Genomic DNA, 56,229 nt, shown 5'->3' on the forward strand with positions numbered 1-56,229 from the left:
GGAATGGTGTGGAAAATTTGATGTGGAGTGTATCTTTTTATCTGATTGGTTCACATAGTCACCGTTTTTCAAGACGCATTTAATATATGCAGTTTTATTTTTTCATTTGAAATTTTGAATGACGAAACTAATGATGCTCTTAGACATTTTATATCATATTATGGCATTCTACGTACAGAAAGTTATAATTTGACGCAGAATATCATAACATATCACAGGATGTTATAATTTTTTTCAAAGAGCAAGGATATTTTCGTCATTCAAAATTTTCAAACAAAAAAAAAAGAAGTAGAACTACAGGTATTAAATGTGCATTGAAAAGTGGTTGGACAAAAATATCCCTCCCATATTGTGACATCTTGGGTCATATTATGACATTCTGCATACAGAAAATCATAATTTGATGTACGATATCATAATTTTTTTTCAAAAAGGAGAGATATTTTCGTCATTTAAAATTTCAAATAAAAAAAACTGCAGATATTAAATACGCGTTGGAAAGTGGTGGCTACGTGGATCAATTGGGCAAGACGGTGCACTGCATCTCAGATTTTCTACACCGCCCGTGGTGCACGGAATTTTTCTTCTTTTATGCTTATGGATTATGCTTACCTTATTGTGGACCTGATCAAACTACGTAAGCCTAGTGGATCGATAAAATAATATTATACCAGAAGGAATAAAAGACCAGATCAAGCTTGAATCAATCCTTTTTAGCTGCTTCAAATATGGATCAGGAGGAACAGCGAACTCTTGTTTTCTAACCTGATTCAAACTTCGATCAGGCTGGAATCATGTCAAAACCCAAACCGGACTGGCCCCTGACTCGTTCATTCTGAATGCTGAAGTTCCCACGGCTAGATTTTTTGAGCGGTTGGCGAGAGATTGTGGTACAGATTAATCTGCTTTGCAGTGAGAACTCTTCATCATTTCCAGCCCCCCGGTTTCCGTCTCCGTGGAACCCCCCTACGGATTGTGGTACAGATTAATCTGCTAGACTTTCAGTTGAGATAACCGCGAGAAATGTTTCCTACCCCTATTTTAATTTCCATGAGATGATCAGGAGCCCCAATTTTAAAAAGAATAATACAAAGATTTTCCTACACGGGTTTCAAACCAAGTAAAAATAACTAAGATGAGTGAATATCATAATGAGTTGTCAAAATTATGACTACTATGATAAGTATGATCTCAAGGATTTCAAGATCAGATATTATGGCTATTATGGTTAGAATATCATAACTATTATGGTCATAAATATCATAGCTATTATGATAGTGATTATTATAAATTCTAGATCAAATTTATTCTATTGTTAAACACAATTGTTTAGCTTCCATATGTATATGAATATAATTGTAAAGCTACCGTAGTAGCTATTCTATTTTGGACTATTTAAAGAGTTATATTCATGAAGTTGATTATAAAAAAATAAAAATATTATCTTTTACGGTTCTTTTTTCACATGGTATCAGAGCCGGCCAACCCTAGCCGTGCTCCACCATCTCCATCGGCCACTATTAAAAAAAAATGTCCAGTCACTGTCGGCTAGCCCTGAAAGAGGCTCCTTTGCCATTGGCCAGCCACTGTCCAGCCTCTATGGATTCCTGTTCTGCTATTGATCATCTCCAATCTGTTTTCTCTGTTGCAATTAGATCTTGATTCGACAATATTTCTTGATCTAAGATGATGAAGATAGCGATGACGGGATCCATCGGAGACAAAGGAGACTCCTCATCCGGAGCCATAATAGAGAGGAGTAATATTGTCACTAGCACACCTTCCGGGGTAGATTATTCCACTAGATCTGCTCTTCCACTTACCATTCGCACAAAACTGAATGGTACCAATTACTTAGAATGGTCATAATCGGTTAAGTTAGCCATGAAAGGTCGAGCCAAGTTTGGATATCTGACGGATAGTGTCAAAGGGCCCACTGAAACTGATCTTAATTTTTAAACTTGAACGATGGAGAACACAGTGGTTATGCCATGGCTTCTCAATCCCATGGAGCTGACCATTGCAAAGACCTATCTATTTCTCTCAATAGCGAAAAAAATCTGGGATGCTATTAAGGAGATATATTCTGATCGAAAAAATTATTCTCAAATCTTTGAGTTGAAGTCCAAACTATGACGATTGACATAGGAAGATCGAAATGTTACCACCTACTATAATGAGATGGTAACACTGTGGCAGGAGTTGGACCTATATCGCACAATTGTGTTAAAGAATCCCAAGGAATGTGCAAGGCACAAAAAGGATGAAGATGCTGATAGGGTGTATATGTTCTTGGTTGATATAAATCAGAAATTTGATGAGACAAAAAGGAGAATCTTGAGTCGGAAGCCACTGCCCTCTATTAGGGAAGTGTTCTCTGAGATCCGACTAGAAGAGTGCCGAAGGAAGGTTATGCTTCATTCATCTTCGTCTCATGTTACTCCTGAAGCTGAAAGTTTAGCCCTTGCAATTCGAAAATTGGAGGCAGAAGGAGAAAAGAAAAAGTGACCATGGTGTGACTATTGCAGGAAGCTGGGGCATACTCGGAAGACCTACTGGCACCTTCACGGTAAGCCTCCTAACCAGAAGAAGAAGCTCAATGGGAAAGCTTTTCAAACCACTACCGATAATACTCAGGAGCAATCGATCGAATCTGACTTGGCCAACTTCACGAAGGAACAACTGGAGCAACTGTATCGGTTGTTTAAATCTTCATAATTCTCCATGATTCCTTATTCTCTAGCTCATCAAGGTAACTCAATTGTGTCATTCAATACCTTGATTTTTAGAATCCTTGGATTATTGACTCTGGAACAATAGACCGTATGACTAGTTGCTCTTAGTTGTTTTCATCTTATAGTCCCTGTGTAGGCAATAAAAAAATCAAGATTGCTGATGGATCTTTTTCGATAATTGTCAGAAAGGGTTCGGTCATGGTCTCACCTACACTGACCCTCTATAATGTCCTTCATATTCTCAAATTATCTTGTAATTTATTATCCATCAATAAATTTACCTATGATCTGAATTGTCGTCCTAATTTTTACCATTCTCATTGTGAATTTCAGGATCTGGCAATGGGGAGGATGATTGGTATTGCTAGAGAAAGAGGAGAACTTTATTTTCTTGAAGATAGATCATGATCTGGTAGACTTATTCAGGGTATCTGTTTAGAGTCTGTTTCTTTTTCTATTGATCATGAAATAATATTGTGGCACTATAGATTAGGCCACCCGAGTTTTCACTATTTAAAATATTTATACCCAATTTTTTTTTGAATAAAGATCCATCTTCATTTAAATGTGAAATTTGCACTTTGATAAAATTACATAGGATTGTTTTTCCCTCACAACCATATAGGCCAATACAACTTTTTTTATTAGTTTACAGTGACGTATGGGAACCCTTAAGGGTTCCTATAGTTTCAGAAAAAAATGGTTTGTATCTTTCATTGATGACCATACTAGAATTAGTTGGATGTACCTATTAAAAAAAAAAATCTAAAGTTACTAAAATTTTTAAAAATTTTTACTCTATGGTTCATACCCAATTTAACAAAAAAATTCAGATTTTTCGGAGTGACAATGGCAGAAAATTTTTTAATTTAACTTTAGGGCAATTTTTCTTGGAAAAAGATATTATTCATCAAAGTTTTTGTATTAATATTCTACAACAAAATGAGATTGTGGAAAGAAAAAATAAATACATTTTGAAAATTGCTAGAGCCCTTCTTTTTGCAACTAATATTCCTAACTATCTTTGGGGTGAAGCAATTCTTACAACTACGCATCTCATTAATCGCATACCTTTAAAAATTTTAAATTTTAAAACTTCCTTGCATATTTTCATAAATTTTTTTTCTAACTCTCGAATACCCTTTGGTCTACTTATTCGACTGTTTGGTTGCACGGTTTATATCCATAATTATGATCAAAATCATGAAAAACTTGAATCGAAGGCCATTAAGTGTGTATTGTAGGATATGCACCTATCCAAAAAGGGTATAAGTGCTATGACCCTATTTCAATTTTTTTTTTGTAGCAATGGATGGCTCCTTTTATGAACAAACTTCATATTTTAACTCTCATCTTCAGAAGGAGAGAGAGAGAAAGAAGATATGAGAAATTCTAGTATATTTGAAAATGAATTCATTTTTTTCTTTTCTCCCCATCGTGTGGATATTCCTATACTTGCATCTGAGAATGAAATTGTTGCTGAAAATAAAAATCCAAACCAACAAAATGATGTTGAAAATGAAAATTCTACAACAAACATTGATAAAAATCCTTCAAATATTTTAAATAATAAAAAATTTGAAGATTCACCTATGGTCCCACCACATATTTATGATCAGAATGAAAGAGAAATAAACATAGATAGGCGCTTTGGAAAAGTCTACTCTAGAAAGGATGTTCTTCAAGGAAAGAAGTCCGAGGCTTCTCTTTATAGTCATGAGTCTGAATCGAAACTGAATCGAGATTCTTTAGGTAATTCTAATTCTAATTTAATTCTCCAATTGTACCCATTGAATTAAATCTTTCCATTGCTGTTCGTAAAGATATTAGAACATGTACTAAGTACCTAACGTCCAAATATATATCCTATACTAATCTATCACCATCTTTTTCAGTTTTTTTCTCTCACCTCTCTTGTAGAGATTTCAACAACTGTGCAGGATGCTCTACGAATTTCAGAATGGAGGAAAGCCGTGTTAGAAGAGATGCGGGTACTTGAGAAGAATAGGACTTGAGAAGTAGTGGATCTTCCTAGAGGGAAGAAGATAGTGGGATGTAAGTGGGTGTTCACTGTTAAATACAAATTTGATGGCTCTCTTGAAAGATACAAGGTGAGATTAGTGGCAAAGGGGTTTACACAAATCTATGGTATGGACTACATGGAGACTTTTGCACCTAGGGCCAAACTAAACACTGTTAGGGTGTTGTTCTCATTAGCTATTAACCTCGATTGGCCATTACAGCAGTTGGATATTAAAAATGCATTCTTAAATGGGGATTTGGAAGAGGAAGTTTACATGACTGCACCTTCTGACTTTGCTATAGAGTTTGGATCTCGAGTTTGTAGACTCAAGAAGTCTTTATATGACCTTAAACAATCTTCAAGGGTCTGGTTCGACAAATTCACTAGATCGATGAAGAATTAGGAATATTGCCAAGCATAGTCAGACCATACTATGTTCTATAAGCATGGAGAGAGCAAGAAGATTATTGTTCTTATTGTGTATATGGATGATATCATCCTAACCGGTGATGATGTTGCTGAGATAGAATGATCGAAGAGTAGCTTGGCTAAGGAGTTTGAAATCAAAGACTTGGAGTCGATCAAATATTTTTTTAGAATGGAAGTTGCTCGCTCTCAGAAGGGGTTAGTTATAAATCAGAGGAAGTATATTTTTGATCTTCTCAAAGAAACTGGATTAAGTGGGTGTAAACATACAGATACTCCCATTGACTCTAATATCGAACTGAGAAACAATGAAAAAGATAAGGCGGTTGACACTTCGAGATATCAGAGACTAGTGGAGAAGCTGATTTACTTATCTCACACAAGATCTAATATTGCATTTGATGTGAGTAGAGTAAGTCAGTTTATGTATTCTCCTCAAAAAGCACATCTTGATGCGGTTTATAGGATCTTGCGGTACTTGAAGAGTTTCCTTGGAAATGATTTATTTTTCCAGAAACATTCTCAAAGAAATATAGAGGCTTTTACGGATGTTGATTGGGTAGATTCTTCAACCGATTGAAAATCCACCACTGACTACTGTACTTATGTTGGGGAGAATCTAGTTACTTAGAGGAGCAAGAAGTAGATTGTTGTATCTAGAAACAGTGTTGAAGCCGAATATAGAACCATGGCAAATGATGTTTGTGAGTTAGTTTAGCTGCAACGAATTCTAAGTGAATTACATCTTTTCATAAATTTTTCTATTAAATTGTACAACGATAATAAGACAGCAATCAGTATTGTCCATAATCCAGTTCAGCATGACCACACTAAATATGTGAAGATTGACTGACACTTTATCCAAAAAAAAGCTTAAAACTGAAGTTATTTGCATGCCGTTTGTTCCCACTTTGCAACAAGCAGCCAACTTACTTACCAAAGAGCTATCTTCTCATCTTTTCTCATTGACAAGTTGGGCTTCCTTGACATCCACACGTTAACTTGAGAGGGAGTATTGAAAGATGAGTGAATATCATAACTAGTTGTCAAGACTATGACTACTATGATAAGTTATAACCTCTAAGATTCCAAAATCAGATATCATAACTATTATGATCAGAATATCATAACTATTATAGCCATAAATATCATAGCTATTATGATAATGATTATTATAGATTTCAAGATCAAATTTATCCTATTGTTAGATACAATTGTTTAACTTTTATATGTATGTGGATACAATTATAAAACTACTATAATAGCTATTCCATTTTAATCTATTTAAAGAGCCACATTCATGAAGTTGATTATAAAAAATTAAAAATATTATCTTTTATGCCTCTTTTTACACACAAGTCATTGCAGAGAATGCGACACAGTTAAAATCAGGTGAAAAACAAACAATATTTAAAAACTGCTGCAACTTCATAGTAAAACATATAGAAAAAAAAGATGAAAAACCCCAGTCAATCCAGAAAAATACAAGGTTGGTTGGTGATACCTGAGTTAATCCTTTAACTTAATGACCTATGCCTTTCAAAAACAAACATAAATTACAACAAGAGAAATTTATCTCACTAATCAAAATTTTGTCTCATTAGGTTAAATATAGTTTCGCTTCCACATTAGATCTTGAGAATCATGCAAGACCACAACCATTTGAAACTTCAGCAATTCTGGGCACAAGGAAATCAATTCATCCGAACACTACTTATGTACATGAAGACTTGCATCAAAACAGCAACATTTTAACTGTGGTGATTCGCAGCAGAGGACTAATCAAATTTAGTTTGAAATAAGGCTACAACACTTCAAAATTAGTGCCTATATCTACACTCTAATTGTTAAACTTCATTGAATGCTACCTGCTTCAGCCCAAATTGCATCTAGACTATCCATAGTTTCCTAATCCAAAGCCTAAGGAGAGATACACATCAACACACTAGTATACATCCACTCATACAAGTGCTGCTTTGGTGCTTCACCGAATTCTGTTTGCTCTGACTGCAGAAATATCTACCTGCAGAAAAGAATTCCCTTTTGACATAAGTGGCATCTGCGAAATCTAAATTGACCAATGCTATAGACATACACATATGCAACTTTTTGCTAATAAGTAATGTAGTAAAAGAAATAAATGCTAAGTAAAATATAGCTGGTTACAAAGAGTAATACCAATTTCCATGTGGCATTAACCCAAAGGTGGTGACCCTGGTTCTGAACCACTGATTGATGCAAATGAAGATATGGCATCTTCTTTGGATATAGCAACAAAGTTCAAAGGTGCAATTGACAACCGTCTCATCTCTTTGAAGTACCCATTGTGCCGGCCAGAACATGATCGTGGTGTAAGGAGCTCAGGAGTTGCACTGCCAACAGAAACTCGCCGTGGTTTGGGAGTCATAAAGCCATTTCCATTTCCATTTGCATGAGACCCATTTATTTTCCTGTTAAAACTGTTGCACCTTGGGCTAGGTTTGGATGCATACACTGCTTCCTTTTCTGTGAGTAAAATTTGTAACTTCTTCTGATCCTGCAACAAGCAGGGCAAATGTGTAACCATTTAATAGCTTTGCAAAAGATATGAGGGGGAAAGAGGATAATGAAACTTAGATTAACAGCTACCCGATATCGTCTTTTTTCCTCTTCCCTTTGTTGTCTGGTAAGCTTGTACTCTTCCAGAATAGAAATAAGACGAACCTTGACCAGTTAACAGCACAATGATTATCATAGTAGTAAGAAATTAAGTACATTGATATATTATTATACATTGAAAGTAAAAATAGAAAAAGAAATTCATCTCACCCCATCATATAGAAAAGGCATATTTTGTTCATCCTCCCAGGCAAATGTTCTGCTTATTAGATTGTCGACAATAGCTAAAACAAAGTCCCTAGTCAGACACTACATGTATACTCGAGTAAATCGGTTGGACTACACAGGAATTTGAAGCAATAAATACCTGGGATTTTGCTAATCATCGCCCTGGCCTTCTCCGCTCGTTTTAGATTCAAGTGGGTGCCTCTTAGAGAACTGTACCTGTTCTCATCCTGAATCCCAATAGGTGCCAAAATTTAGACTTGAAGCATGCATGAGTTCAGCAAAGAACTTGACAAATGATTTTTAAATGATGTTACATAGGAATATGCAAAATTACCTATGCTTATCAGTTTTAATGTGAAGAAAAAATATTGCCAATATGCAGTATACTACATTACATCGAGACATGAATATAAAGTATTCAGGAAAACCATCCCACCTGATTATACTCTTCTAGCCAACTTTCTTCTTCACAAGCTGCTAGCCACTTGTTTACTCTGTCCATGATTTCTTTTCTTACCATAGATTCTTCTTTTGCTTTCACGATTTGTGCCCCAATATTTGCCAGAAGTTCAGAAGGATCCACAAGACCTGGATGTTAAAGATAAGTCAGAAATTGGCTAAATACATGTCACAATATTCTCTGTACTGCAGATGCATGTAGAGTAATAGATGTACCAGAGTCTATCAATGCAATGGACTTCTCTGGTGCGGTGTTCATATTGAGTTCAACGTGTGCATTTCTACATATATCTTCTAGTTCATATCTCCTCTTAAGAACAAGTTCTTTCATTCTGCTGGCTTTCAGTTTTGTCAACCTCTCAACCTCAGCTTCCGTCTACCAAAGTAATAATGATGATCTGAGTAGCTGCATTTAGGTTAAAAATAAAGGATAAAGGGACTTCATTAACCAACCTGCTTGATTGTCTCAAGTGACAGCATTCCAGAATATGTAACATTGCTTTCTGGAGATCCAAGAATGCTTGTTACTTTTCCAAAGCGTCTCCTCTCTTCTTCAGATGAATCCATCAGATTCCACAGTTCAAAGAGTGATTCCACCGTTTCTTGCAACTACAGTACCAAAGCAAATGAGTTACAAATATATGACAAGGATTATCTAAGGACAGGACCAAAAGAGTGATTCTTTTATTTTTTTTTCTCTTTTGTCCGTAGTGCAAGAAATTGATTACCTTTTGTATCCGTATCTTCTTTTCTGTTTTTAGCTTCAGGAGGGCTTGAGATAGACCCTCCAGAGTATTATCACTGATGTTTGTGGATTGCTCTGAACCAGTCTCATGCAAACTGGGGTGCACTTCATCCACTGTCTTCCTAAAATCCACTCCAAGCATACCACATAAAGAGTGCACTTCATTTACATACTCGAGAACCTTATGAAGGCGATCAGACTGGAAGCAGAAGACCACATTGTCAGAAATCCTTCTACATAAGCAATCATGAGATTTGCAGCAAAAAATGCACTTAACCTATAGAAAAAGATTAGGTACTTGAATACAAGCATTTAAAATCTTGGCATGCTTTAGGAAGAAAGAGCTTGTTCTCTAGGTAGACTAAGAAAATAATAGTAACATAATAATTGTATAGGGGCATTTATGATTTAACATTACCCACCTTAGACTGTTTCTTGTTGCCCTTCTTGTTACATGCAAAAACAAGCTTACAGCAGAAATACAGGGAGGAACGCTAAATTGTACTGATGCGACACAAACTTTAAAGGGTGGCATGCACAAGGCAGGATGATGAAGCCAACCCTTAAGAAGAAAACAGCATGAGGAATCATTTGGCCATAATAATAAAATCAGTGTCAAGACTAATACTGTAATAACCAGGGCCATAAAACCTACCTAGAAGACTTATAATAATTAGTACCTTAATGACAACTTTGTCCGGGACAAATTTGCCTGGGTACTTGGGATAGATTTGCCCAAAAAATTGCTTGCAACATTTGACGGATTTTTTACCCGCTAAAATGTCCCAAACTGGCCAAGAATTAGAAGTTGTAGACTCAGATGTCTTTCAGTAGGTACAGTGACATTTGGGTGAAAACATATGGCCACCTTTTATTTTTTTTGGGTCCACCATGGAACATAGATGACTGTATTCAGGAAACTTATAGGTTTCCAGGATTCTTTCTACAGCATTGACATGAAAACACACACGCAAGCACAGTAAACTAATTATGTTTGTGGGGATGATACCCCAAGCAATAAGGCCTGATGGTTGTGATTAAGGTTATGTCTGTGGGAAAGATACAGCTATAAAAGTAAACTAGCAGTAATTTGTCCATTAATGCAACTTAAGCCCGTAACATTGCTGTAATTCAAACAAATACAAGATAGTGAGGTAGAATTAAATGGCATACAGAACAGCTGGACAGTCTAATCACACAATTTCTCACAATTTGTAGATTGTGTACAAAATGTTTAACCCACATGAACCTTTTTGTGATTTTAACCTTTTTACTGCTGCTGCCATCTATTTGTAAGTTACAGCATCTGTATATATTTTTGTTTTCTCCTCCAAAAAAGGAGGTTTGTAGATATTAGTTATTTACCATTCAACTATTTGTTATACTGGCCCTATCGCAAGCATCTTTCTGCTCTTGTTCAGACTAAAGTTAGTTTTCAATGACAGATTAGTGACACTAGGATGCCGCATTCCAATGGTCTAAAGCAAAGGGGGTTTCCTTGGCAAGCCAACGGGGGTAACATAAAGGAGGATAAATTATAAAGTTGGCAGGTTAAAACCTTATTTTGATGTGAAGCTAGGCAATTACCTTTTCTTCTTGGAGGCTGCGTAGCTGTGTCTGATATTCAGTAAGCTTTCTGATTGACAAATCATATTCTTCCACATTAAAGGGACCATCTACAGCATCAGACCGATGACCATAGCCTGTAATCTCTGCACTGATCCTATCAATCTGTGATTGCAACTCAGCAAATTCTTTGATCCGTTCCCCTTTCTTTACTCGTAATTCTTCCAAAAGAGGTGTAACTGAAGCAAGCTGCTCCCTTAAGGATGTTTGTTTCTCCATCTACATAGACAAGTTTATAAAACAGTCAACTGCTGCAAGACTTGTGAGCCATGACATGGAAGTCCCAAAGAAATTAGCATGAGTTAAACATCATTTTCAGTATATCATGGAAGGTAAGGAACTCTCTCGTTTCATTGGCATAATATATGCTATTAAATCCATTGAAACCGTTGAGATATGATATTGGACAGAAAAACATATAAATGATGGGAATTAACTAACTTTTAGTACCTCCAGTGCCAGCCTGGTGCAGAAGAAAGTTGAAAAGGTACAACTTAAAAGATAGCATATCAAATTGTATGTTTTAACAACTAAAGAACATCATTTTACTGCTTGCACTTTGCAACTTATTTCAGAATGTCAAGTACAAAATTATGATCACTACCAAGTAAAACCAATAAAAATGTTTATATCTACTTCATAAGTCAAAGCCAAAAAAAATTACAAAAACAAACATGTAAGTAATGCTCCCTTTCGTACATGGATAATCAGGTATAATTTTTTGCCGCTAGTGAAAAGAACAGACATTAAAATATTATTGACATGCAAAATTAGATGACTAAGTTTTATATAGAAGCTATGGGTAAATCACAAACAATTCAAAAGAACTATGTGGCTTATGTAAAATGCTAATCTATCATCCTGTATAATTTCAAGGAAATCAGATCATCTCAGCAAGATCCTGTTTCCATACAACATTGCCCACTGTTTGCAAAATTTTCCAATCACCCAGATGGTTGATTGGAGAAACAGTTCCCATGCTGTACAATACAGTTTTGAAAATTGGCAAGCTAGCATTTGTGGTCATGTAAGAATGCCAAAATCCGTTAGAGTTGTTTTCCATAAACTAAGTCTTATAATCGCTTTAGGACCCTGTATCATCAACCAAACTTCCAAAATCAGGCAACTTTGGAAAGTCCAACATAGCTGTCAAACTGTGGACGGTGATTTTTGATGATGCATTCCTCTTCAACCTTCTCTGAAAGGAACTCTGATCATCAAGATTCCATTTCCTTGGGAGTGTGATACTGAGATCTCCATGGACAATAGGAGATTCTCATAAAGAAGTTATCTATATCAATGTTTTTAAACCCGGCAGGACCTAGAGGCATCCATGCTATCCTATCCCGTTGCCAGGATGAGTGTGGGACTTTGAAACCCGTCTATACAGGGAAAGAAGAAGAAAGAGGAAACAAAGAAAGTATTGAAAGAAGAAGAAAATTAAAAACAAGAAATGAAGATGAAAAAGGAAGAAAGAAAGGAAAGAAGGAAGAAGTAAAAGAAAGGTTGGAAGGAAAAAAGGAAGAAGGGAAAAAAAGAAGAAAAAGAAAAGAAAGGAAGAAAGAAAGAAGAAAAAGAAAGAAATGAATGAAAGAAGGAAGAAAGGAAAAAACGAAGAAAAAAAACAGAAAAAAGAGAAAGAAATAAAGAAAAGAAGAAGGGGAGAGAGACAGAGAGTATCTACCTCGATGCTTGACCAAGATGGCCATCGGGACTGGTGGACAATTGAACATCCCGTTCCATGGAGAAACTAAGAAACCCGAGCTCCATAGGATTTAAATCCTTGATCTATATGTCCATATGAGAGTCATGGCCTATTTGTTAGTTGAGATTTTAGTTGTAAATGAGATACTCCTATAATCAGTTCAGATGGAATTAGAATCCATATTTTCTTTTCGTAAATCCCTACCCTAGTGCCACCTTAGTTCTGTTAATTTCATTTTTGAGAACACTTTGTTTATTTTTCTTTCCAGTATAAGTATGATGGATCGAGGTCCAGTACCTCCAACATGAAGTTGTAAGCAATTGCTGAATTAGTATTTTAGAATAACATAAGAATCGATTCTCAAGTTGGCAATAACACAAATGGAACTATAGGGGTGGCATTGGGTCAGGTCGGGTCAATACGGATTGGGTTAGAAAATCATCAATGCAAACCCAACCTGCTTATTAAACGGGTCAAAAATTCAAACCTGAACCCAACTTGTTTATTAAACAGATAACTTGATCCGACCTATTTAACCCGTTTATTAAATAAATCAAATTAGGTTAAACGGATTAAATGGATTAAATGGATTAAACAGATCGGATTTAAATGGTGTTGGATGTATGCTCTAGAAGCCAATTGTTGGCAGACGTATATTGTAATTTCAGAGCATAAATTTGTACTTATAAACTTTATTAATTAATAAAAAGGCAAATTTTATTCCAATCATATTTTTATGTATCCATGATTCGTCCAAGAGATTAACAGATGATAATGTATATTCTCAAGGTGTTGAGAATTTGAGACATATATTATTGATGGTTAATTCCTAAAAGCTTCCGATCGAAGGATCATTACGGAGGACAGCGATCAATCCAGTTAGATCGGTGCATAGATCACCTCCCTTCCGGATAGATGTGTCTCAAGTCTGTAGTATGGGGACACTGGGATGAGAGTGCAGGTGGTTGTTAGAGAATAATTTGTCCTGAGTGTGATCAATACAAGAAACTACTTGAATATCTACTCACTCGTTAGTGGTTTGCTCGATGCTGCAATGATCGCGGTCCCTCGACTATTCCCAGTGAGGTTATTGTAGTTTGACTGCACATAAACTTAGACTTTTAGCCACTTGGGTCTTTGCGATGTATGTGGATACAGTGGGTTCAGGTTCACTGTTAGAAGTATGATATACCTAGATGGAATTTATCGATTTTGGTAGAAAAAAAGAAGTCCTATGTAATTCACAAGATTAAGTTCAAAAAATTTTCGACCGAAGCAAGTGTGAATACTGAAAAGAAGTTTCTACGGAATTCACAAATGAACTCGAGTCAAGTCAATCTGACATATGACTGACATTGAGGTTTGACGAATATTTCACGACCTCCGTCTAGTTGGGACTAAATCACACAGTAACTGCACCTAGAAGTTCAATACTTCCATTCTGTTGGGTTGTCACTACTACTGCTAAGTGTCACTGGAGGATTATGAGATTCATCGAACGTCATTTTGATAATCGATAATCCTTGACGGGCAGAATTGAAATCGTTTCAACCCATCAAAAGAAGTTTCGCTGATATTGTGATAGAGATCATAGTATATCCCACCACCAGACAGAATATAACCTATGGGGTTACACAATAGAGGTTTTTGTCTGATCAGATGGTTGATTAGTGATTATAAATCGCTATTAAATCTAATCGTCAATATGATTGATAATTAATTCAATGTAAAAATTGCAATAAAGTAATTCATTAAGAGTTGTGAATTGTAGGAGGACTAATTAGCAATTGGATTGCTAACTGGCTCCCTCTAATTGAGCAATGGATTTTAGATCAAGTCTAACTGAATTGGATTTGATTTTATTTGGTTTGGATTTGATTAGAGCAAGCCTAATTAAGTTATGAGATAACCTAAATGCAAGAGAGACTAATTTCTGATTTGATTAGGAATTGGATTCAACTAATTTTCTAATTAGATTAGGATCTTATTGAAGAGATTGAATTCCTAATTAGATTAGGATTAGACATCTCCTTGGGTGCAACCAAATCTGATTTGGTTAAGTTTAATTGAAGCACCTTGAAAGCCCCAATCCAAATGGGACTCTCTTTCTTTGTGCATGCCCGATGAGAAAAGAATCCATGCTATTTTTTCTTTCTCACGGTGATTTGCATGAAGAAAGTTCACATCCAAGGCATTCTCCATGCCCTCCCTTCTCTCCTTTTGGATAGGGATGAATTCCATTCGAATTCAAACTCTTATTTGATAAGAGTTGATCCTATCTATCCATCTATGGACGCCAATTAAAAGAAAAGATATAAGGGAGCGCATGAGAAGGTTGAAAAATCTATTTTTCACAGTAGAAAACAAGAGAAATAAGAGTGGAGGCATGGGATTTTATTTGGGTGTCTCCTATCTTTTGGTGGCGTGGGGCTTTGGGAAGAGAGAAAAGAAAACAAAAGAGAAGGGTTCTCTTCTTCATCCTCTTTTTCTTCCTCCAAAAATCTTCTTCTCTGAGAGGGTCTGAGAGAAGCGAAGATCTTCAATTAACCATCAGGAAGCAGTCTCTGCAAGAGAGCTAGCATCTCGAAGAGATCAAGGAGCCTATGATTAGATCAAGGGTCTCATGTGGACACCTGTAGAAGCTGAACATGCATGCGGCTCAAGGAACCAAGACATCCACAATCATCGGTTGTGATATAGATCGACCCGCGCAAAAGTATGGAGATCAGATCTCCTCTTGGTAGATTAGATCTTAGATCAGATTTCAGATACATGATCATGCTTCTATCATAGATCCGTTATAGGTAATTTATAGATTAGGTCTGATGCATGCTAGATTAAAAATTATTTTTGATCTAGATTTAATTTTTTGCTGTTCAAATAAAAATTTTAAAATACATGCATGAAACCATCCAAACCAACAAATGGGTCAGAAACAGGTTAAGTAGATTTTAAACAGGTTAAACATATTTTAAACGGATTAAACAGGTTAAACAGATTGGATTAAATGGATCAGAAACAGGTTAAACAAATTTTAAACAAATTAAATAGGTTTAATGGATTATCTGACTCAATCCGATCTAAGTATTAAACAGGTTAAACGGATCTGATACTTAAAATCTAAATCCAACCCAAATATTAAACGGGTTAAATGGGTCGACCTATTTATGACCCAACCTGTTTAGCCTAAACCCAAACCTATTTACAGCGGGTTGAACACGGATTAAGTTAGTGGGTCGGGTCATATTTTGCCGGCCCTAAATGGAAGGAACATTCTAAATACATGTGTAAATGAGCAATACCAAAATAGTTGCCAATGACATTATTGAAGGAAACATGATTATAGTACATGTCTTAGTGACTACAACCTAATGAGCATGCATGAATGACATATACTTGATTTTATGTGCAACCAGCACAAAGTGCTCAGAGGTGACACAATATACATAATGATGGTTGCACAAACAGTAGTGGTCATGATGTTGCTTGTACAGATCTTTAAGTGTTCTCAGCTAATGTCCTCCTGAAGTCACTGGGCCCGGAATATTCATAGCCAGTGAAGATATGCTTCATTATCAAGCATTAAATATCTAATAATGCCTTCCATTTCTAGATCAAGAATATACAGCCTGCAAGCTTTATTGGTATTGATGCATTCATAGAGTGGATGATTATATGTTCTCCACTGACTACTTGCTGGTTTACAGCGATGGACAATTAGGGAATTGCACATAAAGTTCAAGATGATTATGCAAATAAATGGTGCAGTCGATGTTTCGATAAACCAAACGGGCTCCGTAAGGAGGTCTTCGGTTGTTTCAGAGCCTATTGAAAGATATATGCAATTCAAGATTTATTTTGATCAGACACGTATGAACATTGATCAGACACGTATGAACATTGCTAATAAGACAATGCTCTGCACTATGATCTGCAACTGCTAAGCTGACTTGTCCAAGATGGCATATGGGACTCCCAAAATAAGTAGGCATATAATGTGGGATCCACTCACCATGTCATGTTGGGACATATAACCTTCCACTCATTTAGTTTGGCCTATCTAACATGACCTGTGTGCCCACCTGTTTATCCAATCAAGGATCAACAGGCCAGCTCATACAGCTATACAATAGTATCCGAGCTATTATTGACTATTCCCTGCAGAAAGATTCCCGTAAGAGTATAACAAAGATTCATGTAGCCGATCAATTTGGTCAAGACCCAAGATATGTTATTGTAGTCCAAATTGAGACCTTGAAATACATAAATACCTCTTTAATCACCTCCAAATCTAAACTTAGAGTTGCAATTATTTATTGACATGTTGACTGAAATTAAGTGTTTGACTACATGCACAAAATTTAGCAAAAGCACTTGATACCGATCCCATTTACAGGGAGAAGGAATGGATGAGAGAGGCTACCTTCAATTGGTGGCTGTGTTCACCAAGGGAGGCAACAAGAGCTGCAAGTTCTGCTTCCTTTGCAACCAATGACTGATGGAGCCGAGCCCTTGCACTGCTGGCTTCATCAACCTTCCTCCTGTACACTTGCATGCACTCCCTCTCCAACTCCAACAGCATGCGGTCTTTCTCATCTTCGCTCTCCCCAATCTCTGCCCATATTTGCTGCTCTCCGGCAACCATAAACCCACAATTACATCAGTAGTATCAGAAAAACCAAAATTTGCAAACAAGATCTGACACAAGCATCATCACAAACTTTGATCTGATATTCTTATTTCTTAATCCTTGAAATTTCTCAAACCATCAAAAAGAAGGATTTCAAAATAAGTCAGAAGAAAACCCTATCCTAAAGAAGACAGCTCCTGGAAAAAATATTGATGTGTTCAAAATTTTCCATTTTTGAATAAGAACAATTAAGAGAGGCATATCCAGTTAACCAATACACAAGATTTAGAAATAGCATCATGAATTTCTTTACTTCCTAAGCATTTTTCTCGATTTTTCTAAAAGATTTTTTCTTCTTCTTTCTGCAACTGAGAGATTGCTAAAAATTCAGAAAACTACGCAGTCAAAAGCCAAAAGATAGAAAGAAAAGAAAGGAATCACGAAAGTGTCCAACTTTGATTTCTAATTAAGAACACCAAGAGAAAAGAAGAGAAAAGAGAACCAAAGGAATCAAGAGAACGGGCAAAACTAACACAAGAAAAGATCCCAAAAGCTCAAAAAATGCCTGTAGAAGGAACTTTAAGACCACAAAAGAAATCCCATTTCCCATTCCCTTTTGGCTACGAAATAATAATAATAATAATAATAAAAAAGATGAAATAAAGAAGATGTGTGTGTGTATGTGTGTGTGTGTGAGAGAGAGAGAGAGAGAGAGCGAGAGAGAGCGGACCTCGAGCTCTCTAAGCAAAGCACCACAGGTGGTCTCCATGCTGATACTGGTTCTCTCCCATCCCCCCATTCCCCTTTCTTCTCCTTTCCCTTTCTACTGGAAAAAGAGAAGAGGAGAGAAGAGAAATAAAAGGAGAACAAAAAGAACAAAGGAGCCGCCTTTCCTCCTCCTCTCGGGCCTCACAAAAGGAAGGCAATAGAAAAAACATAAAAACAATTAAACAAACGGGCAAAGCTGGTTCTTTACTTAAAAAAAAGGATGCATTTCCTCTTCTTTCTCCTCTGGGCCCTCTTCCCCGCTCCCTTCTAGAGAGAAGAGGGAGGAATGTGGAAGACCGATGTCAGTTCCCAAAAAAATGTCTCAATAGAAGGATGGAATGGTGAAGACCGAGACGGAAGTGTGGAATTGATGTTGATAGAGTAGGACTAGAGAGGAGGCCTTGAGAGGTTTGAGCTTAGACCTGCCTCTACTTCTAGGGTTCCTTCAGGAGGGGATTTCCCAAAGATCAAGAAATGGGAGGCTTTTTGTAGAAGGGTTTGGTAGAGGTAGGAGGTAGAGTGAGTAGACCGAGAGGATTTAAAAGAAAATATATCCTTTTTTTTCTCGTTACCAGGAATAAAAAAATCAAATTGCATTCAAAATAATAATAATAAAAAGAACAGCAGTAGTTGAATAACACTAGTTATATACCACAACAAAATCAATTAAATGTTATTTTTATATATTTTATTTATATTATTTTATATGTTCTTATATTTATATTTATATCTTCTACTTTTTAGTACTATTTGATGATTAATATTTCTATTCTTTCTCTAACATAGGAACATTAATAGTTTCCTAAGTTTTTGTATTCTTTATCAATAGGAATGTATAACGGCTAAGAAATGATTAGTGAGTGGATGGGATTTCTTATTTTATCCACATAGAACTACAAGGGAAGTGAGAGTAGAAATATGCAGTACATGTCTGCATTCTACAAACTAATGAGCACCATGAAAGCCAGAAAAGTAGCAAGCCCAGGGTATATTATATAGCATTTGGATCAGATATTACTTTGTATATTTTATCAGTTTGTTAGTAGAATGGTGGAATGAGATCCTGACAAGAGCTGATGCTTGTTGGTCGGGTTCAGAAGAGAGAATCTCTCTCTTAGATTATTTACTGTGGCGGTGCTTCATTAAATAAATAGGTGAATTAACAATTATGTCTAGATTGTTAATTCTATATTTTGATGATCTATAGCTGTCGTTTGGGTCCGTTGGGATGCGTTAGCCTGAAGTCAACTGTGAGAAATGGAAGGGGCCCGTATAATGGGATGGTGGGGGTGTGTATTCTATCTACTCTACGTTTGGTGTTGTAAGGTGTCTACCAGATTTTTATTAATGTAGGTAAGGTGATGTTGTCAATCTTTGTTTCTTTTCGCTTTGTTATACTTCAAATGAGGTGTATTAAACGGAATAAAATTATTTGTCTTGTGGCTTTTCTTGAGAGGAGTTGAAAACAAGTATTTCTCATCCCTTAGAGAAGAAAAATACGTATTTTTCTGGTGATTTGGAGAAAAGAAAAAAGGATTTTATCACAAGAATCAGGTATCCTAATTGCAAGATAATTTGGTGCACCGCAAGCTCTTGACTCTCTCTTTTATCTTGAACAAGGATATGCTTTTTTTGGATATAAACATAGAATTCCTCCCCTTATGCATACCAAAATTTAGAATCTGTCTTTCTTGCTTGTGAAATGCATTTTCTTACTTATAATTGTAATGAAAAATTTAATGCCAATCTTGAATATATTTTTCTTACTTCTAATTGCAATGACAAATTTAATGTCAACTTCAATTCCAAAAGGATGGTGAGCCATCTTTGAATGTCATGTAGGAGTTTCAACACAAGTAGATAGTGAGTCCTTCTCTCGTACAATTCGAACTTCCATACTCATCAGTTGGCATAGAAAAATGCTGAGAAGTGAGGAGATGCAAAAGGGGCGAGAGATTGTGACCTCCGACCAATGTTCTTAAACCATTTTATGATTTGTTGTTGCTTTGACTACAGGATAAATAAAGCCAAAAGGAATATAAAGAATTTGTTAGTGGTACCATCCAACTACCTTACAATTAGTATCCATTTGCTCTCCAAATTTGACCTTAGCCCTCGTAGATATTTCCTGCTGGTGAGCTAGCCCTGTTATGTTAGGCGTAGATTGAAGGCTTCAAGGATGTTATATGCTTTCAGGTAATTGTGTTGTTTTCCTTGGTTTGATTCCAGGTCTCACACTCAGACCCAAAACAAACAAATTGTATGTTTGAAATAAACTGGGTACAACTTTTGTCAAGTCATTATTTATCGGTGAAGCTATGAATTATTTCTCGATTAGGGTTTCTTAAAGTCAAAACAATTTCCTAAACCTGCTCCACTAGTTCGTAAGCCCTGTCTAAATTTATGATCCAAATATGAAGTTATGTATCCAGATCTTTAGGTTTTTCTTTTGGATCCGTAAGTTTCAAATTTTAGGTATTTTAATCTCTATGGGACCTGATAAATCATGAGTGATTTATTATAAACTTGTAATTCTTGGGTTACAATATGGAAAATATTAACAAAAATATGTGTAGGAGAAGCTCTAACTGCATGCAGGTTCTTCTGAAGGATCTGCATACAGTATATGCACAATCAACTAGGCTTATTTCTGATATTTATTCACTCTCTTGTATGAGTTGAGCATGTTCAAGTTAGGCAAAAGACAAAACAATGCACATAAAATTAAATGTGAGAACAAACATAAAGGTTTCTAATTCCAGAATGACTGTAAGCCTGTTCTGTAGTTAAAGATAAGGTGATCACACCATTTTTCTGGAATGCAACAGTATGGCAACAAGTGCTGTTATTATCTGTAATGAAGTGCTGAAGCTTTGGCAAAGAGGGGTTGTCCCCATTAGGTGAGCACATAAAGCTAAAGGAATACAAATACCAACTAAAGCAAAACAGTTTGGTGGTGGGGTATGAATGGCACAAGAACACTCAAGTACAAAGATAGAGACAAGACAACCATATGACAGCTGGCATGGAAAATGATTGGCTTATCCAACATCAATTACATTCACCTTCATTTTTGCCATCACAATCATAAAAAAAAAAAAAAGGTTATTGACCATGATTCAGTAATTTAACTGCTCTTTTGGCATTTAAGTTTAGACCATGTCCTTGGAGTACTCTTGCTTTTCTTACCAGCCATGAAGCATTCTCTCTTGCACTCAAAAAGTATGCACATGACATGGTGGTGAGTTTTGGTGCTCTGCACCATTAGCCTCTCAAGCAAAACATGGTTGTGAATTCAAGGAATAAATGAAACAATTATTTGGTAACATTTAGATGCTAAAATATCCATCGCATGAAGATAATTATAAGAACTCGTAACCACCTTGCTTACTGGCATATTTTTGTTTTGAATATGTTCAATCCACCAACATCTGTGATTAAGCAAGCTTAAACATAAAACAAAGAAGCTGGTGGTTAGGGAACAAATATTCTGAAAATCTTTTTTTTTTTTTAGGCCTAAATTAGTTCTCTTGGCCTTGGCTAATAAAAATAACTCCAAGTATCAGTTAATTTTGAGAAACAAAAGAGCTTATTTTGATCCTATAACGTAACTATAGTTATCTGGTCCTATTTGTATCCTTTTCTAGCATATCATCCAAAAACACACAGATATGGTTCCAATGTTGGTTAAAGAAGCATAAATTGGTACGAGCTTGCATGTATCCTTGATTCTAATCATGCATAGGTTACTTTGCACTCATCTCAGTTAGATGCAGTTGAACTACTCAAAAATGTTTTTTTTTTTAAAAAAAAAAAAACTCGTAAATGGGTTTTTTTTTTTGGATGAAACTCATAAATGGGTTATAGCTTGTCAGCAAACAAATTTTTGAAAGAAATCACCAAACAAATAGGTTGATCCAAATACGACAGTTCATGGATTCATTTCTATGAACAGTGTGTAAAAGAAAAACCATGGATATGAGAGAGAAGCATGACATAAAAAAATTTAAGAATCTCACTAACTATTAGGATGAACTGAACTTATATGAGAGGTCTAACGAGGCTTTGACACACTGATTCTTACAGCTGAGCTACTTGCTGGACTTGAACTTTCTCTTGGTCAACACATTAGTTTAGTCATGTAAACAACATCCATGGCCAACATGGAATTCATTTGTAGAGAAACTGTAGAAACTTTCAGCAAACCTTTACAAGATTACCACTTTATTTTTAGGTCTCCTATGAAAGTGTATTTTTTGAGAAAAGATCTTGATAAAATTTGATAGTGACTGCGTATACAAATTAAACGTTCCATACTCCAGACGAGTTGTTTACATGAACTCTACGTCACTCACTTCTAAGAGAGCTATAGGTGAAAGTAATGTACAAAGGGATGGAGAATTTCCATTGTTGATGATTAAGATAAGAATAACAAACAAAGGGCAATTTTATCAATTTAATTAGCCATGATTGGTGATTTTAGCTGGTAGCAATGCAACTAAGACACAAAAATGAACCTCTATCGGTTAATAAGACCAAAAAAAAAAAGGGACTGTGAATAGGTGCTCTAACCATGTCTAGAAAGATTTATTAGTGATGCAAAGCAGTGTGGAATGTCACATTCTTGGAGGCATTGCACAATGAGACATTCGGAGTGGAGCAAAGGAACTTCTTTGAAAGCTGTGTCTCGCTACCCATGGCGTGTATAGATTTCTTGTAATCTCTATCTAGAATTTTTCTTGTTCTCATTTAATCCAATGTTGACATCTGGATTATGAATCCTTACTTATCATGCATGGACATGATACAAACTTAATCAAAGCCAACATTCTCTAGTTTTTCCTTCCCCACATTCCTCCATGCTATTTTGAGTCTCTGCCTTCCTCATCTCAATCCTACTTTGGTATACCACAATTCTGGTGCACACACGCACACAAGAGGTCCCTATGCTGAGTGATGAGGAAGGGGCTCCCATGCATCGCAATAAAGCATAATTTAAAGATATATCTATCTGTTTAAACCTTGCAAACACTGATCAAGGCTTAATTATTTTACCTTTTCAGTAAACCAAGGCTTCATTATAAGGTAAAAGCTTCACATCTACAAATCACAGAGAATGCTGATTATAGAAAAGCTGGTGTGTTTCTCAACGATAACTGACAATTGTTGCAAAGTGATTTAGACCTTACAGAATTTCTGAATTAAAAAAAAAGAAAAGAAAAAAAAAACAGAATTTAAAGGTTGTAACATTGGAACAACTAATTTTGATAAATACTGTAAATAATGGCTACACGTATTAATGCTGTAGTCAAGTTATGATAAGATCTAGACATTTCTAAATAGAAATTGATGCCTCTTGATGTATCTTGAACACATTTTGGGACCACCATAATGCAACTAAAGTCTTAACAGAAAATATGGCTGGGTTACGTAGTTTTACTCAGCCTGCCATGTGTCAGACCTACACATTCACTCTTATGGTTGCCATAGATTTTTTTTAAAAAAATATTCATTGCAATGGTGATATCATGTCAAATTTATAATAAATCAATAAAAATCTTTATATTTCATTAATTATCGTGTATTACATCAATTCTCATGAATAATACTCCACATTATCCCTGTGTATTTCATCCATTTTTAATTTTTTATTGATTTGTTACAACGGTGACATATCACTGTTGCAATGAATATTTTTTCGATTTCTTAGGACTTGGAACATTGCTGCCTCATGCGTGTACTGCCGCTAAGTTTGATATTTTCTGATAAAAAATATACTAATGATTGCCTCTATGCTGCTACCCTGGTCCTTAATACTGTTCCGAAGTCAATCTTTTTACACTAGGAAAAGACCATCCCTGAACTACCGGTTGGACCATCCTTTAGCTGATATATATCCATCCTTCAGTTGGTTAACATCTATGATTGCAATGCACTGAAGTCTGGGCCAGGGCACTAGGAGAGATTCCTAGAACTGCTCTATCTATCTCTCCCTCCCTCCCCCCATTTGGAAAAAATTAACATGAATGAGTCCTTTCATAATAATTGGGCCAATCATATGGCACTACGTTACCTTTCAGTTTTTTGGTGAAGTTTCCTGGGGGGTTTGGATCCAAGAGCACACTCATCATTGTTCTTTCTAAGGTCACCGGGACCACCCCATCCTATAGATACAAATTGGCGTTTACTTTCTGACCCCCGTTAAAATTTAACTTTACCAGTGAAAACAGCTGCACCCGTTTGCTTGCACAACTTCCATGCATGTATGCATGCATGCATTTATATATTATAACAGGCAGTCAGGATAAGGCTTGCTGGTTATATTTGCCATTCCACAAAGACATTGCATAACTGTATCATATGATTTCCCATTAGATTTTCTTCTTCCTCTTCTTCTTCTTCTTTTTAATTTTTACAGCTAACACAAGAACAGAGTGAAAATATAGAGACAGACATACATATTTGGTCTGTAACAAGGCAAATGAACAGGCAAATCATAACCTGAAACTTTCACGGCAAATGACGATCCCTTATTACAGTCATTCATTGCATGAATTAGTTACGAAAGTCGCTAGGTGCCAGTCTTAGCACTCCATTCCATGACAGGCTTCACAATGAGAACTTCATCAAACTTCTGCTCTGTTGTCTCAGGCTTCAGCACATGTATTATGAGATTACCTGTCACAGTCCGAGGTCATCTTCATCATAACAAGTTACAAATTTCACTGCAAAAATAAAAAAACGGGTCCTGAAGCTCAAAAAGTAAACACTTATGTCTAAAGATGCACGATGAGAATAGCCACAAATAAGCCACATCTATCCTTCCTCTTGGGTTATATCAGTGGTATTCGGCTTTGCTTTTTTTTTGTTTGTTTGTTTGTTTGGTTTTGTTTTGTTTTGTTTTTTTTTTTTTTTTTCTGTTTTCCTATATGAAAATTTAAAGGAAAATGAAGAATGGAAGAAGAAGACGACGGAAGGGCTTGCACCAATTTGGTGTAGGTTGCTCCACAGCTCTCCGCCGGCCAGTACTCCAACCACGCAGTATCATGGTCAGTGGGGTTCATACCACCATGTTATATCACAATCAAGTGGTGCACATCCATTGTTGGAAGCTGTACTGTCCATTTGCCTATGATTTCACAACAATTATATGGGGTCCACCTTAAGGATGGTGATTTCCTTTTTTTTTTTTTTTTTGGTAACAAAGGATGGTGATTTCAGGACCACTGCTGACTGCTGTACTGCACTAGGACCAGGTGAAATTTATTCACGACTTTCCAAGTACTATCTTGGTTTCCGACACTTTTGGCTCATATATCTTAGAGGCCATTTATTAATGCCGTTCTAACATAAGCTTTGATGTGGGAATGTAACTTTACAGATGGATAGCATAAGACTTGCTGGTTAAGGTCAGCCTCCGATAATGAATGTTATAGCATTATAATAACCGTCATAATGATTACTGCAAACTTATGAAATACGCACTAAATAATGGCCATAGTATTTTTCATTAAGTATCAGCACACAATCATTCCAATCCAACATTCTATTTTGGCTTGCAGTCTTATTTGGCTCTTTCTTATGTTTAGCAAGTCAACACATATTCATATTTGGCTGGCACTCCTATTTGGTCTTTCTCTCTTATTTGGTCTTTCTCCTTGTTTAGCTATTCTACATTTGGTTTCTCTTTACTTAGTATGTAATCGAGATATTCCTTCTTCTTGTAATTGCTACAATAGCTAGACCTTGTAATCTATATATACTCTTATTGGAGAACAATGAAATGTAAGAATTAGAAATTATCCTCAATAAAGATATTACCTTCTTTATTAAGTAACGCACCATTTAAATATAATGTTATGTACATAAACAACTATTTTATACTTACATATATGATATTTTTATTTGTATATGATGTAATTAATGGTAGATATGTCCAAACAAAATTATAATAATTGTTTTTTTTTGTCATAAGTTGTCATATGGCTAATACCATGAAATCAAAGTAGCACTAGTTTTTAAATTCTCTTAGCTGAATAACAGCCATAATAAAATCATAAAAACCCAAATCATTTTAGGAATATGGTCATTCAGTGATCATAATAGCATTATTAGAACCATTGCTAAGATACATTACGTAAACTTTTGTTCAAATTTAGATGCCAAGAAGGTGTATGAAACTAAATGAAATAAAAAATCTTAGGTTAATTATGTAGATTGGCAGATAGTTTTTATTTTTTTTTCCTAACTCACTGTAACAGATTGACAAGGTGAGGAATAGGTCTTAAATATTGAAACAGGTTGAAAAATCAGAAAACAAGAAAGAAAGCAAAAAAAGAACCATATGGAGGTTTAAAAAGATCCTCTCCTTTCAAGTAGGGAAAAGAGATTAATCCCTGGAGCTGCATTAACAGGACATAGCCTTTCTTTTAACAGACAGTTTTTAAGAAAAATTATGTAATTGTTTCCCTCATACACCAGTCACATGTAAAATGGATCTTTTTTTTTTTTTTTTTTTTAAGAGACAGAGACAGAGACAATAATGTAATATGGATGTGAATACTGCAATTCTGAAATATCCACCAAATTAGATACTCCAGTAAATGATAGAACTTATACACACTCAGTGCAAGTTGGTTTATGGTATAATATCCATGTGTCCTATCTTAGATAATGCTGGACCAGATGACAGCAAAAAGCAAATTTTTTGAGGATAAAATAATCCAAATTTGGTGTCTAATGTCCTTGATTTCTTGCTGCAGCCTTCCATACTCTAGGTTCCATAAAATTTAATAGTAAGCACCAATATTATGTTAATGTTTCTCTTCAAATATTCAAGTCATCAATTCTAAAAGACTCTTCATATTGTCCACCAAAAGATGGGCATTCATTCCTTACTAATGAATGCTTATCTACCAGCAAATAATTCGCGAACCAGGTCGGCTCTCACCTGCTCCTTGACATTCAACCATCTCATCATTAAGGATCTCAGATGATCAATGTATCGCAAAACCAAGACAGCATATTCCATCGGATAACGTATTTTGGTGGCCCAAATGCCTCAAATTATTCGGTCATTATTCATAAGGTGGGAGGATTCCCGTCAGGACCACATGAAGTGTGGATACTACATATGTAGATACATATATACGTATGTCCATATATACAAATTTTATGTGCATACAAATTTATGTTTCAGCTATAAAAGAACAGCATGCTTCTTGCGAGCACAAAACTGATGTGCCACCCTTTGAAGGAGCAAAAAGAAAAGGTGACCTAAAGATTATACACCCCACCACTGTAGTGGTAGTCCGGTAGAATGAGCCTTTGCCTTCTAATCAAGTGATCCAGATTCGAGTCACGATGGATGCTATGGCTTCGATGGTGGTGCTGGGGTGACGTACTTATCCGTTGGGTTCGCCCATATAGTAGGGAGGAGGACGTCTGTTGCCCAAAAATTTGATATTCTCTAGCGGGATCTGGGGTCTTATGGTCACGCCCAGAGAAGTAGCTACATCGCCCCCACACCCCCATCCAAAATCCCTTTTTGGTTTGCCCAAAAAAAAAAAAAAAGATTATGCACCCCTCTATTTGAATGACGTCTGATTCATATATATATTAGATATCTAACTAATAAATTATCCAAGAATGGTATCTGCATGCTGAAATTTAAGAAGAAAATTATGGTCATAATATGTCCAGCAATCAATGTGATACCTACTTGTAAGCAGAGGATTACTAGTCAATAAGATGCATTAAGACTAGAGAAGAAAATGGTGCGCAAGAAATTTACAGTCCTTTGTCCAGACCATCACCCTAAGTGCAAAGGATTTCTTATGCCAGTCTTTTATCTGTAATTTATGAATCATCAAGGGAAGAGATAATTTTCTTATTGTGAAGCAAGCGCATTCAAGAGACAAATCAATAATGATCAAACTTCATTCTACCATCTAGGGATGCAAACGAGTCGCTTGCGAGCGCTACTTGAGATCGACTCAACTCAATTATTATCGAGTTCGAGTAGCTCGATACTCGGCTTGAAAGCTCGCAATCTATTAGAGTTTATATATATATATATATATATATATATATATATATATATATCTTATTAGTAGATTAAGGTTTGATTTCGAGTTCGAACTCAAGATCAAATATGGCTCAATTGATATTTGAGTTGAGTTAAGTTGATTTCAAGTTTTGTCTATTTTTCATCGAACCGACCTCGAGTTTGAGATATTAAGGCTTGGTCGATCTCAAGCCGAGTTTTGAGTCCAAATATTTTGAGTCGAGTTAAGCTCAAACTTTGAACTACTAGATTCGGCTCGGCTTGATTGCACCTCTACTATCATTTATGTCCAACATTTTATAGAGTAGAAAATTTCTTGCTTCAAAGCATATACTTACCATCTTTTGGAACTCTATGCAAATTCCTCTTAAGATTTTCCATAAAAAAGATAATGTTCAAATTCTTTAGATACAGAACATCAGAAGGTCACACCAATATTAGATGTATGCTCAATAAACTAAGACAAAGATAATGATTCAAAAACTATTATTATAAAATATTCTAAACTTATAAATTATATATATTAAATAGTATAATATTGTAATGTAATAGCATAATATAATAGGAATATAATAATATTATATCACTAAAATATGATTATGATGATATAACAATGAGAGTAACATCGTATTGTCTTAATATTAGTATAATATATATAATGAAATATAATAATATATTATTATGCTAATAATATTATTATAATATACTAATATGATAGTATTATTATAATATGATATTATAATAATATTTTATATTAATATAATATAGTGTAAAATATTATTGATCTATAATTTATATATTTTATTTTAATTTAAATATTATAATAAGTAATATAATAACTACAAAGTTTAGTGGTATTTTGGTCACACAATGGCTTTCTGATAGTTTTTAGTAAGTATTTTCAGGAAAAGCTCCAAATTGAAACTTTTATCAAATAGATATTTTTAGTTTTTAGGAAGATTAGAAAGTTGTTTCAAAATTTTTCACCAAATGCTGATATATAATTGAGAATAAATTTTAAAGTCTAGAAAGGAATAAACTTTATTAGAAATCCACTAGGGGCCAAAGAGCTTTAAATTGCTCTTTCTTGGTGGCTTCAAGTGCCAGCTCAATCCATCCCTCTCGCAAAGCAACCTTGCCTTCCTTTCTCCGCCTAATAAATTATATATGCAAATCAAGAAAGAAAGAATCAATTAAGATCAAAAGCGATTTTTAGGTCAAGATTTGGAGATGAGAGATTACTTATAGAAAGCAAGGAGGAATCTATCGGTGAAGGGGAGAAAGAACGGAGACATTGGAGTTGCTTTTTTGGGAATTAGAACAGAAGATTTTTTAGTTTTTCCCACATCCTAGGGTTTTAGTGTTCAAGATGATGGGAGGTGTTGAGATGAATATCCAAAAGACCGACTAGGATAGTCGACGAGGATATCAACCGACAATCCTCTGAAAGATCGATTAGGATAGCTGACAAAGATATCGATCGACGATTCTACTTGAAGTATAATTGACTAAGTCAGGAGACGATTCATATAGCCTGACTATTCTATAGTGTGGTATTCTACTAACTATCTTATTCGATATTCAGTTGGGATATCTCATTAGCAAATGATCGAATATTCGTAACCATAATTCTTGGCCCTGGGAAAGTAGGAAGTGAAAGATGGTTGCTCAACATGGGCATTAACTGCCCATAAGTGTCAGGTCATGGGCAAAGGTAACCTTCCACTAATAATCCATTACTCATCCATAACTCTCATGTTCGGGAGTAATGATCAACGACTACCAGATAACCGCACCTCCATCTTATAAAAGGGAGGTAAGAGGGGGACCAAGGTAAGCAATTTTTTAAATAATTTTGTTCTTCATTTCTATGCCATCATCACTATAATTTCTTGATTGTTTCTTTTCTCTAATTGACTTAGACATCGCAGAATCTTCCATCGGATAAACTACAGCAAGTGGACTTTCTGTACAGGTTAATTCTCTGTTCGCCAATCAGGTGCCTTCTCCTTTGCGGTAGTTCGAGTACCTCACCAAAGTTTAGCGGTAACAATTTGATGCATCAGATAGAAAAAAGTCATACAGTTATCCCCAATAAGAATCATTGCAAAAATCAGGGCACAAAATACATCAACTAGTTCCACCAAACGGTCATCATGGCATGAAGCACCTCCAGTGCCCAACATAGAGCCCAGTGCTTTGTGATCGGTTGTCAAGTTTGCAGTACTTATGCAGCAGGTTAAAATCTTGACAGAGGCCGTTCACAGTCTTCAATAGACTGTAGAACGACAACAGCAGCACCAACAACCGATGGAGCTGGCATCGTAAGTTATGTCATCAAGGCACAGTTGATGTGCCCCTTCTCCGCATCGCCAACATACTCGGCACTCATATCATGTCGATCCACAACCTCCTCGACACTCATATCGTGCTGATTTGTGACATATTCGACATCTGTGTCATGCTAATTCAAAAGAATGACGGTCTCCTTCTCCTCGATGGGCATCCAAAAAGGAGAAGTGACCACATTCTCCTTCTAGTTCTTTCGGAGAAGATTCTACATCTGGATATTTCTGTCATCCTGATGAATCACAATGATGGTTCGATGACTACGACCACAAGATACGAGAAATCAACCACCGACTTGCACAGTTATAGGTGGATAATTGAGGTTCTCCGACAACGGTACCAAAATTTGATGCGTTGTCGTAGCACATCAAAAATAATTCAACTCACTACTATATAGATAGGATGAGTCAGGATCATATCTACAGAGACCGTGTTTAGTTGTATTCGAGTAATTTAGATTTAAGTTGAAGAAGAGTAAAAATTAATTAATTAAGAGACTATTAAATGAAAGAGCAAGTAAATAAAGAACTAAATAAAGTTTGATTTCAAATATGAAGATAGATTCTCAGGATCTCAACTGTCTTCTTGCTAGATAGCTGGTACTCTTCTTAATATGCCTTATATTGGTATCCAGTTAATAAAGATATAACCTATCTTTGAGAGCACGGCGCGTATCCTTGGATCACAGTCCGTCTCTTAAAGTTATAAGCTAGTTAAAATTATTTAGATATATAAACCAATAAATCTATGATCGATTTTCAAGTATAGTCTATCTCGCTGAGCACGGATCATATCTTTAGATCACGATCTGTCTCTACATAGTCATAGGCTATTCAAAGAGTCGTATCATAGTAGAAATTAAGAACACAATAAATAAAAAACATGCATAAAGATGAAGAAATAAGGCCAATCTTTTATTGCATAATAAAAAAAATATAAAAGATGAAGAAATAAAAATACTATTATTATAAATAGTCCAGCGATTTTCTGAGAAGATGGAGAACTAGCCAATCATAGAGATGTTGAAGACTAAAATTTGCTGCATCCTTAGACTCTTGAAGGTGCTTTTCTTGCCCGTTGATCCTCTAGACTTCAGATTTGAACCTCTCTCTGATATTTGGATGGGTGAAGGGAGAAGGGACGATGGTGGACGTGTAGGGTTTTGATGGAGGAAAGAAAGAGGGAGAGAGAGAAAGATGAAAAGGAGAGAGGAGATCCCCACAAGGGGAAGTATGTCCCTTTGAAAGAGAAGGGAGCATGTATTTATAAAGAGGAGAGGGTGAGATGAGAGAGAGCTAAGGCGTATGTGAGGACCTTTAGATGAAGGGGCGTGGGAAAGCATATAAGAAAGAAAGGATGAGGCATTAGGGTTTGGAGAGTTTTAGTTATGGGAAAGAGAGTTTGGCATGTAAGAAATAAAAGAGAGGACATGTGGGATGTATTAACGTGGAGAAAAGATTTACGACACAAATCCTTCCTTTCTTCATGTGAAAACAAGCCAAGTATAAAGGTTTGGGATGGCACATAAAGATGGCTTCTTATGTGTGGTGCCATGCTTCTAGGGTTTTGTATGTAGCTCCTTGAACATTGGCCCTTAGATCTTGTTAGCTTGCATCTGATCCTTTCATGAGTAAGTTGCGTTCACATTTGGATCCTTATCTTTTAATCTGAGCTCTTGATTAGAGTGGTTGCTTCTTAGCCATTGATCTTTAAGTCGTGTTCACACTCAGTTCCATATGAAAGGTTATTTTCTAATTTGAACCTTTGATTAGAGAGATTGCATCTGATTCCTTCATGAATAAGTCGCATTCATACTGAAATACGAGCTGGTTGTCTAGTTCACTCAAATCTGATCCGATTTGAGTCCAATTTGAATCGTATAAACTCAAACTTTTAATCACCTATAAAATAAACTAGAGTATCAAATTTTTTATAAATAAAAAGTAATTAAATAGAATTGTGTGCCTCTAGTGACTTAATTCAAGTGTTCATCATATTCCTTAACTTAGCTTTTGCTCATCCTCGAGTAAAATATTAGCAGTGTGTACCAAATTATCTTTGAATTAAAAGTTATCCTAGGTATTCCTAACGGTAGTGGATACCCGATCAGACTATTAAAGAGGTACTTCATTGGATTACTAATTCGACTCAATTAGTGGTTGAGTGTTAGCTATAAAAATTATTGAAGATCTTCTTTCACCAACTCTCCACTCTACTTTTTAAGTCCTCTAATTTGATGTGAGCCAGATTTATTATCTTCTTACAATTTAGTCCCCTTATTATCTACTATTTTTTTTTCAAGAAGAGTCTAGTGCAATGTCTTAACCTCTTAAGTCTTCTAGCTGACTCTTATAGTAAGTTTTCAGTCAATGACTTTCAAACTAGTTGGCTGTAGGATATTAGGTATAGAACATCTCTCGGACTTATTGACTCAAGTCCAAAAAAAGCTACGAGGTGAGACTGACTCAATAACAGGTCTCTTGGCATTAACATCTTTTGACGTAAACCCCAATGCTTATTTTGACGAAGAGGCCCGATTACTCAGTGAGATAATGCTAAACTCTTTTTAAAAAAAAAATAAAAAAAACTTTTGCATACTTCAACTTTTCCATCCATACCCCCATAAAATAGATTCTTTATTGAGATAGGTAGGAAGAAGATTTTAGAATCACTCCAAAATTTGATCTGATCTAAACCCTATCATTTTTTAAATTTTTTTAATAATTTATCCTTCAGTATCTCTAAAATTATCTAGACCATTAATCATTCATTGATTAGGATACCTAATTAACTCCAAATCGAGATAAAATTCAGATACATAAAATTAATTATTTTTGACCATACTTAAGGACTTAATTAAATTAGTTATGCTCTCCTTCCAACTTAATTTTCATTATCTCTAATAGAAGAAGAGAATCATAATAAAATATAACAAGAAAGGGTACCATCTGAGTTTGATGTGTGCATTCATTGTTGGGCGAGAGGTCCTTCATTGTTAGGTGTGGTGTGTTCTTGACTCCAGCTGATGTGAACGTGGCTCTCCTCCTAACTTGGCTAGTAGCATCACTCATCCATTCTATTGTAAAAATCCAACATGGCTAATTATCTTTCTCAGAGATTTCTATAAAATGAAAATAAATTAAAAAAAATATTGTATAAGCTGGGTTGCCTCCCAACAAGCGCTAAGTTTAACATTTTAAGTCAGACTTTTATTAAGACTACTCCTAAAAAATTGGATTATCTCCCAATAAGTGCTAAATTTAACATCTTTAACCAGACGCTATGAAGGAGTCTCACTTATAACCAACTTGGATATGTTCCTCAAGGTTTCAAAAGAACAAGATCAATCAAAAAGCCTTGTCATCATGGTAGTGAAATGTCCATAAAATGCTCTACGACGATTAGTTCGGACCAATAGAGTATTTTTGACAAGCATGTTACACCAGGGTCTAAAAATGTTATCATGATTTTTATGATGTCCAGGAAGAGATTGTATTTGTTGGGTAGAGATTAGAGATGATAGTTTAAGAATTTCTTCAACTATAACCTGCTTTATAGCAATCTCTTTCTCAAGTATGATGTATCTCAGCATTGTCTCTTTTCGATCTATAGCATAACATTTTTTTTAAATTAATATTAAATCTGTCTCTATACATCGTTTTAGCATCTAGAAAGATTTTGAAGACAATCCTCGAAAGTAGTGCCAACTATAGAGATATCAGTCATAAAAATCTCAATAATGTTATCTATCATTTTAGAGATATCCCATCCAATAGCTTTTTTATATGCTTTTAGAATACCTACAAGTTGGACTTCCTGGTTAGGGATCACTGGAGGGGTGTCAGTGGGTGCATTAGAAAGTGGCTTCAGTTTTAGAGCAGATGGTGATTCTAATAAGAGAGCTATTGAGAGGCTAGATGATGGCTTATGATTTTTGATCCAAAATGGGGTGGTTTTAAAGTAGGACATTTCTACTTGATCATTTATTTCTGTGATATATCCATCTATATCAAAATCATCCACCCCGAAATGAGTCAGACAGAGATCTAATGAATTTTGAGAGAGAATTATTGGTATAACTTTCTCTATTATGTTATTCATTTGTGATTCTTGAAAAGTCTTAATTAATTTCATTATTTCATCAATTTATCCTCCCTTCTCGATAAAAAAATGGATGATTTTAGGGCACTTGAAAATGAGATCATAGATAGGTAGGGTGATGATGGATTAGTTCGACCCACCATTCTAATTTCTCTCTATATATTTCTGTCTTAGTTGAATTATTCATGTTGGTCCTTTTGGTTGTGCAGGATTGTTCTATGATCATTTCATTTTCGAGAGTCATAATCGATGGTTCAAAAAAAATTACAGGGACATTAAAATTTCTAACCAAATATTATCCCTCAGGGTCACTTTTGGGCTGATTAGGTAGCTCACTTTCCTCCTCCCTAATGAATGTGGTCACTGATTGATCGACTTGAATTTCTAGTTCGATTAAGGATTGCATAGAAGAGTGAAGAATCTGATTGGTGCTTTCTGTCCTATCTAATGCTTGTAGAACCTTTTCTTCAAATGATAGATCATAGGTAGTTGGAGAAAGTTGATATTATGAATAGGGCATATCGTAATCAGGCACATCTATGAACGTACATCCTTGTATTAGCGGGGTAACCATTGGTTGTGGTTTCTATGAAAAATTTGGTCGAACCTCCCAGCTTAGATTGTATGCATTAAAGTATGGGTTATTTCTTAATCTATAAGCTATTTGGGTTTGATTTTGATAAACTTGCTCATACATAAACTCAAAAAATTGGTGCTTGACTGGACATTCAACTTATTATGCAGAAAGAAAAGATAGAGAGGACGAGTGTCTGATAGCCAGTAAGCGATCTAGTTTGTAGGACAGCTCATCTACTCTACTATAAAGATCTATATTTCCAGCACAGATCTAATTTATTAGATTATTCTAATTGTTCTGATATGCAATCAAGGGTCTACATCAGAACAATCCTCTTCTGATTTTTTTTTAAGAAAGAAGGAGAGAAGAAGAAGAAGAGAAGAGGAAAAAAATGAGAAGTTCTAAAAATGAGAATCCTAAGAGAGTCCTAGTCCTAGAGACGATAGATGAGAAGGTTATTTTTAATTATTTTTATTATTTTTTTAAATAAATGATGCAATCAAGTCAACTCTATCCTAAGGTAAACCTAGATCTAGATAGCTTCTAACTATTTCAAGTATACCATCAAGCACTCCAAGTATGAACCTAATCAATCAACTGGCCAGATAAATGTAAGGTTGGTGGAGGTCTCCCATTACTTTTCTTAGGCACCAACTAAATTGATCAGATCAGTGAATGAAACTAATTAAATAACTATTTTTCTTCAAAACGTAGTCCCTAAGCCACTTTTCTAGATACCAACTGATCAACTAAGCCCGATCCGGTTCAACTTTTGGGATCACTTATCCTATTGAGCTTGAGTTCCTTAGGGGTTGTGTCTAGTTAATTTTAATTTAGAGGCTTGGATTAATTCAATTGCAGAATGATGGTTTGTGGATTAAGAGAGGATGATGAAATCTCCATCTTATATTATTTATGGGTTATGTCCTTATAATATTTTATTGAAATATACAATGTAAAAAGAAAGGATGTCCAATACAAGTAAAAAACTTTTAAGATTTAATTAGTTTTTTTATTTTAATTAAGTGTTATGTGGTGCCTTTGTTTTTTTTTTTATGTTATATTATCTTTAAGCAAGAAGGAATAAGAGGTAAGTTCTAAATTAGGTTAATTAGGTGAGAAGATTTAAAGAATCTAATCTAAAAAAAATCTAAATTAAATTAAGAATAATTAGGTGAGAGGATTTAGAGAGTCTAATCTAAAAAAAAGCTAAATTAAGTTAAGAATATAAAACAACTAGATATCCTACAATTAAAGCAAGAAATCAAATCTATTTTCAGAGTAGCAAATTATTTTAAGCTATAAAAAGCAGTAAATTAGTAAGCTATAGGAAGTAAAAATTTTTTTTATGCATGCAAATAAAGTCATCTAGCTAGAAAGCAGTAAATTTATCATATATAAAAAGTAATATAAGATAAAAATTTAAAAAAAAAAAACAAAAGATAATTAAGTAATTAAAGTAAATTAACTAATAATAAAAAGTAAATTACTAATCAACAAAATAAAGTATGAAAAGCAAGAGAAGAAAATAATCAATTAGGAATATAAAGCAGTAAAGCAAATAAAGCAGTCAAGCATATAACGTAACTATGCAATAAAAAAAAGCAGTCAATAATTTTTTTTTGATTGATTTTTTTTTTAGATCAAAGCAATGGTGCCATGATCCCTGGCAACGGCGTCAAAATTTGATGTGTTGTCATAGCATACCAAAATTAACCCCATTCACTACTATGTAGATAGGGTGAGTCAGGATCGTATCCATAAGGATCATGTTTAGTTACATTTGAGTGATTTAGATTTAAGTTGAAGAAGAGTAAAAGTTAATTAATTAAGAGACTATTAAATGAAAGAGCAAGTAAATAAAGAACTAAATAAAGTTTGGTTTCAGATATAAAGATGGATGCTCAAGATCTCAACTACCCTCTTGTTAGATAGTTGGTACTCTTCTTAACATACCTTAGATTGATATCAATTAATAAAGATATAATCTATCTTAGAGAGCACAGCCCATACCTGTGGATCACAGCCCTTCCCTTAAAGTCATAGGTTAGTCAAAATTGTTTAGATACATAAGTCAATAAATTTATGATTGATTTTCAAGCATAGTCTATCTCGCTGAGCACAGATCGTATTCTTAGATCACGATCCATCTCCACATAGTCATAGACTATTCAAAGAGTCTTATCATAGTAAAAATTAAGAACATAATAAAAAAAAAATATGCATAAAGATGAAGAAATAAGATCAAATCTTTTATTACATAATAAGAAGAAAATACAAAAGATGAAGAAATAAAAATACTGTCATTACAAGTAGTCCAACGATTTTCTGAGAAAATAGAAAACTAACCAGTTATGGAGATATTGAAGGCTAAAATCTGCTGCATCTTTGGACTCTTGAAGGTGCTCTTCTCACCCATTGATCCTCTAGACTTCAGATCTGAACATCTCTCTAATGTTTGGATGGGTGAAGGGAGAAGGGATGATGGTGGAGGTGTAGGGTTTTGATGGAGGAGAGAAACAGAGGGAGAGAGAGGGATGGAAGGGAGAGAGATGATCCCCACAAGGGGGAGTATGTCCCTTTGGAAGAGAAGGGGGCATGTATTTATAGAGAGGAGAGGGTGAGATGAGAGAGAGCTAGGGCATATGTGAGGACCTTTAGATGAAGGGGTATGGGAAAGTGTGTAAGAAAGAAAGGATGGGGCATTAGGGTTTGGAGAGTTTTAGGCATCAGAAAGGGAGTTTGGCATGTAAGAAATAAAAAAGAGGACGTGTGGGATGTATTAGCATGGAGAAAAGATTTATGGCACAAATACTTCCTTTCTTCACATGAAAACAAGCCAAGTATTAAAGGTTTGGGGCGGCACATAAAGATGGCTTCTTATGTGTGGCGCCATGCTTCTGGGGTTTTGTATGTGGCTCCTTGAATGTTGACTCTTAAATCTTGTTAGCTTGCATCTAATTCTTTCATGAGTAAGTCGCATTCACATTTGGATCCTTATCTTCTAATCTGAGCTCTTGATTGGAGTAGTTGCTTCTTAGCCATTGATCTTTAAGTCATGTTCACTTGATTCTATGTGGAAGGTTATCTTCTAATTTGGACTCTTGATTGGAGAGGTTGCATCTGATTTCTTCATGAATAAGCTACGTTCATACTGGAATGAGAGCTGGTTGCCTAGTTCACTCAAATTTGATCCGATTTGAGTCCAATTTGAATCATATGAATTCAAATTCTCAATTATCTACAAAATAGACTAGAGAGTATCAAATTCTTAATAAATAAAGAATAATTAAATAGAATTATGTATCTCTAGTGACTTAATTCAAGTATTTATCAGTCTTCAACATTGATATTCGTCTGTCCTTTTTCCAATGGATCTTGGATGAGTCAATCCTGATCTAGTTCAAGATGCTGCAAATGGAGCCTTACGACGGCTCCACTAACTCACTCAATCACTTAAAAAGCTATAAAGCTCTCATGATGCTTCAGGAGGCCTCTGATGCCCTCCTTTATGTGGCCTTGCTAGTCATTTTTCGAAAAACTGCTCGAGTCTGGTATTCTGGGCTTCAACTGAAAAGTATCCATTCTTTCGAATAATTTGAGTAGTTATTCATGGCTCTCTTCAGCACTAGCAGAAGAATGTCATGAAATTCTGATAGCCTCTTCTCCACCAAACAATAAGAAAAGAAGTCATTGAGAAAGTACATGGCATGTTTCAATACCACCACCTAGTCCGAGATCTCAATGAATCAACGGCCATTTCGATCATGAAGAGGGGACTACGAAATTTCAGATTTACATACTCTCTAGACAAGATGTTCTCTCAATCATAAGTCAAACTTTTCGAACATGCGTAGAAGTATATCTACGTTGAGGAAGGTGCTACTAACCACCGCCAAGCCAAAGAAAAAGGTCAGAAGAAATAAAGGAAGAATGGAGTCTCAATAGGACCAAGCAAACTTCGAATCAACAGAAAGGCTCCTCCTTGTCAACAAAGCTCAAAGCTAAAGAATTTCAACTATACATATGATTCTTATACCCCCCTTCACTGCTCCTTGTATGCAGATTCTCATAGAGATCGAAGGAGAAAGCTACATCCAACGACCTCAATCGATAAAGACTTCACCAACATCTCACAAGAAGAAGAGATATTGTTGGTTTTATCATGATCATGATCATGACCATGACATCGAGTAATGCATTCAACTAAAAGATGAGATTGAAGCCCTGATCAGCTCAGGTTATCTCGAGAAATATTTGCGTGACCATCCAGCTTAACTACCCGGAGACCTACAACCTCAGCCATAGCTTGAGGAAGAAACTCATGCTCAACCTGCAGTAGGTGTGATCACTTGATCTCTAGAGGAATGATGCTTTGGGGGGCAGAATGCTCGGAGAACTCTTCGAAGCATCAACGAGAAGATAACTTAATTATATTTTTCAATAAAGATCTTCGAAGGGTCCAAACTCCTCATGATGATGCTATTGTTGTCTATATGACAATAGCTAATTATGATGTAAAGTATTGCCTTGTTGATAATAGAAGCTCAGCTGACATATTATTCTATGATATTTTTTTCGAATGCAACTGTCTGCCAATCGACTAAACTAATCAACACACCCTTAGTCAGATTTATAGGCAATTTGGTGAAAGTTGAAGGCAAATTTGTTCTTTCGACTACTGCTGGACAACGACCTCAACAATCAATTGTACAACTTAATTTCCTCGTAGTCCAAGTCTCCTAAGCATACAATGTAATTTTGGGATGGCCTAGTTTGAATGCACTTGGAGCTATCATCTAGACATATTATGTCCTTGTGCAGTTGCTGATGACAAATGAAATAGGAGAAATGCAGGGAGACCAACAACTGGCACAATAATGTTACATGACAATGATCAAGGGGAAGAAAACCTTAGAAGCTCTTCCTATTGATGGGTTAGATCTCTGAGAAGAAGAAAGCAGAGAACTCATCCAGCAACTCATCTTGATCCCCTTAGGGAGAAGGATCTGACAAGGACCATCCAAGTTGGATCAATTCTAAGCTGAGATCTTCGAGAAAGACTTGTGGACTTCCTACAGGCAAATGCCAACATTTTTGCCTAATCAGCTTCAGATATACCAGGTATACTTTCTGATGTAATTATCCATAAACTAAAATATTGACTCTAAATATAGGCTCGTACATAAGAAGAAAAAAAAAATTTCTCGAGAGATAGAAAATAATTAACGAAGAGATTGACAAATTGCTGGTCGTAGATTTTATCCAAGAAGCACATTACTTTGATTGGTTGGGAAATATGGTGTTGGTTAAGAAGGCTAACGATAAGCAGAGAATATGTATCAACTACACCGACTTAAATAAGGCATGTCTAAAAAATAATTTTTTACTATCAAGAATTGACCAACTGATTGACACCACATCAGGTCATCAGCTCTTAAGCTTTATGGATATCTTTTTTGGTTACAAGTAAATCCATACGGCACCCAAAGATGACAAGAAGATGGCATTCATCATCGAAAAGGATCTATGTTACTACAAAATCATACCTTTCGATCTTAAAAATATCGGAGCAACTTATCAATGACTGGTCAATAAGATCTTCAAAGATTAAATCGATCGTAATATGAAGATTTATATCGATAACATGCTCGTAAAAAGCATTGAGGCTTTTCGACATATTGATGACTTGGCTGAAGCCTTCGATGCTTTGAGGAGACATCAAATGAAGTCAAATCCAATCAAGTGTGCATTCAAAGTAACCTCAAAAAAGTTTCTTAGATTCATGGTGACAGGGTGAGGCATAGAAGCTAATCCTGAGAAGATTAAGACAATCCTCAACATGAATCCCCCTACTTCGAAGCATAACATTCAAAAGCTGGCCGATCGTCTTGCATCTCTTAGCCGATTTATTTTCAAGTCGGTAGAATAATGTCTTTCATTCTTCAAAATACTCAGACAAATGAAGAATTTTAATGGGTCGAATGAGTGTCAGAAAGCTTTTGAAGACTTAAAGACATATTTGAGCTCATCTTCCCTATTGACAAAACCAGACATTGACGATCAATTGCTCATGTATTTGGCGATAACTTCTAAAGCCATGAGTTCGATTTTGATCCAAGAAGATAATGGAGTCCAGAAACCCATCTACTATATCAATAGAGTTCTACATGGCAAGGAGATGAGGTACTCCTAGATTGAGAAAGTCATATACACAATCATTCTCACAATACGATGACTTCGCCCATATTTTTAAGCTCATTCGGTGATAATTTTAACCAACCTTCCCTTAAAGATCTTATTGTAATGATCAAACACTTTAAAAAGGATGGCAAAGTGGACGATTGAACTAACTAGTTAGATCTTTTTTATCTTTCTTGGTCTATAATGAAAGCCTAAATACTGATTGACTTCATCATCGAATGTACAATACTGAAAGACAAAGAAATTCGAATGCAATATGAAGAACAAACTGTAGAACCAGCATGGATACTACATGTAGATGGAGCTTCTAACGTACAAGATTGTGGGATGGGTCTCATCTTAACCAACTTTAAAGGGGTGATTACTAAATATGCCCTTAGATTCACTTTCAAGGCTTCAAACAATCAAACCGAATAAGAGGCCTTAATAGCAAATGTAAAAGTGGCCAAAGAGCTCGATATAAAATGGCTAAAAGTCTTCATCAACTCATAGTTAATGGCTGAGCAAGCTCGAGGAGAATATGAGGCACGAGACCCAGTCCTGGCAAGGTATTCAGACAAGCTCCGATCTCTAAAGTCGGACTTTGACTATTTCAAGATCTTTCACTTTCTTTGCTCAAAAAATGTCCAAGTAGATTCTCTATCCTGACTTGCAACGTCTAGATACAAAGAGCTGGAAAATTTTTTTATTGAGCATCTCAATACTTTGAGTATCGATATTCCAGAAGATGTTCATCAGGTCCAAGTCAGCCATGAGCCGAGTTGGATTGACCCATTCATTGGATACTTGACCAACGAGATTCTACCGATGGATCATGCAGAAGCAAGATGAATAAGATGGTTGGCATCTCGATACGTGCTTATAAATAGGCAACTCTAAAGAAGAATCAGTCAATTACTCAAATGCCTTCGCCCTATCGAAGTCAATTACGCTCTCAAAAAAGTTCATGAAAAAATTTGTGGTAATCACTTGGAGGGCAGATTACTATCTTACAGGATACTTTGGTAAGGATATTATTGGCCGACTATGTAAAAATATGCTACCGACTTGGTGCAAAAGTATGACCAATAGCAATGCTTCTCTAATATACAAAGATTATTATCAAATCATCTTACCTCCATATTAGTGCCTTTGCCATTCGACCAATAGAGAGTCATCATACTTGGCCCATTATCCCTATGAGTGGGCAACAAAAAATCATAATAGTCACTATTGACTATTTTACGAAATGGATGAAAGTAGAGCCATTAGCACAAATAACTGAGAAAAAGACTGGACTTCTTATGAAAGTCAGTCGTTAGCTATTTTGGTCTACCCCGAGTAATCATCACGAACAATGATCGATAATTTAATAACACCAAGATTGAAAAATTTTATGTAAAATATCAAATTATTTATAAATTTATTTTAATCGGATACGCTCAATCAAATGGAGAAGTCAAAGTAACCAACAGAACAATACTGCAAGGTCTGAAGACAAGGTTGAATCAAGCTAAGGGATAATGGGCCGATGAGTTATATAATATTCTATGGTCTTAATGAACGACTCCATAGATTCCGACTGGAGAAACGCCATTCAACTTAGCATTTGGAATGGAAGCCATAAATTTTTTGAAAATCGATTTACCATCGACAAGGTAGAATACTACGACAAATCAACCAATTTAGATAGACGATGTGCCAACCTAGATTTGCTCGATGAAATCCAATGATGAGCTCAACTGAGGATGGCTGCATACTAACAACGGATAGTCCAATACTACAATTCTTGAATCAAACTTAAGATTTTTTTATTAGGAGATCTGATCCTTAGAAGAACTGAAGTTTTCAAATCGATCGAGCAAGAAAAGTTATCGTCGAAGTGGGAGGGCTCCTATAAAGTCTCACAAGTACTCCTACCAGGGGCATGCAAACTTGTGAACTTAGACAGCATGAAAATCTCTCAGACTTGAAATATCGAGAATCTATGTATGCATTACCAATAAGTCATTGAAATCAAATAAATCATTCAAATGATTTCTTTACTATGACATCATGTTGGCAAGTTCAATTACTCGATGATGTATCGAGTAGTATGATTGACTGACACTCGATCATATAAGAAAATTGCTAGCTGACACCCGACAAAATGTTAGTCCACTGATATCTGATTAACCAACATAGGATTTAAAATACCAAAAAATTAGTTAGTTGGTTCTTATCCAATTGACTAAGGGATCAACATCCTAAAAAGGAAGTGATGACAATCAACTAAGTCTTCTCGACTAAAAGACTTAGAAATATTTTTTACTACTTAAGTCATTGTCCAAACCTTATCGACTATTTTATTTCTATGGAGAATCCTATCTTCACCAATTATTCTATTTTATTTTATCAACAATATTCAAAAAAAATATGAAAAGATGATTCAGAAGAAAAAACTTTACTCCATGTCAAAAAGAGCTTTTACATCAGAACGAAGCCAATTACAAAAAGTCAATAAAACAAAAGAAAGAAAATGCACCTAAGGATGGATGTCGGGATCGACAGCTTCATCGGTGGTAATTTCGTCGGCAGCTTTTCAAGCAGCGTCCTCTTTAGCTTCTCCTTCATCGGGCTACACTTCATTAAGATTCCACTCAGGATGAAGATGACTGACAGCTGCTTTATAATCTTCAAAACTGACTCTGTAGGCAAGAGTCGAACTCTCATTGAGCTCATCGTTGTACTCCTGAGAAGATTGAAACTTGATCAGTCTCTGAGAAGCTGCCTTTTGGGCCCGAGTCTCTGCTACTGACACTTTCTTCTCAATTTTCAAGCTGTTTTCTCAGCATCCCTCCATCAGTCCCTCTCTTCGGCAAGAGCGACCTCGGCCAATTTAATTTCCTTCTCGAAGGCATCGATTGTGGTCTTCTATTTTCCAACTTCTTCCTTCTCCTTCAAAAGTGACTCCAGCTCGACAATTCTATCCTGAGTAGGAGCCATCTCCTCTTGACATTTCTTCACCCGCTCTTCAGCAAATCGAAGAAGTTCTTCAGCAACTTCGGCCCAAGCATTTGACCTCTGGGCCTGACGCACCAATGAGTGATTGAGACAATCGAAGTCGCTCAGCTCCTCATATAAAATGGTGGCGTCATGTGTCAATTGCATAGAATTAAAATTTTTTTAAGTTAGAAAGTCGAAAAAGAACTAATGTGAAATCAACACTGAGAAGATAGTTACTCGGACTTACCGACAGCAACGACGCATAGTAGCCCAAGATGATTTTCTTGACTGGATGGGCTTTTCTCTCTTTCCAATCTATGGGGAGCATGATCATCTTCATTAACTCTCTGACGAGCCGATGGTCTCGAAATGCTGCAAAAGTCATTTTGATGTGCATCCTAAGTACGACATACCCTCTTTGGATGATTCTAGAGGGGCATGCTTAGTTGTGGAGGCGGATCCCATTGGTGCCTTTCTCTGATTGGTGCTTGGTCCAGTGGTAGCTGAAGAAGGTCAGTGCGGCGCAACTTGGATGGCATTCGATCTATGTTGCACCGGCAAGGCCTGCACAGCGATGGTAGGTCCTATTTGCATCACACCGATGATGACTACATCATTATCCTGCTCGATTCACACTATCAAGGGAGGGGGGGCGCTGATGCCCTTGGTGGCGACGACATCCTAGGTGACGATGGCAGCTGGGTGCTTCGGGATACCCTCGAGGAAGACTCTACTCGGGGCCTCTTTGTCAGCTCCCGAGAAGGTTCTCCTCAATTGGAGGCTGGTTTCTTCCTAACTGCTCATCGGATGGACTCCACGTCACCCTCATGGCTGCAATACCAACAAAAAATGTTCATTTCAAAAATGAATGAAGGCGACCAAAGTAATTCAAAAATTGAAAGAAGAAATGAAGCTTTATCTAAAGAATTAACCGAACTCAATCTAGCATCATATAACATTTGCTCCGCCAGTAGTTCCCATTGTGGTGGAACCTTAACATCGAATAGAAGATGGTAGCACTCCTTGTCCTCCCAGAGTACTACTTCATTCTTATTTAGAGAAAGATCTGGGGTGGTCCAAATCCAATTGAAACCCCAGGGGTAGTTGGTAGCGATATAGAAAAATTTATTCTTCCACCCATGGACAGAAGATGAAAGCTTGATAATGAACTGATGACGATACTGGGAGCTGGAGAACCACAATCCTCTCTCTCGAGGATGTTTCTTCAACATGTATAAGGCTCGAAAAAGCAAAATTCTCGACTTGCGACTGACAAGATGACAGAGAATGACAAATGAGCATAAAATCCTAATAGAACTCGGAGCTAACTGAGCCAGAACTAAATCATACAAGTCAAAGATATTGGCAACAACTGGATGGATGGGAAAATGAAGGCAAGATTGAAGAAATTCTTCATAAATGATGATGTAATCGTCGAGAGAACGAGTCAATCTACCAACTCGACCTGGAGTTGATAGCCTGTATCTACTTGGGTTCTGATATTAATCCCTCAGATGCTGAACATCAGGGTCTGATGATTTTTGGATCTCTTATGAAGAGGATCTGAGAGATTCTTAGCGGTCGGTTGATCATCCGACCCCTCAAAACCAAGGTAGTCCAATTGAGAAGAAGCAACATCCTTAGGATCAACCTGAGGAACTTCCTCGGGTCTTTCTTGAGGACTTGAAGCCCGAGAACCTTGATCTCCTACAATGTTCTCAGCTCCAAATTCTCCCCTAGATGCAGACATTCTAATCAAGAACTTGAGAACCACCGGAGAAATCTATGAATCAGATTGAAAAGATGAGAAAATAAAGAATAGAAATCTCAACCTAGAAAATGACTGTGACGGCAAGGATGAAGAATGGTGATGGAAGCAATAGCAACAAAGGAGCCCTTTCTCTCGATTGCAGCATAGGGCAGGGACAAATGCAACTGCAGAAGGAGAAAACTATAGGAGAAGAAGGAACCATCTATTTGTTGGAATTCGTATGTAGGGCATGATGTGTGTTTCAAAATTTTATTTTCTAAACACCACAGTGAAAAAGTAGATTAAAATATTTTTAATCTATATCATGCATGAATAAAAATATAAACCACAAAGATTTACTTCATTTGCTGAAATTATACATATACTGAAATTTAACATGTGATCGAATCACATACCTGTTTCATAATTTTTTTCTTTAAATCTGGATCTGGAAGAGAAGATGCTCTCTCTTAGCCGCACAGGTATCCGGTCTCTATAAATATCCACTCGAGATCAACCTGAGACAGCCATCTTAAGATTAAATTTTTTTTATTAAAAAAATTCAGCCTACGAATCTGAACAAAGTTTGGATCGCGATCAACTCTTTGATCTCTTTTTTTGATCTTCTTCTTCTCTTCTTCTCTTGCTTTTCTTCCCTTGTATATGCTGCTACCAAACACTAGGAATTGACACTCAAAGGGAGACACCAAAGCCCTTATGGGTGTATGGATTTGGGATGCCCAAAGGTGGGGCGTGTGGGATGCCCAAAGGAGAAGAGAGGGAGAGAGGAAGAGAGGGCATGGGAGCTTCTAAAGGGGTGTGGAGCTTGCTGGTTTGGATGCCTAGAGACCTTAGGAGATGTCCCTTTAAATAGACATAAAGATTAAATCTTATTTAATCTCATAATATAAGTCCTACTTGCAATAATTTTTTTAATAACTTAAGTTATTCAACTTCTTTTAGGAATCCTTTTAGGCACCAACTCTTGGAGCCCTTGCACCCACATAAACACACCTCAAAGTCCACCCATGCGACACCCTAATTGGAATCTACATGCCCTCTAAAGGTGTGACACGCCCAACTTGATCAAATCAAGGTGACACCCCAACTAAACTATCAAAGAATTGAATTAAGGACTTGCACCCTTAATTCAATTGATCCAAAATTTTAGACACTCAACAATTGGAGTCCAATGAATCTAATTCATTTAAATTATTAGCAGATAATTAAGTTTAAATTATCTTATCAAATAAGAAATCCAAACGTAAAAAAAAAAATTATATCCAACTATGTACTAGTAAGGTTACCTTGAACCCAATCGGATTTTTCTAAACTCAATTGATACTTCATAAATTCAATTGCTAATTCCAGACCTAATCCCTTTGTTGTGTGACCCCATAGGTTCAATTCTATCTGGTAGTGAGATATACAATGATCTCTATCAAAATATCATTGAAACTCTTTTCAATGGATCGAAATAATTTTACTCTAACTCATCAAAGATTGTCGATCCAGAATAGTCCTAGTGAGCTCTCACAATCCATCATGACACCTAGCAGTATGTAGTGATAATCCAGTAGAATCGAAAATAAACCTCAAGGTATAGTTAGCATGTGATTTAGTTCCTTTATCATGAGTCCCGACTAGATGGCAGATCATGGATAAATCATCAAACCTCAACATCAGTCATATGATAGATTCGATCAGCTCAAGTCCAATTGTGATTTCTATAAAAATTCCTTTCCATCAATCACACTACTGTGACCATAGATTCTCAAACTTAGCTTCTCAAATCTCATAGGTCTACTCCTCTCTATCAAGGTCAATAGATTCTATCTTGATACGCACCCTACTCCTACAGTAGACCAACTATCGCCAACATCCACTATAAGGGCTCATTGAGATCTATGTTTATGTATCAATTAAACTCCAATAGCCTCACTGCGAGCAATAGTACAATCTCAGATCAGATGATCATTTATATAACTACAACATCGAGACAATCACTGATGATTGAATAGAAATCCAAGTGATCTCTCATATGGTCACGCTCAGTACTAGTTGTTCTCTAACAACTACTAACATTCATCATCCAGTGTCTCTGCACTATAGATCAGAGACTCATCTATCCCGAAGGAAGTGATTTGTGCATCGGTCTATCTGGATCAATCATCATCCTGATGATGATCCTATGATCGGGAGTATTTAGAAATTAAATACATGTCTCTAATTCTCAACACTTTGAGAATATATATCGAAAGTTAATTTCATGGACAATTCAAAGACACATCACACTTGAATGAAAAAAAGTTTATCTTTTTATTGATCAAATTAATATATTAAGTATAAAATTGTGTCCTAGATTTATTACAATATGTCAATTATTATTGACTTCTATGACATACATCTAACAATCTTTCACTTAGACTAAAATTAATTGGCCACTAATCTAAGTCCCATCTTCTCAAGATGGACTTCTATTTTTGATTGGCTCAATTACTTTGTCAGCAAGTCTGCCACATTATCCATGAAGTCTACTCTTTGCACCTCGACATATTTTTTTTTCAAGGTAGTCGTATATGATATGATACCACCGCTTCATGTGCTTTAATTTTTGATTAGACCTCAGCTCCTTAGTAAGTGCAATGGCTCCATTATTGTCACAGTAAAGTGGTATGGCATCCAATGTTATAACCCCAAGTTCCGCGACGAACTTCTTGAACCAAAAATCTTCATTTGTAGCATCTTAAGTAGCAACATACTCAGTCTCTGTGGTTGAATCTGCTATGATGGGTTGCTTGAAACTTTTTCAGCTGACTGCTTCACTATTGCAAATGAACACATATCCTGACGTAGACTTTCTATCATCAAGATCAGACATAAAGTCTGAGTCAGTATACCCCTCGACTCGTAACTCAAAATCTCCTTCAAAGATCAAGAACAAATCTTTGTCCTTCTTAACTACTTAAAGATATTCTTCACAGCTATCTAGTACTCCTCATCTGGATTCGACTGATATCTGCTCGTGATACTGACAGCAAGGGCTATATCAGGTTGAGTATACAGTATGATATACATGAGGCTCCCTATAGCTGAGGCATAAGGAATCCTACTTATGCACTGAACTTTCTCAGATATGGTCGGACACATCGTCTTGGAAAGATTAATACTATGCCTAAGAGGCAAAAATCTTCTTTTAGAGTTTTTCATGCTGAACCTCTTTAGCACCTTCTTTATGTACAGTTTTTGTGACAGGCCCAGTATCTGTTTAGATCTATCCCTATAGACCTTTATTCTGAGAATATAGGATGCTTTCCCTAGGTCTTTCATGAAAAATTTCTTGGACAACTATCTTTAGACCATGCTCAGTATAAAAATATCATTTTCAATGAGGAGAATATCATCTACGTACAATATGAGGAATGTTATTGCGCTCCAACTGACCCTTTTGTATACATATGTTCCTCTTCATTTTTGATGAATCAAACGATTTGATCGCTTCATCAAAACAATGGTTCCAACTCTGAGAAATTTGCTTTAATCCGTATATGGATCTTTGCAGCTTACAGACTTTGTAATCATCATCGTTAGATGTGAAATTCAAAAGCTGCTCCATATAAATATTTTTCTTAAGATATCCATTCAAAAAAATAGTTTTCACATCCATCTGTCAGATTTCATAATCATAATAAGCTACAACAGCAAGCAAAGTATAGATGGATTTCAGCATGGCTACGAACAAGAAGGTTTCATGATAGTCAATGCACTCATGCTGACTATAACTTTTTACTACAAACCTAGCTTTATAGGTTTCTACCTTACCATCGACATCTTTTTTTTTTGTGGATCTATGTATACCCAATGGCCTCAGGTGGATCCACTAAGGTCCATACTTGATTGGAGTATATCGAGTCAATTTTTGATTTCATCGTATCTAATCATTTTTTGAAATTGATGTCAGACATCACCTCATTAAGGATATTAAGATCATTACCATGACCCCTATCTCCTATAAGAAATATTTTCTTTACTTCCTCCGTAAGCATACCCATGTACCTTTCAGAAGGTCGGGAGATCCTACTAGATTTACGAGGTTGTAGAAAAACGTCAACTACTGGCTCATGAATAATGGGTTCCTGAGAATCTATAGCTCTTTGCTCTTCAGAGACCTTCTCTTCAAGCTCAACTAACCTCCCACTGCCACCATCTTGGATAAACTATTTTTCTAGAAATATGGTATTTCGACTCACAATCATATTATGATCTTGTGGAATGTAGAAGTAGTATCCGATGGAATCTTTTGGATACCCTATAAAATAAGCTATTACAGATCTATCTTCTAGTTTATCAGTCATCTGTCTTTGGACATAGATCGGACATCCTCAAGTCTTAAGATAATCTAGATTCGACTTCTTACCGTATCATATCTCATACGGTATGGTAGAAATAGACTTTGATAGAATCCTATTCAATAGGTGAATGGTGGTTAATAAGGTATGTCCTCAAAGATATAAGGGTAGATCAGTGAAGCTCGTCATGGACCTGATCATATCCAATAGGGTCCTATTCCTCCTTTTGGATATCTCGTTGAGCTGAGGTATTTCGAGAGGAGTCCATTGAGAGACTATGCTGTTGTCCTTAAGATTTTTTAAAATTTTTTGACTAAAGTATTCACTTCCTCGATCAGATCGAAGAACCTTAATGGACTTGCCTATTTGCTTTTCTACTTTATTTATGAATTTTTTGAATTTTTCAAAGGCTTCAGACTTGTATTTCATCAGATACACATATCTGTATCTAGACAAATCATCGATAAAAATTATAAAGTAGCTATAACCACCCCTGATCTACACATCAAATAGTCCACACATGTCAGTGTGTAGCAGAACAAGTAACTCAGTGGTTTTTTCCCCATGTCTTACAAAGGGTAACTTGGCCATCTTTCTTCGAAGGCAAGATTTGTAAGCTGGATATGACTCTGGATTAAGAGAGCCAAGGATCCCATCCCTTTTCAGTTTGTTTATCCTATCCTTTCTAATATGTTCAAGTCTATGATGCCACAAGTACTTCTGGTTAATTTCATCTCTGAGTCTCTTTTGACCTACGATACTTACTATTTACTCGTTTAAATTCACATTCGCATCAACATGCAAGTGATATAGACTGTCAATTAAAAAATCTTATGTAACAAATTTATTTCATAAATAAATAGAATAAAAATCTTTATTGAAACTAATTTCAAAACCTTTCTGTGCTAGCACAGATATGAAAATCAAATTTCGACTAGCTATAGGAACAAAATAACAGTCCTTTAAATCTAATCTAAAACCAGATAGTAATCAAAGAGGATAAGTACCAATGGCCTCTACAGTAACTTTTGCTCCATTGTCGATTCAAAAAATCATATCACCTTCTTTCAACCTCCTACTTTCTATTAGACCCTGCATTGAAGTACATATATGAGCACTCAAACCAGAGTCTAATACCCAACTAAAAGTAAAAGAAATCGTGAGGTTAGATTCAATTACGAGCATACTTTTTGAAGGTTTATCATCCTTTTTTATCTTTAGACTCTCCAGATAAAGTGGACAGTTCCTCCTCCAATGGCCTTCAGCATCACAGTGGAAACACTTTCCCATTGCTTCGGCTTTCTTAGAAACTTTCTTTTTTGGCTTGCTCTCTTTCTTCTGCTTCTTAGCGGATTTAGTCTTCTTCTTTCCAGTAGACTTTTTTTTGGAAGAAGTCCACTCTGCAGTGAGAACAGTACCCTTTGAACTCTTCAAGATTTCTTCCGTAGTGACCAATATGTTGATCAGTTTGGATATAGTGCAATCGAACTTGTTCATATGAAAATTTATAATAAATTGACTATATGAACTCATAAGGGAATGAAGGATCAAATCTATCTACAATTTCTTTTGCATTTCAAGCCCGAGCTTTCCAAGCTCCTTAATGTCCTTAATCATTGTCATCCAGTACTCATGGACCGATTATCTTTCACGCATCTTCAAGTTGAAGAGTCTTTTGGACATTTCGAAGCGCACAGTATAGCTTTGATCACCATACAACTCTTATAGGTGAGTGATCATAACTCTGACAGTGGGCATATGCTCATGCTGGCTTTACAACTCGTTTGACATAGATGCTAGCACATAGCACTTGACCCGACTGTCTTCATTCGTTCACTTTTCAAACGCAGCTCTTTGCTCGACAATAGGATGGTTTGGTAACACTATGGATTTTTGATCGAGTACATGACTTAATTTTTTTGAGGTCAGGACAATCCTGAGGTTTCTGAGTCAGTCTTTATAATTAGTTTCGGTCAAACGATTGGTTTCAAGGATGCGAGCTAAAGGGTTTGAGACTGACATTGTTTAACTACGAGAGTAAAAATTCAATGACTCCTACTAATTTTTTGGATCCCTCCACTCTCCGGATGAAAAACGAAAATTCTAATGCAAAAAAAGATTCCTATGGGTGCTGCGGTCTCATCGATGCCATGCACCTCACCTAACAGTTATTGATAATACGTATATTGATACGTAGGCAACTCTTTGTCCAGATACTTCTCTAAGCATGTTGCAGCGATTTGATCTCTAAGTCATGTGGGCTCACCTAACAGTTATTGACCACACTCCTTAGTTAAGCCCGATCCACCATTCACAAGCAGGTGTAAGGCCATCATTGGGTCTCTCACCTAATAGTTATTGGGCCCCATCCCATCCTTATCCTAAAGCAACTCTTTGCTAATTGAGTGGTTACGTATTTTCGATGCAACTGAACCACTATAACCAGTCGAGAACAATCAACATCAATAGCATGCCTACACATCTACAACGGTGGAAGACCTATGGACTTAATATTTATGGAGAAGTTTAGGTTTAGGTCTCATCTAATCAGTCATCATATGACCGATCTAATTGACATAGGCTAAACCAAACTGCTAAGCAACCTTATTGAAGACTCAATCTTCCAAATTAGCTAGGTAAGTAGAGATCGATGGGGGTCCCCCTATTACTTTCCTTAGTCACCAATAAATTGGCTAGATAAACTAACAGAATCAATTAAATAACTACGTCTTAATTACTTACCTTAAACACCAATAGATTAGCGAATCGGGCTCAAACCAATGAGCCAAATTAGGTTTTTAGGTTAATCGATTCTACATATGGGATTCAATCGATTTGATCAACATCAATTACATGACCATATAACTTAATTGATCTAATCCTAATCAACACTTGATTCAGTTTGATTAATTACTTAATCGAATTAGATCCATATAGTTCAAATCATAAACCTTAGATGTAATCCTATTACATGACCTAACTTTTGATTTTTTCATAACCAAAATCCTTATGCATAAATACAAATTTTAGATTTTAAAATCAAATTTCAGATTTAAATTCTTTGCATGTAAGATAAGTTTTAAATCATGAAAATAATATTCAGATTTAACATACAAACATATATCTCATATATGCATATAAAATTCAGATCAATACATAATATCATATATCTGATAGACTAATCATGAATCGTATTGAAAATAATTTATGATCTAAATATACAATCATAAATCTCATATATAAATTATGAATCAGATTATATAAAATTTCAGATTTATGTATGCATCTACATATGAACATGATTAGAAACTGATGTTCAAATCTTAAAATTTGTAAATAAAACTGCAAGCGCACGGTGTGCAGAGTAGCACGACCAGCGAGTACGGGTCGATCCCACAGAGACTTGGTTTTAAAAATGATTTTCAAATCTATGCTCAAGCGAGCTTTAACAAAAATCGAAAGTCGAAAGTTGTTTGCTAAAGACAATAAGACTAAGGATCTAGGGTTTTTGAATCCACTAGATCTAGATTAGGGAATTCTACCTAGAATTTTTCTTATTGATCCTAACGACTACTCCTCTTGTCTTTCCCAAGCATAGATTATGAAGGGACTAAGGCCCAACGATAACCCATCAAGATTCTTTACAGGGGAGTAGTAACTAGGATCCCTTAGGGTTTTCTCCTCCTATGCACTGAATCAAGCATGAACTATGAAGGGACTCTGACCCAACTGTAGTTCATCAAAAATTCTTGGCAAAAGAGGAAGAAAAAGAAACCCTAAGAAAAAGAAAGAACCCTATGTAAAATCCCTACTCATGATCTAGCTTCATCGCAAACCCTAGAAGGGATGCTTAGCTAGACATGATCTAAATCTCTTGCAAAATTTAAATACAAAAAATAAACTATCCTAATTTCATAAATTAAACTATCCTAATTGCATAAATTTAAACTGCATAATTTAAACTAACCTAATTGCATAAAATTAAATTGCATAAATTAAACTATCCTAATTGCAAGAAAAATAAATTGCATAATGTAAAGAGATGAAATTGCATAAAAATAAGATTTTATATATAAAAAAAATTTATTACAAAAACCTCAAAGCTCGAGGCTTGAAAAGAGAGCTAAAAACCCCACTATCTAGGGTTACAAGCTTGATCGGAAGGAAGAATACATAAAACAAGGGCCTTTGGGGGCTTTTTATAGGCATTTGGGGGTTATAAGGTTTTCAAAACTTTCATGTGGGACTAAGAGGTTTTAGAGAGTTGTTAGGGGGGTTTATGGTGCGTCGATGGGTCCATGGTCCACGCGCCTGTTGCTGTGGACCAGCGGCTAATCAGATCACCAAATCAGTTGATTTTTGATCAATTTTGATCTGATTTGACTCGGGTTTGACCCAATTGAGTCTTCTTTCTTCATTCTTCAATTCTGGGTCAATTTAACTCCGTTTTGCATAAAATTTGCGCCGTTGGAATCTTCTTTCCTTGTTCTTTCTATTGATGATCTCTTCTTCTACAAAATATAATAACAAGTATCAATTTCTTAATAAAGTTAGATAATTTAGATATTAATTGATACTTTTTATGTCAATTTGTGACATAAATCACACCCCTCAACTTAATCATTGCTAGTCCCTTAGCAATGTACCAAAATAAGATCATAATTCAAAAAGATCCTTCTTTTGCAAATTAATTTAAGATCGAAATTCAAGAAGTTTTCTAGTATTACTAAGTAATGAGCTTCGAATTAGAATCGGTAGTCGGTCTACTTAGAAGCTTTCTTAGAGTACACTTAAAGTTTTATAGCACTTGTGTGAGTGATAACTAACTTAGTATTTCAGTATTAACTTGTACAGGCCAATTGTATCATTTTTCATAACTTAGTTCGATTAATTTTCTATACACCCCAGATTAAACAAAGAACTAAGGTAGCTTTCACACAGTTTTTTTTTTTTTTTTTTTTTTTTTTTTTTTTTGCTGAGCATCCTGGCCTTCCCACCACCGTTTGACGCGAATCTCAACACTTGACTTAGGTGAAGAGACCCGGTTACTAGGCTTAGGGCAATCCACATTTACTCTGTGTTTTGTATTTTATTTCAGGCAGGTAGCTCTTTCCTTAAATTCAAATTTCTTCAATTGGGGTGTAGAGAAAATTATCTAATTTAAATAATACTCAAATCCTTAATTGACCTTACAATTAACACCTACTTTACCTTGTTAGTGTGCATGTGCAATTGGAAGTGCTAATAGTCTTTAAATGACCTAAGCCACCAAGAGTCTAACCAGCTAATCTTCTCCGTGACTCACTACATTAGCAAATACTTTCTAACTTACTCTTATTTCTTTTATAGATTAATTTATTTCATATATATATATATATATTTATTTATTTATTTTTTTACATAATATATTAAATGCAAGAAATAACTCATAGTGGAAGGAAAAGGAAATGATAACACCTGATTTTGTTCAAGCTCTCCCCCCAACTTGACCGACATTGTCCCCAATGGAGTTTATCTAATTTAATTGTCCTAAGGAAACTGAAAACAAAGAAAGCATTAGAAATTAAATAAGCTGGGTTGCCTTCCAGAAGCGCTAAGTTTTATGTCTTCAGCCAGACCAAACCTCGAAGCAACTTAATCAGAATAAGTTGGTTCATAAAGAACCATGGCATCTTCAATAGTCTTGACAGATAATTCCAAGAATGGTTTTAATCGTTGACCATTAACTTTAAAGATAACACCATTACTTGGGTTTTCAATCTCAACAGCTCCGTGTGAAAAGACTTCCTTTACTAAAAATGGTCCTGTCCATCTAGACCTAAGCTTTCCTGGAAACAGATGTAATCTAGAGTTATATAAGAGTACCTTTTGTCCGATATTGAAAGTTTTTCTCATAATTGATTGATCATGAAATGCTTTGGTTCAT

At 35.7% G+C, this 56,229-nt stretch overlaps 1 protein-coding gene across 2 annotated transcripts; it reads right to left on the reverse strand.

Annotated features, from left to right (window-relative positions):
• Nucleotides 1-6,882: 6,882 nt before the first annotated feature.
• Nucleotides 6,883-18,371, reverse strand: LOC105056380 (65-kDa microtubule-associated protein 6). Of its 2 annotated transcripts, XM_010938553.4 has the most exons (13): nt 18,152-18,275; nt 17,906-17,998; nt 16,969-17,172; nt 10,802-11,059; nt 9,198-9,413; nt 8,923-9,078; nt 8,686-8,845; nt 8,447-8,598; nt 8,150-8,237; nt 7,993-8,066; nt 7,813-7,887; nt 7,363-7,720; nt 6,922-7,207 (listed from the first exon to the last, which is right to left on the reverse strand). In XM_010938553.4, the coding sequence occupies exons 2-12, from the start codon at nt 17,972-17,974 to the stop codon at nt 7,379-7,381; spliced, it is 1,794 nt and encodes a 597-aa protein (XP_010936855.1). In that variant the 5' UTR covers nt 17,975-17,998; nt 18,152-18,275; the 3' UTR covers nt 6,922-7,207; nt 7,363-7,378. The 2 variants fall into 2 exon arrangements, with proteins under 2 accessions (XP_010936854.1, XP_010936855.1); XM_010938552.4 differs by having other exon boundaries at nt 6,883-7,207; nt 17,906-18,371.
• Between the last annotated feature and the right edge of the window lie 37,858 nt (nt 18,372-56,229).

This window comes from Elaeis guineensis, chromosome 13 (assembly GCF_000442705.2).
Source record: "Elaeis guineensis isolate ETL-2024a chromosome 13, EG11, whole genome shotgun sequence".
NCBI classification, from domain to species: domain Eukaryota; kingdom Viridiplantae; phylum Streptophyta; class Magnoliopsida; order Arecales; family Arecaceae; genus Elaeis; species Elaeis guineensis.

Excerpts from the sequence above, each read along its gene's own strand:
- LOC105056380 (XM_010938552.4), bottom strand. The coding sequence starts at position 17,974 with ATGGGGGGATGGGAGAGAACCAGTATCAGCATGGAGACCACCTGTGGT. Across the intron at positions 17,173-17,905 it reads CTTTGCTTAGAGAGCTCGAG|CAAATATGGGCAGAGATTGG; the intron begins GTCCGCTCTCTC and ends GCCGGAGAGCAG. Across the intron at positions 9,414-10,801 it reads GCAGCCTCCAAGAAGAAAAG|TCTGATCGCCTTCATAAGGT; the intron begins GTAATTGCCTAG and ends TTCTGCTTCCAG.